The 71,851-nt window shown below is 35.1% G+C and overlaps 1 protein-coding gene, 1 long non-coding RNA gene and 2 pseudogenes across 3 annotated transcripts; 2 read left to right on the top strand and 2 right to left on the bottom strand.

Annotated features, from left to right (window-relative positions):
* The first annotated feature begins 9,140 nt into the window (after positions 1-9,140).
* LOC138331840 (uncharacterized) lies at positions 9,141-15,120 on the top strand. 2 transcript variants are annotated; one of them, XR_011209728.1, is made up of 4 exons: positions 9,141-10,350; positions 11,803-12,416; positions 12,736-12,868; positions 13,165-15,120. It is a non-coding gene; the product is annotated as an uncharacterized lncRNA (long non-coding RNA). The 2 variants fall into 2 exon arrangements; XR_011209727.1 differs by lacking the exon at positions 9,141-10,350 and having other exon boundaries at positions 11,687-12,416.
* A 10,729-nt stretch (positions 15,121-25,849) lies between these two features.
* LOC138331836 (acetylcholine receptor subunit beta-type unc-29-like) lies at positions 25,850-27,699 on the bottom strand. The gene has a single exon (XM_069279653.1). The coding sequence runs from the start codon at positions 27,389-27,391 to the stop codon at positions 26,099-26,101; it is 1,293 nt and encodes a 430-aa protein (XP_069135754.1). The 5' UTR covers positions 27,392-27,699; the 3' UTR covers positions 25,850-26,098.
* A 17,090-nt stretch (positions 27,700-44,789) lies between these two features.
* Positions 44,790-55,142, bottom strand: LOC138331834 (uncharacterized; annotated as a pseudogene).
* An 11,751-nt stretch (positions 55,143-66,893) lies between these two features.
* Positions 66,894-70,203, top strand: LOC138330654 (piggyBac transposable element-derived protein 4-like; annotated as a pseudogene).
* The last annotated feature ends 1,648 nt before the right edge of the window (positions 70,204-71,851 follow it).

Here is a 71,851-nt window from a genome sequence, read left to right on the forward strand (position 1 = left end):
CAGAGAAATTACAGCAAATATTAGATGATCTGAAGTCTTACAATAATAAACATAGCCTTAATTTGAATATTGATAAGACAAAAATAGCTGTGTTAATGAGGGCATTATTAGAAACAATAAAAAGTGGTTTTATAATGGAAGCGAATTACAGATTATTCACCGGTTCAATTATCTTTGAATGCTTTTCAATTATAATGGGAAATTGTATGTGACTCAAAAACATGTTGCTGAACAAGGCAATAAGGCTTATTATGTAATCAATGGTAAGTTCAAAAATCATCAATTTAACGTAAGTACACAATGTTCGGTATTTGACAAATATGTAAATAGTATATTGAGTTATAGTGCGGAAGTTTGGGGTTTTCATAAAGCCTTAGATATAGATTTTTTTTTATTATTATTATTCAATAGACATATAAATCACATTATGTTCCTTTCACAGAAGGACTTGCACACAAATTTCCATATTTAAATAGATTATTCTAATATTGAGCACAAACTTTCACCGCTTTCACATTATTTACAGATATATTCATCATTTATTCATCATTACCTCTCAATCATTCATATCCATTCCAAATAAATTGATATTCGTAATTTCAAATAATAAATTCAAATTGTGTATATATACATCAAATATGTCAGGTAAGGGGAGACAACTCAAATATGAAAAAATCGGTAGAAGGGAGACTACTCCTTATCACCTATTCTGACATTCCATTACAAATTGATATAAATGCTTATTCTTACTTTCTTACTAATAATTTCAGTGGTACACATATTATGTAATGTTATTTGTTAATATGTACTTTCTTCTTTCTTTTTACATTTTTAAATTTAACTTCTAATCAATCCATAATTAGTTTTAAGGAGTATGAAAAACACAATAGTATTAAATTTGATATCAACAACAAGGGGAGCTAACTCTCACATATACTTGAGTGATAAAAGAGTAATTATAAATACATGTAGTTCTTAAGTCACAGTTTTTGTAAAAAAAACTTCGGTATTTTGAAATTATCAATACCTTTTCCCCACTTTGTTTGATTTTTATGTATAATGACAGATTATCTTTAAGTACTGCTTTTAAAATTTGAAATACTGATGTAGGAGAAGTTGATTTGTTTTGGAATTTTTATATTCCTTATCTTCCTTAAAACCCATTTAGTTGTAATTATGACTGTGTTAGATACTGCTTTTTTCAATAAATTATCAGTGCAGTCACCGAACATCATTTTCTCCTCATCAATATTCCAGGTCATATTTACAGTGTCAAAACTTCCATTATTGTATAGATTAGCATGTACTATGTCTAACAATTGTTTTGGGAATAAACAGTTCAAAAACAAATTGGTTAATGTCTCATTTTCAGTTCTACACATATGACATAGTCCATCGGATCTATTCATTAGACTTAGTTTGTTTTCGGTATATATTACCCTATGTATACTTTTCCATTGAAATTCTTTCATTTTATTTGCAATTGCATTGTCGGTATTTCCAAAAAAAATCAAAAGACTTATCCAATCTATTTCCTTCTGAAATTGAGTATTCCATTTAATTTCTGCTTTTGGTCTTATAGTTGGTGTTGTAATAGTATTCAGGGTTTTCAATTTAAGCTATTTTGGCTTTACAATTTTAAAATGATTTACATTAAAAACACATATCTCTAATTTATTGTTAATATATATATGTTGTGTGTGTTCTGGTTCTGGTTCATTACCTTTAATGATTTCAATATATTTTCTAGGTACTATAGCTTTCTTTATTTTAGGAATCTCGGCAATCCAATTATGTTAAAATATAAGTTTCCTTAACAGTTCTTGGTTGTTGATAAAGTTTTTCCTGTTCTCATCCCATATGTCAGACACTTTAGTAATTCCACTTTTCGAAAAAGAAGATAAAAAAATAACGGTTGATTATTATGTTGTATGTTTTTGTTACCGAATAATGGTTGTGACAAAATTTATGATATACCATTTTATACTATTTTATATTTCAAATTTGCCCATGCTTTCAAAATAGTGTAATAGAATTTAGGAATTAGATTGCTAATATTTAATCCATTCAAGTCAGAACATCTAGCTAGAAAATTGGTTTGCATATATTTATTATCAATTTTTTTAAGTAGTGTTTTCCAATAGCATTCAATGCTTCGGTTTTTGTGTGCATAATTCTGTAAACTGTTTTTGATTGTATATTTCCTACAAAGTCTGTCAGATTTATCATTTCAATTCCTCCATTCAATTTACAAATACAACAAACTTTTCTTTCTATCAGATTGACTCTCCCGTCCCATATGTAGTCCCATATGATTTTGTTTATTTCCTATACATACTTTTCAGGAATGCCTCTTGCTTCTATCTCAAATTCTAATAAGGATATAATATAAGATTTGATGCTTAGTGCTTTCCCTTTAAAAGTGAGATTTCTTTTTCTCCATACTTGTAGACAATTCTTAATCTTCTGAATTTTGTCTTTCCATATATTATCATTATTTATCGCATGTCCATGAAAGACGCCTTATGTTTTTACAGCAGTTTTTGACCATTTCATTTTTTTTTGAATATCGGCTCTGTTTTTCCATGGTCCTAGGTAGATACCTTCTGTTTTATTATGATTTATTTTTGCACCTGATGCATCTTCATATATCTTTAGTGGTTTAAATGTTTGTTCTATAGATTTTTCTGTTTTATCCATAAGCTGTGTATCGTGAAAACATATTTAATTTGGTTTCAATACTATCTGATCCTGGTAGCTGTATTCCTTTTATTTCTTTATCAGATCTGATAGCACATGCTAGTGGCTCTGCCCTGTATAATATAAAGTAATGGTGCTATTTGGCAGCCTTGACGGGTTTATCATGAGATTTCAAAATAGGCCGATGTATAGCCATTTGTCTGTATACATGTTTTTGAGTTTATCAAGAGCATTTATATCCAATTGCAAAAATTATTTCCAAATTTGAACGTATGTAAACATTTCAAAACCCACCCCCACTCAGTTCTGTCAAAAGCTTTTTGTTGGTCTAAAAATATTATCGATCCTTCTTGATGTTCCCTTTCACAATAGTCTATTACGTTCTGTAGAAGTCTATTAGCATTCATTATGTTTCGCCCTGATACAAATCCTTTTTGGTCGGTATGGATTATTCTTGGTAACATTATTTTTAATCTATTACTTAGATTTATTTTGTAATCAGTATTTAAAAGGGTTAGGGGTCTCCAATTTCGTATATTTTCTCTTTTCACCTTTTTTCACGGGGGTAATCGTGGTACATCGGCTTTTAATTCCGTTACAGTGGTACAACGATATTTCAATTCCGTCAGAGTAAAATGGTGGCTACAAATTCCGTCAGAGCAAAATGTGACACATATGTGACTTTAACCACATGTAGAAAGATTACTATTGTGTAATATGCTTCGATTATTGAGGTATGTCACTATTTCGAATACTTTATTATTTTATTTTTGGCGAGTATGAATATATAACTGCAGATAAATGCATATTTGTATAGGAAATATGTCAATTAGTTGAAATTACGTTTTGGATACATAAAAGAGTTCTAAAAAGTATTTTGTTAATCAAACAATATAAGGATATGATCATTTGATCATAATGACAGATCAAAGCCGGCGAAAAAGAAATTTTATGGCATTTTGCTTTGATCGAAATAAAGTATTTGGAACAATGATACAATTTCCGTTACCTACTGATTGAGACATGATACAATTTCCGTTCATCGTCAATTAAGAAATAAAAAGTTTTATTACCGTTTTAATCGGGAAAATGTACATAAAGAACGTATGCGAAGCACAATAAACATCTTCACTAGATGAATTATTATTGATATTCATCAAGAAACAAGGAATATTCTATTTATTACAAAAATGTACATTTTCTTTCGCTCTCATCTACAAAAAAGAAACATCACTTCAAGTTTCGCCAAAGGTTATTCCGTCATTGCATTTTAAAAGTTATTTACCTTTTCGATTATTAACTATTAACTAATGACGTAGCAATCAAAGTGACATTTTCACTGCCGATGCTGCGTTCATATTGGTGAAAAGCGAGTGAAAACATAACAATTGATATTTTCACTGGAGTGAAGTATATCGTTTTTATGTTCACCTTATATTTTACTGCGAAAAATGCACTTAAATGGTCTAATACCTTTTAAATTAAAAGTCAATGAACAGTATTAATATATGTTGACCAATGGAAATAATAGTCATTGCTGTGCAGGAAGAGGATTACCAGGTATGTCAGGATGCATTTAACACAGTGTTCTAACACAGATCATCAGAGAGACCAAGGAAAGGAAAAAGGATCTGGCTGTTATGTGGTTAAACCTGTAAAATGCGTATGGTTCACGCTGTAGAGGTACCATGTGCCGGAGAAGATAAGCCATCTGCTTAAGGATTACTTTGACAGACTTCAGATGAAGTTTACAGTCCTGGATTACACAACCACCTGGCAGTGTCTAGTAGCTGGAATAGTTACCGAATGCACTGTGTCAGTGATTTTATTCTCTACGCCTCTGTGGAAAAGATTAGTAGATGGCCATGGATCAAAGTAGGTATTGAAAACCCCAGTAAGAGCTTTCATGGACGACATGCCGGTAAGCACAAAGACGGCAGTCGAAGCTAGATGGAGCATGGTATCGAAGAAAGGGAAGGTTACCAACATACATTTGAGATAGAAGAAGACACTATTCCAACCGTGTCCACGAAGCCAGTGAAATGCCTTGGTAAATAAATACTACAACGGCTCATTGAGTGACACCAAGAACGTGAGTGAAACGAAACAGCTGAAGAAGTCGATGGACACAATAGAAAGAATCGGTATACCTGAGAAATACAAGCCCAGGATTTATCAACACGGCGTGCTACCTCGAATCATTTGGCCTCTACTGGTGTTCGAAATGAAAATGACGGCAGTCGGCTTGCAGAAAAAAAATACAACTTCCCTTGATATCACCAACAAAGGAGTACAAGGTCACCAAAAGTCAGACAGCTACTAATGTAAAGGGACAGCAAAGATGCTAAGGTGAGAGGAGCGAAGGAGGACATCACATTTGGGAGAAAATGGGTAGCAAAGAGGACAGTGAATGGAGTAGAGGCATGGTGACATCCTGTGAAGTGTGGCAGTGGGCAGGCAAGCACTAGGTGTAACAACTAGAGCAAGATGGGGAACAGCTACGGATGAGAAGAGACAGCTTTTACAGAAGGAAGTCCGCCAGATGGAGGAACACACAAGAACGGTCCAGGCAATAAGCTTGACGCAGCAGGGCAGTTGGTTAAATTCGGAAGGTACTCGTCAAAAGAAGTTAACATGGAGCAATATCTGGTCTATGGACGTGCAGATGAAGTCAGTATATGATGTTTTGCCCTCACCAACAAACTTCGTAACATGAGATATAAAAGGAACCCAAATTGCAAGCCCTGGGACAAACCAGCAAATGTAGAGCACATCCTGTCTTCATGCTCGGTTACGTTGGCGGATGGACGATATACATGGCGTCAAAACAAGGTTATATCTGTCCTTGCAAATGCATTAGAGAAGAACAGGAAAAAGCCAGAGAAGGGCAAAAGGGTATGAAATTTGTCACATTTGTCCGAAAAGGAGAGTAGATTACGAAAGGCGGTGTGTAAGGAAGTGGGCTAATTTGCGAGCAAATCTAAAATGCCGAATGCAGTTTCCACAAGAGATAACAACGACAAATCAAAGACCAGGTATTGTCATATGGTCTTCCAAACAGGTTATCTTGGTGGAGTGGGAAAAACGCGTATGAAAGAAAGGGAGCCAAATACCAGGATCTAGTAGCAGACTGTCATCAAAGAGAATGGAAGATGGAAGGTATGATGCATTCCAGTGGAGATGCGAATCATTGGTGCCACCTGAGCAGAGAGGAAGAAGTTGACCTGATGTGTGTGTGCCGGGAGACAGAAATGGCTTCATTATGGGTGTGGAGGAAACGAGAGGAGCTGTAGAAAGTGCAACACAAGTAAGACTTACTGTGTATGATCATTCCTCCGAAACATACCAACTGATTGCAGCCATTGTAGATTGTCGGATAGCTGAGTGTTCCCGGGCTGGGACTTGATCATCCCAGTCGGCGTACTGAAACGCTCGCGGAAAATAAATATTTGTGTATATATACAGAAATTTGTACATATACTTTGCGTGTAGATCAGTATACGTGTATTAATGAAAAAGACTAATTACAACCAAGACAACAACAACTTTACTGTAATACAATGGTAAATTATCGTGCCTGTTTTGAATTTTGTCTTTATTCCCTTCAAACAAAGAAAACTGAACCTGAAATGGTCTTCTAATGAACAGACCAAATATAATTAGCTTTGTCACAACAAAATAAAACGATTGGAATATGAAATACAGATATATAAGCTACAAATGTCTTCATTGATGTAAATGGGATATCTAAACACATGGACGGAAATTGTATCGTACTTCAACGGAATTTGTATCATTCTACATTTTTAACTTGACGGAAATTGTATCATTGAATTTTACATACAGTGAAAAAAATCTACAACCCATGATTTTACTTACCAAAAGGTCACTATATACACAGATATAATGATTATCTTGATAATTACTCTAGTTGTGATCTATTGCAAATACGAAATACATCTAAAAACACACAGAAAGCAATTTTTACCAACTTTCAAGGCAATCGTGATATAATTCCATAAAGACTATCAATAGATATGTATTACCATACCTAGACGTTAAAAATGTATCTATATCCATGTTTCGCAAGTAAAAAGATGGTTTTAATCACATATACTTTCTTTTTTTTCTGCTTCAAAGTGCCAGTTTATTTTTTTTCCTTTGACGGAATTTGTAGCCAACATATTGCTCTGACGGAATTGAAATACCGTTGTGCCACTCTGACGGAATTGAAAAACCGATGTACCACGATTACCCCCGTGTTATTTTTATATAACAATTTTATAATACCTTTATATTGAGAATTTCTTATCTTAAAGTTTCTAAAAATTACCATAATCAATTTTTTAATCTCATTTTAAATCAAGTACCAATATTTTTTATAGAATTCAGATGTTATCCCGTAGTCTCCTTGGGATTTATTTGCATAATTTCTAAAAATAACGAAATTCCTTAAAATTTATGCCATATTTTATAAAGCAGAATACTTGAAACTGATTAAATCCCTATGGGCGTGTGAAAAACATAATAAAACATATGTTTTCATAATTTTCTTAAGATCCAAGAGGCCGGAAACCCCCAAAATATTAGTTAAAATATGTTGAAATGCCGCTAAAAGTAATGAAAATTTTCTCAAAATTCATACATTGCTTAATAATTATATTTATACTGGAATAATAAGCATTAATTGGTTAAAAATAATCAATAATGAAATTGGGTAGAAAAATGAAATGGCAAGAAAAAAATACCTTTTTTCCCTGTGAATTTTGTGAAATTTAGCATTTGGATTATCTCCCTTGTCTGTAAACTGTGTTTTTTGGCCGTAATCGATTCTATGTGTGGAGGAATGGAGAAAAATATTTATCATGCAAATGTTTTACTGAGACAGATATTGAATTAATTCCAACAGAAATCACTTCATATTTTCTATTCTATTGCTGGTGCCATTCTTTGTAGGCCTAAGCTTACTGTAACAGTTATTTGTGCTTGATTGAAATACTTATTTGTAGTTTGATGAGAGAGCATGAACCAGTGGCAGATTCAAAGACAAGTCCGGTGGGGATGGGCGGGGAGTGCTTTTAGTGCTGTACAGTTATTTATTGTAATTATTTAGTGGTACAGGAATTATTTCTTATGTATATGAATGCAGGACATCATGTTTTAAAACATTAACATAATGATATATAAAATTATTTTTTATGTGTAGTCAGACACAACAGAAATGATTTCAAGTACTCTAATACTAGTAATAGGTTACTAATTGTTCTCTTAAGAAGAATATTTCATATTGTGACATTTTAAAATATTTAAAAATAACGATACAAAATACTCTGACATCCCTGTGCTGTAGCAACATTATATATAGTAAAACTCATTTGTGTCAAACACAGTTAAATTGAATACATTGGATGAGTCGAATGTTTCAATAGGTCCTGATTTTTCCCTTCTTTATACTAGTAAATAAAGCACGAAACAATCAAACACGGTTGAATCAAAATTTCAAATACTGCGGTTGAATCAAATGCATTTTGAGATCCCTTCCTTCGAAAATATACCAAAATTTGCTTTTTTGTGATATTCTGGCGTCACGCTGTCTCAGGTAAAAGTCAAGTCTCGGATCCGATTAACCGAACAAGACTGATCAACCGTAACAGTGTTAAAGGAAGTTATTGTTCCAGCGCAAAATGGTCCTGTTATATACTTATTGCCTATCTTAAACCAATATGTGTGTAAAACGCCAACCTGGAACCAGTCGGTACAGTCTGTACAACTTAAGTGTCAATGTTTCATGAACAGTAAAACACGGATGAATCGAATCATCGGATGAGTCAATATTTTGCCTGGTCCCGCTGACTTCGACTGATCCTTGTTTTACTGTAATTCATATTGTTTAATTGTTCAATCATAAAACATACACAAATCTGTGTGTATGTTTAATGTAGTGTCCCTCTGACCATTCATACAAACTTTCTGTCTCTAATTCTGATTCTATTAAAAAAAAATCAAAAATCAAAAATTGAAGTCGGAAACATATGGATTTTTTTTTCAAAAAGAAAAAAAATTAAAAGTGATCCATTATGACCAGATTTCTAAAAAAAAAACGTTTTTTCAGTCGACCGTAGAAGCCCCAAAAAAATCCCTTTCAAAATGTAAAGGTGTTGAGCTTCGCTCTACGCGGGCTTCGGCCGCGCAGAGAGCTGCGCTCTTATAATGTTATGATTTTATTGTTACGTAAACAGTCGATGGCGTAGCAACGTGGGGTCATGACCTCACTTTTGGCGGGAACATATGAATGAGTCGATTCCAATCAGCTGTTCAATCGAATTTGTTGACGATGACGGGAGAGAAAAAATATGAGTATTTTAATTAAGGAATAGATTTTGATTTTGTTGAGGTTATGAGGGTAAAATGATAATGGAGCACGTGTAAATTATGTAACCCCGGCGAAGCCGGGTTACATAAAATTTACAAAGGCTCCATTATCATTATACCCTCATAACCTCAACAAAATCAAAATATATTCCGTATATTTACAGTTTTTCACGCAAATTATTTATTATTTATTCTCGCGACAGTTGCATATTTTTTATTGAAATACCCATATTTTTTTCTCTCCCGTCTTCTTCAACTAATTCGATTGAACAGCTGATCGGAATAGAGTCATTCATATGTTTCCCACCAAAAGTGGGGTCATGACCCCATGTTGCTACGTCAGCGACTATTCCCGTAACAATAGAATCGCCTCACGTGTTGTACTATCATTATGCACTGATAATGATAATACTAGAAAGCATGGTTATTGAATCCATGTCAGTGCAAACTGTAAATATTAAAAAATATGCAACTGCAGCGGGGATATGTTAAGAGTGAGTAATAAAACTATCATTGCGAAAATGATCGATGAACTCAAGTTTTACAGATTTATGCTAATAACTTAAGTTATCGATATGATTACAATTTTACCTTGTATAATTAGGCTGTGACGAATCCCGTCTACCAGTAGCAGTGCTGTAATGGCGACCGGGCAAAACTAATTTTAAGACCCAGTAGACAAGAAAAATCATTAAAAATCGAAAAGTGAATAGATTTACACAATTCTGTGTTCTACAGCTAGAACAATAATTTTACAAACATCCTAATTAATACTGGCGTGTAATTATCGCTATTTATCATTAAAAAAAATTGTCGAGTAAACCCAGCCGAATGCAGAGGTAAACAAAAATCAGCTGTTTACAAGGTCTCTCGATCTTGTTGTAATAAGATCACATTCACACAGTTTTCCATACCAATTCATCATGCTCAATACATACATGTAAGTTACACAAATTTATCTACACCAGATATGTATAGCCTACATGTTCTATTCATACCCATCCGAAACTAGAATTATAATAAATATCCAAAACTGTAGGCCCATGCAAATCCAGATTCGTCACATACTGTTGTCCCCGATGCCGCCTCCGCTAAAAGAAAATTGGGAGGAATACTGTGTAGGAAGTCGAATCGGAACACTACTAACATCCGGTTTACTCGAGGATAGGAAGTCATCGTAGGAGGAGGCAGCCTCACTCTGATCTCTATTATAGTAACAAAAGGTGTAAATATTCCTATTCCCGAGGACTGGAAGTATTAGGAGATTCAGTCGAGCCGGTAAAGACACTACAATATTCATCTTGAACAGCATCTTTCTGTCAAACCATTTTTCTTTATATCTAAATAGTCATTTGATGTTGACAGTTTTTTACTTGATGAAGACTAAAATATATGAATTGTCTACCATTACCATTGTCGTGACTCGCAGAGCTCCAGATAAAATGCGTACATTGTAAGTGTGTTATTACGCATTGAAAATACAGACAAATCGCATTGAAAATAATTTCATGTATACAGCAAACGCATAAGAAAAGTAAATATTTGTTGTTTTCAAATTGATGCGTAAATTTTTCCGAGAAAAAAAGCTGAAAACGAAAGTTGAATTCCTTATCATTCGGAATTTTCGAATTATGCTTTTGCTTCTATATAAACGCTTGACTGATGCCGATCTGTTATCTTTCGAAACTTCTCGAGCATTTTGCCTCTTATGTAAGGCAAATGCGCTTGACATAGTTTACAGTGTACCAAGAATAACTCGTTGAAATAGAAACCAGTGCGATACTAAAAGCGTTCTATGAAGGCCCATTCTATTATCAAAAGCTAAATTTTACAACATTTGTAGATTTACAAGCAATCACATATAATAGCCGATGATATTGTTGTCGTTGAGTCCAACACTGGATGAGTATGGAAAATGAAAGTTTACACCGTGGTGGCGGTGATGACTGATGCTTTAAACTACAATTATGCATTGATTCACAGGGATATTAAAATTAGTTATGGACCCATCAGAGTGCCCATAGACCATTTTAGACGTTTGAATCACATTGTACTATACACGTAAAGGGTGGGAAGGCTCCCCGAGACAAAACTTCTACCATACCGTGCTTTATCGCGGCTAAAAAATCACAATTCTAGCAATTTTGTCACAAATACGGTTACTACCGTTGCAAAGAGCGATAATTTTCTTTCAAAATCATCCTACCAAAAGTACCCAACTATACAAAGTGCCGTCAGTAACAAAAATGACACACGAATGTCACCAATCGGGTCGTGGAAATTCATGGTGAGCGAGACCTCCGTAGCATTCTAAATGGCTAACTGAAATGAAAGCTATGCTCCATTCGGGACGTCACCTCGTCATTTACCTTCGGCGTAACCCACACACCTTCGACACCTTCGACACTCGGTAAAAGTACACCCATATATTGTAATCCATGAGAAAGTGCCACCTAACAGAGGGACCATTAAAAACCTTATAAGGCACAACAATCCCAAACATTTAGGGAGCATACATGTATATTAACCTTTTAAACGACACGACACGACCATTATTTTATAAAAAGGAGATTGGGAACCCTTTTTTTGATTAAAAACAGAACTAAAGATACACTTGTACATATGTATATATAATGGCATGTCATACTGCATTGCATTTGTTTTCTTATGTAAAATGAAATGCTTGGATAAAATTCACAGTTGTTTTTTTTAAATACCACATCTATTTAGCACCTGTCGACATTCTCAGAAATGGCTTCAAGCTTGCCAATACAATGTACAGCTTCACCACATGAGGATATACCAGACAACATGGAACCTTTCAAGTTTTTCACCCATTGTACATCCATAGAGAACAAGGAAAGTATAGTGAATATGGGATATCTGAAAAAGAGTAAAACGCCGAATATTTGGCAAGAACCATTAGGAGAACCAGATGCCCCAACGGGAGTGTGGTTCTCTGTAACGCTGTGGAACGGCAATCTACCCGACATATCCCCGTATGGTACAGAGCGAGTATTGGTACCAGTTCAGCGTATTCATGAGCATATTCATAGTTCTCTCGATCCAGTCTTGTATTTAGAACCAAAGAGAAACAGCGATACAGGAAAATCTACCATTTACATACGACTGATTCTTCTAAAGGGTGATGACCAGGAAAATATCAATTGGTGCATTAAGCACAATCTGCAACAACTCGACCTTGACAATAATCCTTGGCTTCGGATTAACGGTGACGGGCATGGGAAAACATGGCAAAATATCTCACAACCAAATCACTGGGTCCTTGTATTCGTTGCTGATGATGTGAACATCCAAGGGTGTGAATGGGATAGCGTTACCTGGTAATGTACCTTAAAACTTTAAAAATTATGTATATATAGTATCAACGTAAGCAATGTTAGATATATACCGAACTTACGAAGTAACTAAAATGTTTCAAATCAGGATAAAATATTACGTATACATGTAGTGATATGATGGCAGAATTCTGCAGAGACCTATAGATTTATCAAATGTATTGATATTTGTTATCAGCAATATCTCAAAAGACGAGAGTTAATAGCTTAAACGCTTGTCCATATCTAGATTCAATGTGTTATTTCTTATTTATTTTTACTGTTAAAATTATACATTTTAATTGGTTTCACTTCCCTTCTACAGCACTGAGTATTGCTCAAATTGCCAAAAGTATGGTCACACCAATCCAGAATGTCCTCAGACAAAATGTTTTAGATGCACGGTCTAGGCCACTGGGCTCGAGATTGTGACTACATTATTAAATGTAGTGTTCATGGTAAGTCCATAAATTAAATTCTTGGCAGTCATTATTTCATATCAGTTTATGTTCTTACAAATTGTCCAATGTTTCCTATTGTGACATCAGAAACATATGTGTTTGATTTTGACGTAGATTTGTCTCTCCTTCAGTTGAGATATAAAATTATTATGTGTTATCTTTTTTCCTATTGTGACATCAGAAACATGTGTTTAATTTCGATATACAAGTAGATTGGTCTCCCCATTCAGTTCAGATGTAGAAATGACTTTGTATAATTATTATCAGTATAAAAGATCTTTTGCTGTTTCCAGAAAAATCCAAGTCGGAAGAAAGCCTTTATCTTTCGCAGCCAGGACAAATAAACATCACACGTTTTGTCGTCAAAATCGTTTGACAAGGAATTGTATAATTGGCTTTAGAATTCTCCGAAATTTCGTTATGTATTGAAAATTACCTGAGCTTGCATATGAGATATTACACTAATTTACTCGCTATTACATTTTCATTATTTGTAATGATGTTTTTTGTATCAATATAACCCGGTATATATTACATAACCTATAATGAATCATGATGTGCTAAGAATTAATAACTTTGCTTTGCGTGTTCGTTAAGTACAAAATAGCAATTTAATAGTGGAAGATTTGTTTAAACCTTATTTGTTCATAAATGTATATATAGCTTTCTATGTATAAACTCTCTCTATATATATATTCTCTCTCTCTCTTTTATTATATATATATATATAACATATAATATTTGGGATTGAAAAACAGGCTTAAAGACCCACTACCTTCCCGTAACAAAATAAATCTTGAAAGCGCCAATAACATCAAGGAATGTTTGGTTTGATTAGTTTAACGTCCTATTAACAGCCAGGGTCATTTAAGGACGTGCCAGGTTTGTTGGTGGAGGAAAGCCTGAGAGAAACCACCGACCAGCGGTCAGTTCCTGGCAACTGCCCCACATGGGATTCGAACTCGCGACCCAGAGGTGGAGGGCAAGTGGTAATATGTCGGTACATCTTAACCACTCGTCCACCGCGGCCCCTCAAGGAATGTATAACGATAGTCTAAGATCAGGTTACAACACCCAACAAGTGCAAGATGCCTTCATAATCTATGTTGACAGTGAAGTTTCGTCGTCTGGCGCAGTGATAGTCAAATAACGCGCGGTAATCATGACAACGGCGAGAAAAAATAATTGACACGACCAACGTTATGAAAATTAGCATTCTATTTATTTTAATTAAATTGTTCAGAAGGTGATAAGTGTACATATGTAGTATAAACGGTAAGCTAATAACTTTTGCGACAAAATTATCAGTCTCATTTTACATTTTCATTTGTTTGAATTAAAAGCCGTTTCGGTAAGGTAGTGGTCTTTTAAAGCGTATATAAATTCCTTTTAATGAGTAGAAGTTAGCATTGTTACATTGTTCCATTATTTAACTGATTATTATACGTACTATATGTGATATTTCATAAAAAAAGCTCCACCGCTGACAAATGGTATTTTTTCACTATTAAAAACAGGACCAGACGATTAAGTATTTTTCTTCAGCTACAAAAGTTACTTACTTCACACCATTACCACCATTCAAAATTTCGAGCTTCTAATTTTACTTCAAGTTAAAATTATAAAAATTAATTAATTGCATCCCGAAAAAATTCCGTGCTACTATATCTTATATGGAATGAAGTACTGATTGCGCATGCACCAAAGGCAAAACAAATTATTTTATATCATTTTTTGTGTTAATTAGACATATATATACGATTAAATACCAATTACAGTTCAAATAATGAACATCATTTATGCTCTGTCGGCGGTGGAGCATCTTTAATATTTATTCATTGTAATTTGAACAAAGAGGTATGGCCACCTGTCAACCACCTGTAACCAGATTTCGAATTCTGTGCGAAAGTGTATTTTATATATCTTGCCCATATTGGCTCTTTCCGTATCAGGGTTGACGTGGCACTATTTAAAGTTTATATTGGATACATACGAAAAACATGTATCGTTTACATAAGGACACCTTTTCTAGGTTTTCATCTTTTTGTTTAATTTATCTGATATCACATATGATTGAGGTTCTTCATTTACATGACAAAACAAAGAATTGTATTGCTTGTCAAAACAAAAGAAAATAAGAAGACGTACTATCGCTGATTATTTCGACTACAGGAGTTATGTACTGACCTGATATTGAAGTTTAATACGCAGTCTATACCTGATACTGAAGTAAAATACTTTATCAACCACGTTTTCTCATTTTTTCGGTACGAGCCCATCGCATCTGAGACTTTTTTTTAGGAAAAGGATTGAGGTTATTTTGCTACACCGATTAAAATGAACCATATTAAAAGTTGATCCTTTGGTACGCTCTATCAAAAAATGAATTTTAATTTTGGGAAGTCCTCACCGAAAGTCACAAATTATTTACTGTAATTAAAAACTACGTTTGAACAAATAATATCATTCATATATTAGATATAAATCATCATCATGATATTTTTTATTGTCCATTAGGTCGCAATGTGTCGATATGTGCCAAGCCTCTTTCACATCAAATATTATATTATGTACAATGTAATCAATACATATAATTGCATGTCATATAATATATCACTTTGTTGTTTTATCCGTATATCGCCGATATAACGTTTTAGCCCACCATCTGATTTGTAGGCTATTTACTAAATCAATCGCCTTTCGTCCATTGTCCATCAACAGTTCTTGTTACCGCTATTTCTCATAAAGTACTGAAGGGATCCTCCTCAATTTTCATATGCAGGTTTCCCTAGGGACATGATGTGCATTTTGCATTTCAAGACCGATCTTTCAACAACATAGTCGACAGACAGCCATCATGGATTTTGATAGTTCAATTTCCAAATATTTTATTGACAAAAAGATTTTAGTGTCAATTGGATTAGACATCAGGCGTAGCCATATCTTAGTCTTCTCCAGATATTGATGGTACAAACAAATAATTATATAAAACATATATACATGGTGAGGTTTATGAATATTAAGGGGAGGTAACTCCTAGATGAGGAATGGCACATTTTTTGATCATATCTATTGTAACTCTATAAATTAACAGTTAATTTTCATTTTTTTTATATAATATAATATTACCAAATAATTCTAACATAATTCTAGTATATATATATATATATTTGTGATATTGGTCCTATTCGCCACAACAGATACAGACTATAAAGTCCACATGTGTTTAACACAATTAGCCATCCAATGATGGGGTTTTGATAGTTGAAGATTGTTACCGATTTTTCTCAAGTCTTAAAGGTATCCGTCTCAAATTTCATACTTAGTTTCCCTAGGGCCCCAATTGTGTACAGAATATTTCATTTTTAGACTGCTCGGTCAATAAGGTAGCCGACAGATAGCCATCTTGGAATTTGATAGTTAACTTTAAAAAGCAGTCATAAGATCATTCTTTGGTCGGCGCCAAGATCCGTCTGGAATCTCTTGCGTTTTTATATGTACATGTACGTATATTTTAATTTGTGTAAACTTTACGATGTAGATGTACAAGTATATTTTCCTAAAATTTCAGCACTGACGACTAATTAAGATGCAAACAAATATGGGCCTTAACTTTATTAGTATTGGCAAACACAAAGCAACACAAAGAACTCTTTAATTTGATGTATTTGACCTTGAATGAAGATCAACGTCATTCATTTGAAGAAACTTGGTAGTCCTTCATACCAGCATGTCCAAAGCCCAATATCAGGTATCTTGGCCTCTTAGTTATTCACAAGAGGTCGTTTAAAGATTTTAGCCTATTTGACCCCAGTAACCTTTAATGAATGTCAACGTTATTCATTTTAACAAATTTTTGTAGCTCTTCATCCAAGTATATGTCACAGGCCAAATAGCAGGTGCTCTCGTCGGTCCTCTTAATTATTCACAAGAAGTCATTTAAAGAATTTTAGCCTTTTTGACCTGTGACCTTGAATGTAGGTCAAGGTCATGTCATTTGAACAAACTTAGTTATTAGCTCTTCATCCCAGCATACTTCAGCAGGCCAAATGTCCGTACCCTGGACCGTTTTTTGGTTATTGTTGAGAAAGAAGTCGTTTGCGAATGAATTTGAAAAGTTGAATATGCGTGTTTTTATATTTTTTTTACGGCAGCGGCGGACCTTTTATTATTTACATATTGATTTCAAAGATATACATAGCCACTGATAGGGCTATTTATTCTAATAATTATACTTACCTAACCTAATGTATTTTTTGTGAAAATTTTCCAGTTATTGATATTGTCAGGTATGATCTGTTTTGGCTTTTGTTTGTTTTTTTTTTTTTTGTGTTTACTATTTTTTTGTGCTTTTTTGTGGTGTGTACTAAGTAACCTCAAGTTCCACAGGTTACGAGAAAAGACTGGTCTTTGGGAGTTTCACCATCCAATGGTGCAAATTCACTGCACCTGAATAAAGACAACAAAATCGTCCATCACTCATGATTAGTAAATGTTAATGTAAATATTCCTAAATTTAAAATATTCTAAAATGGGATTGAAATGTTTGATAGATATTATTAATCTATTGTATATCGGGATTATCGCAATGGCGCATAATATACAATCTACTGTTATTCTTTAGTCGGTTGTCCCATGGCAACACAATCATCATCTCATATTCCAGCAAATGTTATTTTGAATGGCTGGGGGGCCAATTTGGCCAAACTCTGAATTTTATGAATGGTTATCATATCTTTATCAAAAATTTATCTTATATGTAGGCCCTTTCAATCAAATAAACTACAACATGCTTTATGTATGAAAACCAAAATGACTCCAAACTTAAGTAATTTTTCAGCCCACTGAATGACTAATAATATGTGATCAATTTCTATTACAGCGCCGTTACAATAAGCGTACTCTAGTAGATTGTTCCATGATTGGTAGCTAGTCTGGTTGCATGGTAGCTAGTCAGTTTGCCAACGACATTCAAAAAGTTGGTTAAGCGCTGCTCTCATTATGTGTAGCTCTAAAACTGGTAGTGGCGAGCCTAAACATTCTGGAAAAAATAAATTGCTCGGTACAATGCATTCTAAAATACTAACAAACTGACAATCAAGTACCAGACCCCTACTACATCAGGCTATACGCAGTGGAATTGAGCCTTAAAAAAGCAGGATACACTTGTTAACGACGTGGCCGCTGTTACAATAACTAGTATTTATAACATTATCACTTGTCGATGTTTTGTTTGGTGTTCTTCAATCGTGGTCATCCAGCAAATCATTCACACGTTTTTTGTTTTTCCATCTCTTTGAACAGTGCCATCGTGCCGTAAGCGTTTAGATAGAGCCGACATCTTAGACCAAAACTGATACAACTTTCTACTAGAACCTAGAGCAAGACTATCTCTTTGATAACATGTGAACATTTATTTTAACCGAAATGTAAATATAAGATTCTTGTATGCGGTACTGTATAATGTAGAGCAATGTTTCACTGTACAAATGGTTCAGCAGGAACATTCTTGTATTTTACTGTTAATAGAAGTAGAGGCAATAATGTTTCGTCATTTGATATTTGTTAACAGAAAGACATGGTTTACAAGGTGTCACATGCTTCTCAAAACGGATGTCAGTATTTAGCAATTATGTGGCAGAATAACAAAATTTAACTGTATGTATAGTTAAACAAACTGGTCAATATAGTAGGACGCAACATAAATGTATACAGTTTTTATTTGATATTCCATTTTTCCTCAATTCCATTACATAACTTGGCACACGCGAGGGCTGCTGAAATTGGATAGTTACTGAAAGAAACAGTTTTCTCTGTGTAGGGTACAATAATCTGTGAGGAAAAAAAGAAAATAATTAAGTATTCTACAAAAAAAATAAGATGTGCATAATTGGGTCAAATTTCGACATTTCATAAACTTATTGCACAAAGTAAGTCCCAAGTCAGTCGGTAAATTTTACACCAGGCTCTAGAAGACTATTATCAACACTTGATAACTCCTAGGAGATGTAATCTATATATTAGAATTCAGTCTTATCAATTTGCAAAAGAAATAAAATATAGAAACTACATTCAATCCGCATTCAATAGAAAATTTCATTCAAGATAAGACAAGAATTCCACGGAAGTGGATGTGTCGCCTGCACAGCATCACAAAAAAATATTTACTGTTGAAAATTGTTGATAATTAGGTGAAGTATTCAAGTCCCGTAACTCTTGCAAATATTCATGAATTTTGAGAAGTATAGACCCCATCTTGGTATTGATATAAAGCAATATACCAAATTTGGCTGAAATCGGACAATAAATACTAAAGTTGTCAAGTGGGAAGCCATGTTTCAACGATTTTAAAGTCCTGTAACTCTTTGCAAATATTGACGGATTTAAACCAGTATCGAACTCATCAGAGATCTCATTGATATAAAAACATTTTATAAAAAATGGTTGAAATGGGGACAATAAATACTTAAGTTATCGAGCGGGAAACCATGGATTTATCTGTTTTGACGATTTTAAAGTCCCCGTAACTCTTGCAAATACATGGTATATGAGGATTTTGAGCATTATTGAACTCATCCGAGATCTCATTGATATATAAAACAATTTATAAAATTTGGTTGAATTAGACGATAAATATTTAAGTTATCGAGCGGAAAACCGTGGATTTATCTGTTTTGACAATTTTAAAGTCCCGTTTCGTAAACTCTTGCTAATATTGAGTCATACGATGATTTCATTGATATAAAACTAGATATCAAATATTTGGTTGAAAATCGGGACAATAAATACTTGGAGTTATTCGCCTGGAAACCGTTTTCCCCGTGACGCCGACACCGACATACATGTATATAGTGATTACCTAAGTGGTCGCCCTTGCGTTGAAGGGCGACACTCAAACAAACTTTGTGTTTTGGGAAAACTGGGAAGGCGTGCTTATAGTGACAGGGGTCTTAGCGATGGTACAACCGATCTGGTAACAGTATATCTAAAGATTTTACTTGATATAGTTTTTTTTTGTTATGGAGATATATTATCCAACAACATACACTACTATGCAGGAGTTGACACTGTGTTACAAAGGGATAATACCGTTACATTGTGTTTGAAAAGTCTAACATGTTATCTTCTATTTTTACTACAAAACATTTCCCCCCCAATTATTCCTACAAGATAATGTTTACCTTGCCATGGGCCATGGGTCAGTGCTGAGTCTAACTGTTTATCATCGCGACTGAGTGAAAACAAAACCAGGCGTTCCAAACTATGGCTTAAAAACTGACAGTTGTTCTTACTCTGAGACAGATGTCGTTTGAAAAAACGTTACTGATAATATATTGCTTGATTGTACGATTAAATTGCTACATAATGCCATACATGTAGGCCTAGTTGACGTTTGTTTTTTTTTACTGTTTACAACTGCAGTCTTAAAATAGCACTGAGCTTGACACCCTTATATCCCTACGGCCTAATAGTCCAAAGGCCCGTTAGTTCGAAGGTCCAATAGTCCGAAAGCCCTTTAGTCCGAAAATTAGTAAATATTGCATTTTATATAGTAATTATAATTAACGTACAGTTGTGTTTTCACGAAAACATTTTTCAGCACTGCTGATCTGACAATTTCTATGAGCGGCAAGTTATATTTCTTCATGGAACATTGCAAGGTCAAAATTACATCAAAAGAAAAATATCAATTATAAAAAAGTTTATATGTTATATTTTATAAATTATCTTACAAGCATACGTTCTATGAATTATCTTACAAACATACAAGCTTGAAGATGTCTGATTGTAAGCCTTATGTACACTGTAATTTGATTGCATTAGGATTAACGTTGCTCCATGAATAAATGATGTATATAATAAAAATCTTACCGAAAAATGATCTTTATTATACCTGTAAACGTCATTATATTTACAATATGTACATATATTTAACGACGTTTCCTTCCGTTTTCTTTGACTTGTTTATTCTACTCTTAATGACGGAAATGGTCCGCAAAATAGTATTTTGAGGGAGATGTTAAACCGGATTGCATTGTACATATAAAATGCATATATACTCTTTAATATCAGATACGTTCACGAATTTAAAGATTATGCTCTTTTATAAAATTCGCAACATTTCGTTGTTTATTATACATTTATTGCCCTGACTGACATGACGCTTTGTTTACCCAAGGCATGTCATATTTCCCGGGGCATGACCGCTTTGACTTGCCGCGGGTAAACCTAAGCGTCATGTCTCCCATACCTTCAGGGCAATCAATTGTTTTATTATACCGAACAAATAAGTTTTTCTCGCGCTAGAATACAAGTCTAACGTAATGGCTAGACTTCAAGTTGTTTGCTCAAAACACTGTTGCCGTGTTGGGCAAACGCTAAATCAGCCGTGTTGGGCTAACGCTAAATCAGACGTTAGACCTACCGTATCTTTCAGCCCAAATCAACTCCTTAGCATGTTACTTCATATAAACATAACATGGAGTTTAATTGTCTTATTTGTAAACTCTATCATAAGAATATGAATACATTTCCTCGGACGGGAGTGTCGTCTGCCATCCCTTTTATTTGTTATCGGAATACCTCGGAGTTTTCCGTTACACGAACGATAACTCTTGCTAATCGTACGAGGGGCTCCGAATGGGGGAAACATGATTTTTGAACATGACGTTAAGCGGGATACACGATGTTTTGTCGCCTTCACACGTGACGCCTCTGAACCAATCAGCGACTGTGACCCATCGGTGAGATATAATAATACATTTTCCGTATCAAATATGTAAAGTCATATACATGTAAGTAAACCTTAGCAAATTTACAACAAATGTTTTGCATCGAAAACTGTAATAAACGTTTGTTTCATTTCGAGAACTGTTTGCTTATAAATTCCAGTTATATAATCGGTTTTCGAACTATAGTGCTTTTGGGCCTTCGGACTAACGGGCCTTAGGACTAATGGGCCTTCGTATTAACGGGCCTTCGGACTATTGGGCCGTAGTGATATAAGGCGGTCACCAGCTTGACTTTAGTCTGTGATGTCCTTTGATGAGTCCGTCGTACTAGGCCTAATTGAATTTCACTGACAGTAACAATAAGGCATGTGTAGGACAAGTTTGGAAACAAAAAGTAAATATGCACTATGTGTAATAAAGTACCAATAGTGTGCATATATTTTGTACGCTATATGCAGACATCACATAGGCTATCATGTGCGATAAAGATCACGTATAAGAATCACACAGATCACACATAAGATTTTTTTCAGTTTGCATCGCATATCAAATTACATATACACTAGAACGAATATACATTCCCAGCTTACTATACCTTTCTAAAGATGACAACATTATCTGTCAAAAAGTCTTTTGAGCTTCAATATTGCAGCTACATAAACAAATGTACATGTGAAATGGAACATTGCATGTGTGTTGATATATTTTCACAATCACTATATTATATAGCCAATTAAGTGTTAAGGAAATTTTTGTCAAAAATTGATTGCAGTTTTGTTTTACCAACACATATATATATATATATATATATATATTATATTACAAATATTTACAGTTTGCACTGACATGGACTCAATACCATGTTTTCTTTCTAGTATTATCATTATTAGTGTATAATGTTAGCACAACATGCGCGGCGATTCTATTTTACGTGAATAGTCGATGGCGTAGCAACATGTGGTCATGACCCCACTTTTGGTGGGAACGTATCAATGACTCGATTCCAATCAGCTGTTCTATCGAATTCGTTGACGATGACGGGAGAGAAAAAATATGGGTATTTTGATAAAAAAAATATGCAACTGCAGCGGGAATAAATAATATTCATTTACTTGAAAAACTGTTAAATATAAGGAATAGATGTTTATTTTGTTGAGGTTATGAGGGTATAATGATAATGGAGCCCGGGGGTTACATAATTTACACGTGCTCCATTATCATTATACCCTCATAACCTCAACTAAATAAACATCTATTCCTTAAGTGGAACTCGGTTAATATGAAATCGAAGGGACCAAGATAAAACTTTGATATCCTCGGGATGACACTAGGCACTGTCACCCTCTAATGCAGGTAGTATTTATATAGTAATGTCAACAGCACGTTTCAGGAAACAAAGTCACTAACATAGAATTCACGAAAATACAACACGACAAAGAAAGCAAGTATGATAATAATGAAAAATGCAAAAATCGGAAATTTCCACCAATCAAAATGAAGCCTACTTTGGGAGGAGGATAAACACAAACATGGCGACTTCAATTGTACCTTTGATGTGAAGATGAAAGAGTTCTAGACTCAAGCAGTTGGTCGATATATTTAGACATGTAACGCCAGTCCCCTTGTGTTGTAACCAAGGGTATAAACAGATCATAGTGGAGTTAAGGACACTGTGTTTTCGAGGGTGCGATTTGGTAGAAACCGACGTACTGAAACAGTTAAAACGGTCAATATATCATACCGTTCACATTTGCATATAAAACATAATTTTGAGCTACGTTTCCGCTTGTAAATACATGTAGAAAATCATTGAAAGTAATAATCTTCATGTTTATAAGATTTAAAAAAAGCAATGATCAGAATTACAAACTTTTGGTCCAATGAATTTATGCTTGGTGTTAATAAACGACAAATAACAATATATGACCAATACTTTTTACAACCTTTTTTGTTAGAATATATTTCTCCTGGAATAGACTGTTCTATATAAATACGTAAATAATAATTGGATTTTCAATGACTTAAATGATGACAAAACCATGAAAACGGTAAAGACTACAAAAATCATGAAAATATATCTGTATGACGTCGACTTGAGTAGTAGTTTTTTCAATCATCTTTTATGTTTGCGTACGCTTTAAGCTATCTGATAATATGACACGTCAAACATTGAACTATACTTACACTTGCTAGGCTTGGTCACTATACGCTAATACTAGCCGATTTTGTTTACCTTAACTGCATGGTAACATTGAACTTTGAACTTGCGTAAGGAAATGTTCTGTGCAACGTAAAAGGACTACTTTTTAAAAAAAAGAAAACACATGGCTTTGTTTACATTTTGACGCAACATTACGTGTATATTGTTGTTTTTCATAGAATTTTGGAAAAATGTAAACAATATATACATGTTTTATATTTATATATGATTCAAACTATTTTTAAATTAACAATTGTATAAAGAAACGGAAAAATATCCCGACCGATGTGCTTTCATTTTTGTTAAAAATGATGGGTGTCAAATGTAAACATTACCTCTGTGCCTATGTTCGTCCTACGATCGAGCCTTTGGGGTGGACGGGTGTGAGACCCTCTGATAGAGGTCAGTTATAAACATATCCTCTTGTCTTTGTTCTTTGAGTATTTAATCATGTGTATTATAAAACATGCACCGCTAATAATCCACGTGTTGACAGTTCCGCGTCACCACAAATACATTGTATCCATCGAACACAAGTGAATTTGTTTCATCTATCGATGGCGATATGGATCTAAGCGTAGATTATATAATCACATGGCTCCCAAGGATGTAATACCGTCAAGTCAGACGACATCTCAAACACATTGAGCTACTTGAAAATCGGTGTTTTGCCAACTTCGGCAAACTAAAGTGTGTAAGCGTGCGTCAGCTTCGCCTCGCTGCACAATAACGGTCACCGAGTTCACACATGTGGCCGTGTACAAATTCTTTATGTTATTACGCTATATATTAACTTTTAGCAAAATTGAATATATATTTAAAGTTCTGATCTGATTAAATAAAATTATCTCTGAAATTTACTTTGTTTGTCATGTTTATTTTACATTAAAATATTGAACTTTTTTGTCGTCGCGGATGAATAATTCTACCTTACGTGAAGCGTCACCATTCGCTGTTCAAATGAGTAAGCTCCTCCCACTTTTGACCGACTTTTATTGAATAATTACGTCACTTTCAAATGACGATTTTATTGCATAAAATATAAATAAAAAGTCGTGTGAGTGTAAATATAGGGATTGGATTTCGTTTTTATGTTAACCATGCTTGTATGGAGCAATTCCTCTAAGAATATATTCAATATGGGGCGCTAACGCGCCCCATAGAATATATTCTTAGAGGAATTGCTCCATACAAGCATGGTTAACATAAAAACGAAATCCAATCCCTATTTAAAAGAATTAAAAATCCATCGGACTAAATCAATATGTGTAAAGTTTATCAAACAAATACTAACTAAACGGTGTAAAACAGGCTAGATAACGTAAGCCAATACATTTATTATTAATCTCCAGTCAGTTCGTCATATAAATACTAACTTAAATGGAGTAAAACAGTTACTGAAAGCCAATTTATTTATTTAATTGACAGTATTTATATAAATCAGTGTATTTTAGTGCAATTAATGTATATTTGGTATTATTTCGCAATTTTAAAGTGAAATACAAACATTGAACCTTGTAGTATCATACATTTATGTTTTCACTATGCAAGGGTATAAATGTTCTAATTCACTATAAAAAGTCTGTATATGGATTAGAATGATTGCAATTCAACGAACAATATTTCTCGTTGCTCCTATTTCTTTGGCATATAATCATAAAATACCGTTTTGCCTTTTCAGGTCTCGTCTGTACTGCCATGGAAACAAAACACGAAATGTCTCATGAAGAATCTTAGAACGACTCTTTTTAATTGTCATGAAGGTACATAAAAATTAACAGAAACAACACAAAATGGTTTATAGCATCGAATACCTCTCCCCGCGAATTAATTTGAAAGGTGGGCATTTCACATGTATGCACTGAGCAAGACATCGCTGTTCATCCTTGTCGCAGAACGGTGTAGTAAGTAACGGAACGCAAAGTAATAATCATATTTGTCAATTCTTTTTTTAAATCCATTACTTTGTAAAATCATAATAATTTTCGATGTGTAATCACGTTATAGTAAGAAGTTTCTCCATTAAATGTTTAATAAAGAAGTAGATTCGACCCAATTCATATTTTATTCAAAGTTCACATAATAAGGTGCAAAACATTGCAATTGTTTCACAATTCCAAATGTTATCAATAGTATCCTGGTACATACACGAAGCTACTCTGATATCTACGTCGATAGATAAAACGAAACCTGCTAAAATCAAAACAAAGCAATAATGATCCCACGAATACAACAAAATGGAAACTTGAATCAAAGAAGTGCTGATGTTGACAAAGCGCGGGAAAACAAATATCCTTAGAAGTAAGCATGGATAAGATATACCATAAACGTCATGTTTATCACAAGTGACGTCATAATGACAAACATTAACGACGCCTTATCGAATGCGTTCCCTACTATTTTCCAAGTGATCTCAACGTCATCACCTTTAGGGTCGGTTTCCTCCACTGTTGTAAGTTGCTTCTGTTCGACAGGCGTTTTCTTTCTCGACACATCCTTCTTGTCGTTTTTGTCGCGTGACTGCGGCGCCGTAGTAACACTGACGACGGTCGGAGTCACAACCGCTGTTTCGGATTTACTTTTCCGACACTTGGATCCCATTATCTGAACGAGTTTTAAGTAGTGTTGAGGTATAGTTTCTTCGTCTGACAAGTGGACCTTAATTGATAAAATCGTCAAAAGCATGATAATCACACTCATGCTTAACTGCGTGAGAAGGAGGTAGCACAGCACGGAGATTTGTGGCATAGACGCTTCCGGAAGAGCATCTGTTACAATCGTCAGAAAGACGGCGATAGACAGCAGGTTTGTAATGGAGAACCCGACCCGTTCACCGGAGTCGACCGGTAGTATAAATACGAAAGAATTTATGGCCGTCATCAAACACAGAGGCAAAATCATGTTTACGACATAAAAAGCGAAACGTCTCTTAAATGAAAGAGCAATTTCTACAATCTGAAATCCGTTCTCAACGATAGATATTTGTGTTGATAAGAGCTGCCATATTGAATTTTCCGTAAACATTCCTAGATCTAGATCATTCCTTAAGGAATGGAAGGAGATTTCCGTCGGCATGTAAAACCACGGAGTAAACAAAAGTTTACATGTCTGCTTGTCGAAGGGATAGAAGGTCACGTCAACATCACACGAGACTTCGTAAACATCAGCAGGGCTCCAGGTGGCTAGGCCAGTGGACATGTACCTGATGTAGAAGTCATCTAAGCCTAAAAACTTCAGACCATCATAAGTATTTCCTAGAACCATATTTGGTTTCCATACTTCTTTCTGGGATAAAAGGGTATTTGTTATACCGTTGTATGTCGCCGGTGTCCATGTCAAGCGGTCATCAAACCAGTTTATAGTAAAGAAACCAGTGATGACGAATTTCCCTTCGGACTCTGCAAACTCTTGAATTGTGATTAATCCGAACGTGACATTGATAGTTAGTGGAACTGAATAATCCGTACCAGGCCGGACATGTTTCTGATAGCCGGTCATAAGAGCTGTATATAGGTTTGTTCCATCAGTAGATGTTTGGGCAGTAGCTGAAGAAGTCAACGTAGCAAAAATCGTCAACAGAAATTTCATTTTTCTTCCACACAGTCGATAATTAAACCTTGACCACAGTGACGACCGAACTCGTCAAATTAACCGAGGTTCTATATGTATGAATTTGACAGGGGTGATACAATATACATGTATCAATAGATTCGTACTTGTCATTCTATCACGTGATCTCTACAAATGTAAAGATATTATCCGTGTCAGTCTATTTGATTAGCGATCTGTCTAAGGACAATCATTTACGTACTTACAGTGTTGACACACTCATACTAAATGCCCTTTTACAGTAGAGGAGGGATTTATTTTAAAACGTAACAAAAATAAAAGAAGACAATAGCATATCTAATTCCAAATTAATGAGTTATGAATTGTTAGCTGTTCAACATTGATGACGTGATTTGGCATACATCTACTAAAAGACATTAGAAATTAATATGTGTAATGCAGTGCTTTGGTGACTGCGATAGTTTATAATAAGTAGCTATGTTAAAAGTTTTCTGTAAACGATTGTTTTTTTATCATAATTCAGACACCATTAAACAAGAAATTATTTAGTAGGGTCGAACAACATTTCCTGTCGCTTGTGCTTTATGGCTAACATCAAAATAGAATTCAGTCTCTGAACAATGTACATTGTACCTAGATATCATTAAAACATGTTCCCACGTGGAACATTGCAGACGAATCCACTAACTAGGTGCCGTATAGATGTTGTTTTCTTTGTTAATTCTGGGTCATCAATTCTTTACATCAATTTTCTCTATTGATGTATGTACATAATGTTAACACATAGTAGTTTGTCTGTTTCCTTATTCTTACGTATATGTCAGTATTTATAAAAGAAATAAAAAGACCAAACTCACTCTATAGTTATCTATGATATTGTGTACCAGCCATCTCCAAGTTTTCATTATGTTTATTACATATCTAATATATGAATACCAGTATCTTAATAATATCTTATAGAGTCATAATGTGATATAATGGATATTGACTATTAATTTTGTTACCTGTGGATCTATATGACCCTGATAATAAGGAATTTCTATGGTCCAGAACCAGAATAAATTTATAATATTAATATATAATTTTAAAATAATTCCGAATGAAATTTAAATTACTTTTAGGTTGGTATTGTACAAAAAACAAGCATTATACACATACATATATGTAATTTAGATTATACTTTCTCTTGGAAGAAAAGTGGAGACATATTTTTTTACCAACGTATTGTTTTTCCTGTCAGACTGCCGACATTTTATCCTTACGAGTAAAATCTTATATGATACTTGTAATTACCGACGGTTTTTTTCAGAACTATTTATTTTCGCGAGGTCTGGTCATCGATGATATAAGCAAAATCTAATCGCTAGCGTAAAAAGTTATTTACAACACTCTCTGTCGACATCAATGAGAGCAAACACTTATTTTAAATATTGTTTATACAACCGACCCCTGAATTGATCCTACCTGGACAATGGCACAACAAATTACTTCATAATGAACAGTAGTAAACGAATATCACTTTAATTAGTCATGAAGATTTTAGGTTATAATTTAAGACAATGGTAATTATGTTAAAGACCATTCCAGGCTTGCACGTTTAACCGGCCAAAAGAGATACAATTACATGATACTGATACCTAATTGTGATAGGTTTGATATTTCTCTCGACTTATATCAGCGACTCGCTTAACCTTTGACCTCTCATTGGAGAACAAAGAGATATCCGTGTCAATCCAAAGGAGTTGACGATGGTATCAAAAGTTTAAACAAAGGCACGTTAAGCGTATTTGAGATCGTGTTCTATCCCAGAGAACTATTGTGTCTGGCAAGTCACGTATAACAAAGACAACTATCGTCACCAATTCATTTATCGCACGAAAACGTCCATTTTGTTGGATCAGAATAATAATGTCGAATCGTTAGGATTTTTAAATGTGTATACGAACATATATTAGCATTGGTCACTGAATGACACTTAAATCTAATATAGCCGGTTCACAAGTGTAAACTACTATGTATATACTACGTATTATATCACGATATACGTTATGAAGGTTCATTTGTTGTCTTGTCGTTCTGGTTTTTCACTGATTACTGATATAGAGCTATTGTTTTATCGAGTATTGTAACAAAAAGCAGCACGAATTCAACTTACCACTGGAATTTTGAGACTTAAATGGCTTGAAAAGTGAATATTCAAAATAAATTGAGTTCTTTCTTACTTTGAACTATTAAGTTCATCAGTGGTGCAAATATACAAAAGTATACTGTACACGGTGCAGACAAACGCAAAAAAAAGTACACTCAAAACCCACAAACAACAAAATCACATCTGATGTAGTATAGAGAGTCATCTCACATAACTACTATAAATAATTCTTCATACATTTAATTACTGAAGTATTAAACAGAAAAAAAACCCATTTTATTATTTACCATCAAAACGAAATCCCTATGTGACGATACTTTTTTAGCGGCACGGTACAAAGTTTATAGACCAGAGTCATCTGCCCTTGCGGATAGGTATGGATTGTAACGCCATATGTATGTGTTTACGAGCATAACGTCATTCATTTCAGAGGAATCGACGTGAATTTCGTTCACAAAATAATGACCTTACAATGAATAAATATCCACAAGGGAGCTTACTCTGTAACATGCAGGTAAAGAAATGTAAATAAACAATGTAGACGAGGATCTATCCTAAAAAGTAACATTTAATGAAAGTTATACAATAGAAACAAATATGATTTTATTGTTGATCCAGCACTAAATGTTAAATCTGCTTATAATTTGTTTTTCATATTCAAAATGTATTGATGATAAATAATATTTTATATAAGTATCCCAAGGGGAAGATTCATTCAACACCACTGATTATATAATCATGGACGCACCAGATTCCCCTAGACCATTCTCTCATAAAACGGTAAAGATAAAACGATAAAACAATAAAACGATAAACGATAAAACGTAAAACAGTTCATGATTATATAATCTGGAACTAATTATCAGATCCTTCAACACAACCATATTTAATTTACATACATGATTTTGCTTTAACAAAATTTAAATAATGTTGTTGCTATAATTCAGTTAAATTAATGGACTCTACAAAAAGTCGCAATTAACAAATAAATAGTATTTTTCTTAATAGATTCAATTTTGTCGTAACGTTGTAAATATAATAGATTAAATCCCTCTAACCGTCCAGGCTTTTGTTGGTAAAACGTCATATTTTTCATGGTAGACTGCTCATTGCATTGGTGATGATCATGCTATTGTTAGAATTTCTATTTTCCAAACATGTTAAATGCCTTCGAAGATCGACGGATTTAGCTGCCGGTCTGTTAGAACCGGCTGGTGGCGCCTGGAGAGATTATCCGCCAGATCATTCAACCTTCCTGGAAGATACTTGTCTAAGATATTCAACTGCATTTCCTGACAGATGGGAAGAATACGAAAATACGGATAGCGAGGGCATAAAGGACGTGATATCGCGTCTCCCTTTCTCTCTACATACGTGACATCTGTAGAGTTGTCCGTAGTCACACAAACCCCCTTGAAATGCAGAATCTTCTGTTAAGCCTGCAGAGCAAACAGAACAGCCATCATCTCCAGCACACCGATGTGCTTACTCAAGGTAAGCCCCCCAACCCTTACATGAACACATCCGTGAACATGGTCATGGTTAAAGCTGGCCTGGACAACAAAATCCCCTGGAGGATATTTTAAATTGCCTTTCAGAGCACACCACCGATAAACCCAATGCGTTGAGACAACACAAAACACCGAAAAACCAACGAAAATTGACTTTGGACCGGCCGAGATGAATGTCAGAGGCCTTTTCGAATTTCTCCAAATGTGGAAGGACAATACCCTGAACCGTGTTGAAACGGTTGCCGAAGACAATGTCCTGGGAGGGTACATCTCGGATTCTTGAAGGAATGAAGCCCACTTTGAGCAAACGTTTCAGGACCAGACGGGTGTTCCACGCCAAAGAGAAGATGTGAACATGTCTTCCCCGAAGTGCGGAAATCCAGTACCAAATAGCAGCTTCTGATGGGACACCAATGCAAGCTCCCAACCTCCTGCGGATAAAAAACATTCTGAAATAGAAGCCGGGTGTATAGTCTACCATAGGTATCTCCTCGACCGCACCCTTTTAAAGCATGGTCCTTTCTTCCTCCTGAATGGCATGTGCTTTCTCAGGATCCCCCGATGGATGAAAGATGATAAACCTTGACGCAAAGGGCGGATCTCGTGTGTGATTTCCTTCCAATGACTTTGGGAGGACGGCGAACAGACAATCTGCTACAAAAAGATGGTGACGAGAAAGATAAAGACCCTCCTAAGTGGAGAATTGTTTCCTAACCCGAAGACTCATCTGCGGAAGAAAGATCAGTATCTGAGTCCTCCAGAAGAGACCTTTCGAAGGATTTGACTTCGACCGCAGAGTACACTTGGAGGCTGAAGATCTAGCCTTCTTCTTGGGTGGTGCTGACCCTTCGAGGTGATGGCCTTCAATGTCTGAATTATCTTCAAAACAAGACAAAACAACGAGTTCTCCTTCAAATCACCGTGTCGCATACGAAATTTTCGGTGTGGTTGATTTCCTCGAAAACGGCTACTGACTGCATATAGTATATCCCGGTATGCTCTGATTCTAGGCCCGAGGTCATGCGGAGGTAACCCCGAACGGGGCGTTTTTTAAATCTTGTCTTGAAGAGTACCGTAGAGTATCGTAGTGGAGCGGAATTACTTATTTTGATTAGATTTGGCTGCCCCATGCGTGCGAGATGAAGAAGAATTCGTCTTCAAAAGAGTTTAGATATAAATGACCTTAACTGTTATTGCTTGTTGGATCAAAAACGTCAAATTGTCCAATAAAATATTCTCATTAAACATGTGGGAATCATAATAAACGAACTCTGCTCATTCGCCAGTAAAAAGCACGTAAACTTAAAGCCGACAATGCAAGTTGAAAAGCATGCATTTGAAACTAAATAAATATACATGTAAATATATAAAATTTGTCAAAATGTCATATGCACTACTAGATTCTTAGGGAAATCTACCTATAAAATTTGAGACCGATCACTTTGGTACTTTCTAAGATATAAAGGTAACAATTTTCAACTATCAAAATTCAAAATATATGCCTATCGGCCATCAATTTGACCAATTGGTCCCAAAATGCAGTATGCAAAACCTACAAATGAAATTTTAAACAGTTCCTTTAAGTCTTTTGAGAAACAGTGGTAACAAAAAGCGAGACAACCAGGCGGACAGGCGGGAAGACAGACAGACGGACAACCAAATAACTATTAGGCACTAGTATTGCGATGCGATTATAAGCATCAGGATATTCAGTCTTTAACAGCAATGACTACACCAGCATCGGCTTAAACGAAACTCAGGTCTGGTTCCTAGTTCTGTTTATTAAAAAAATCCTTAAACGGAACTCGGAACTGGTTCCGAGTTCCGAGTTCCGTTTTACTTTAACGGAACTCGGAAATTGGAATCGATCAAAATCATAATTAAAATGGATCAACCACTAGTAATCCATGAAAAAAGACAACAGGCAACATTTCTATTATTTCCAAAGGACATTGATTCATTTTATCCAAAAAGATAGAAAAATTTAAACGGAACTCGGAACTAGTTTCGAGTTGTTTTACTTAAACTGAACTCAGAAATAGGAGATTATCGAAAATTTAATTAAAGTGGATTTACTAATATTAATCCATTAAAAAGCCAACAGGCAACATTTCTATTATGTCCAAAGCACATTGACTGCTTTTATCTAAAATGATTGAAAATCTCCTTAACCGGAACTTTATTTTTTATTTAAACGGAAATAGGAGTTATTTGAAAACGTATTTAAAGGTGATAGAAACAAATTTTAAATATGCTATTTTTGTGTTGATATTTGTTTATTGTGGTGCACTTTATGATTTCCAACAAAAAATACAGGTTGTATTTGACGTAATTTTCATAAAATGTGCTTGAAACGAAGTCCACAACGACCCTTGTCTAGAACGATCGCATCGCTTATCGCCCCTGATATCACCAGGTGGCCGTAGATTCGTGACGTCATCTGAGACAAACAGCTGTGACAAGAGCCGGGAAATTCATATGGGGCAGTGTTGCGGTATTGGCGATTATAGATATTTAAAACAGTCGCGCTACGTGTAATTGCTATATTGATAAGTGGACATGTATCCGTATATATAATATACAATCTATAACATACCCTGATAAAATAAAAACGATCGTTTACTCATTCTAATCGTCATATTCTGGGCCATAAAATTGTTATATTCTTTAGGTCAAAAGTCATTTGACATCGTGTAGGCTACGGATGTGTCAACTCAGGTTCAAGGAGGTTACGCTTGACTTTTGTCTGTAAATTAAAACTCTAAACATTGACTTTAAAGTGTATAGTCGGGCAAAGAATATCAGTCTAAATGCGTTCATTGGCCTTCTAAAAGTTCCCATATATTAATACGACGGTCAAGTTTTGCTTACGTTTCCCAGTTCTGACCATTAAAGTAAAGGAAAGTTGAAAGCATTGAAAGCGAGGCTGCGTGTAAATGTAACCACGGACATAGTCAGCCGGGAGGACGTTTTAGGATTCCTATACTTTAAATTAATTTCTTCGCACGCAGATAGATTCTGACGAGAGATTTTATTTTTCTATTTCATAAGAAATTATACTGGTTACATTCACACCATTTTTACCGACTTTAGCCATCCTTGCCCGACTGTTCACTTTAAAGTTTATATCAACAATAAGAAATATAAGTTCATACCCTTTCTAAAATCCTATAATACCGCGACAAACGTGCCCCTATCCCGCCTTATATATGTACTACACACCTCTATTTCCTGTTTGGGACTCAGTAATCCTTCAGAACACCGCACAGAAAGGGTTAGGCTTATTTATTTTTTTAAAGTTCTGTAATAAGTTTTACGAATTTATTCGACAAAATTTCGGGGCTTTCCGTGTACGAAAAAAGAATAACATGTACAATAGTAATACTACACGCACGACCGATAAAAAAGACGGGACAAAACACAGGTAAATTGTGTACTAGATACAATGACCAAATATGCATGACATGTACTCGTGGACAAGGTATGCATGTTTAATATAACACAGGGCCATGAAACAACATATTTCTTATAAAACACAAATCATTCACAAGACCGCTTCATTATATATTATCTAAGCGTGCGCAGTTTTGGAAATAACAAACCTGTCGACCTTAAGTAAATTTTAAAAGTATACGAACAGTCCACAGTGATTTGAGAATTATTTAGTTTATATCAATATGGACACACTAGATAGCCTATTGAACACTATGAGACGATTTAGGGGTCTAGGTAAAAATACACAAATGTACTATGTAGAATATAACAGGAAATTAATGAGTACGCAAATTGGCCAAATTGGCGAGCATTGTGGTGTTTTGAGGGTTCGGGGGAGACACAACAGATAAATAATCTGAGTGTATTTTTTATGTTTCCGTATGCTTGAAACAGATGGGTTTTTTTCATCAAAACGTAGGTCTAAAGAGGTGGGCTGCAATAATTGTCCATTTTCACTACGATCTTATTTAGCACACAAAATTACCAGTATGTATATCAAAACTCCCCGGTTAATTTTATGTGTAAACTATAAATTACATACATGCACAGTCGTATTACTCCAAGGTGGACTGAATAGGAAAGTAATACTTATTCATTCGTGAAAAATGACCTTATATTTAACCCCTCACATGATACTCCACATGATATATATGTACTCGACTATTATGACATCATCATTTACATATAGTGACGTCATTTTATAGGTTATGACGTCAATAATGTGTCATTATGTAGGGGATAAATCACGCTACCCAATAAGTAGAAATATAACATATTTTTCTCCGTGTGTATTTCCGTAAGTACTAAGACCCGTGGCTAAAATACACATGCATGTTGACAGTTCCGCAATCGGCACACCGGCTTCCGGTAGTTGATTGTCTCAGATGACGTCACAACTCATCGGAACTCAAGGGAGGTAATTATAAGTCATAGAAAAAAAATCGGTCGTCGAAAAGATGTGAAGATTGCTTTCATTAATTTTATTATTTAGAAACAAAATATAAGCAAATATCAAACTGGTATATGTTTAGATAGGACATACAAATGTTTCTAGCGTATTATCTCATTTTCCGTGTCCCTTCTGTTTTTATCACCTTTAATGACTCTTTCATACATTATGCATGACAAAACACAACAGACAACATTTGTAATATGTTCAAATCACATAAACTTTAAATTTTAAATTTTCATTTTAAAAAAATCCTTAAACGGAATTCGGAACTAGTTCCGAGTTCCGTTTTACTTAAGTACAAAAATGTACTTTACTGCAAAGTTGCACCGGAATACGGTTATTGGGGGAACTCCAGGGAGTGGACAAAGTGTGTCAGGTGTGCAACCATTTGGTTCCATTAATCAATAGGAATAATTATCAGAAGTTGAAAAACACGGACTTAATAGAACACACAATAGAAACAGATGTTCAAAACCCAATTAAAATTCCTGCCAGGCGTATTTCTCCCACTCAGAAGGATATTGTTGAGTTTGAGTTGGACAGAATGCTGAAAGATGGAATTATTCAGCCTAGTTCTTCTCCTTTGTCGGTTCATGTGGATGGTAGCGTACGGCTCTGCATAGATTATAGGAGGCTTAATGCAGCAACGAAAAATGACGTTTTTCCCTTGCCGAAAATAGATGATGCCTTAGATGCAATGGGTGGATCACGTTGGTTCTCTACGATAGATCTTGCTAGTGGGTATTGGCAGTGTAAAGTTGACCCACGCGACAAAGAAAAAACGGCGTTTAATACTCATGGGGGTCTGTTTGAATTCAACGTGCTTCCATTCGGTCTTTGTAATGCTCCGGCGACATTCTCGCGTTTAATGCAGTTAGTTTTAGGTGGTCTAAATTGGACAAAGTGTTTATGTTGTTTGGATGATGTTGTTGTATTCGGACACACATTTGAGGTAGCCTTTCAGAATATCAGAGATGTTTTCGAATGTTTGAGAAAGGCAAATCTAAAACTGAAAACGAAAAAATGTAACCTATTCCAGACTGAGGTATCCTATTTGGGTCATGTGGTATCCGGCGAAGGCATAAGTTGTGATCCAGAAAATGTCCGCGCTGTAAGCGATTGGTCTGTCCCACAGAACGTGTCCGAAGTAAAGAGCTTCCTAGGGATCACAGGATACTATCGAAAATTCATTTGTCATTTCTCTGATATTTTTCCCCGTTGACAAAGCTTACGCGTAAGAACCCTAGGTTTCTCTGGGACGAAAAATGTCAGAAGTCGTTTGAAACCCTTAAGAAGGCGAAAAAATGTTCTTCTATACAGAGCTATCCGACAACCCAAGATAATTTATTTTAGATACGGACGCATCGAACGTCGCAGTCGGTAGGGTTCTTAGTCAAATATGAAATGGAGAGGAGAGGGTTATTGCCTATGCGAGTAAGACTCTCAATCGATCACAACAAAACTACTGCACAACACAGAGAGTTACTAGCAGTAGTGTGCTTTGTGAAAGAGTTTAAGCACTATGTCTTGGGTGGACCGTTCATGTTAAGAAATATCACGCATCGCTTGTTTGGCTTAAGAACTTTAAAAGTGTGGAAGGTATACTAGCCCGTTGGCTGGCTGTCATTGACCTGTATGACCTAGAAGTCCAGCACCGACCTGGACATAAACATGGCAACGCTGATAGGTTATCTCGTAAACCTAGTAACACATATAAGAAACATGGGTGCCCTACTACAAAAAACAGATAGTTCAAATGTCAGAGGGAACAAATCTTGATCAGTTAAACAGGGAACCTGTGAGTACCAGGGCTAAGGGGGTTTACTCTAGTTCAAAAATGAAGCAAACTGAGTTAGGAGTTTGGTTGGATAACTAGGGTACCGAGAGGCTACAGAAATGGCAAAGGGATGATTACAATATAGGAATGTTTTTGGTTCTTAAAGAAAAACACCAGAAATGACACCAAATGTTCACATGAGGGAGGTGTTAGACTTAGACAAAAATGGGGTACTTTGTCGTACCGATTCAGAAAATGTCATTAGAAATTAAATGCATCGTTTGGTGGCTCCCTTTTATATAAGAGTTGAAAAATTTAATAGCACAGCATCTTCACAATTCCAAAACATCAAGTCACCTAGGAAGAGATAAAACGATAGAGTTAGTACAAAGTATTTTTATTGGCCTGGTCTAACTGATGATGTTAAAACTTGGTGTAGAGAATGTGATTCGTGTCCTAAACGTAAAACTGGTCCTGTAAAACATAAAGCTTCTCTTTGTTCTTCGATATCGGCTAATGCCCCTATGGAAAGGATAGCGGTTGATATCCTGGGAGGTCTTCAGACATCTAGTAATGGGAACAAATCATAATAGTGGTAGGAGACTATTCTTCCAAGTGGGTAGAGGCTTTCCCTTTGGTCGACCACACAGCCCTCGCCGTAGCTGATAAGCTGGTAACAGAAATATTTGTAAGGTTTGGGATGCCAAAATTCATCCATTCAGATCAGGGAAGGGAGTTCGAAAGTGATTTATTAAGTGCTATTTGTGGAAAGCTAGGAATACAATGGACCCGCAATAATCCGGACGCCGATAGTCCGGAAAACTCACAATCCGGACGGAAATGTCAGGGAACGGGTTTCCGTAACGGTATTTATACTCACTAGTCCGGAAATTTGTATTCCGAATCCGGAACTCCATTTTGGGAACGGAATGTAATTTTCGTTAATAAATTCCCGCAATAATCCGGACAATTTGTTGTCGCGACGTGCTAAGAAAATCCAAGGCCAGCTACAGTCATGTGTACAATACACACACTATCACTTGACACTGGCTGTGTTGTCATAACGACGGCTGCCAGGTCATAGCCACGGGCGTTTACCTGAACACCTTTCCCACACGGGTACATGCAGTCATGTAACGGTTCATTAGTTTTCTTTAGGAGATCAAACTTCAGTGTTGTAATTGAGATACGCAATATATTTTAGCCACACGCTTTTAAACATGTAGTTTGAGTTTGGGTACGGGTACGTACATGTATGTTGTAGATACCTTACTTGTTTCGCATGCTTAATATATCGCTATGCGTATCGGATACAATAAAGTGAGATAATACTCACAAAATTAATAATAATTTTAGATGTGTGTGAATCTATTCGAATTCATCGTCTGTGGTATAAGATATAAAGGCTACGGTATGTGCCATTTACACGTGTGTGATATTGTGCACGAAGTTAGACGTGAACGGGCGCGTGGTTGTTACACACGTCTGTGAGTCAGAAAGCAAAGACTTGTGGAAATGGTGATTAAAAACACACATTATACAAAATAACAATTATATGAGTTCATAAAATGTTCACAACTATTTGTTATCATAGTTTTTTTATGCCAAGAACGTAGATGATTGATCCTTCGTTAGGCAATATTTGTCGTACGACAGATCAAGAGTGGGATATGTAGTTATGTGCATACATAGTACACAATTAAAGACGTCACGGCCTTATGTTTCGTATTTTGAAAAAAGAAAAACGTTTATTTAATATTCTTAACGTAATAATATAAGAATACCTATAAAACATAACAAACGAAGTATTAAGTACTCGTAATCCGGACGGTGTAGGCTGGGAACCAAGGTGTCCGGATTATCGAGGGTCCACTGTACATAAGACTCGAACCTCAACCTATAGGCCTCAGTGCATCGTTAAACTTTAATTACAACGTCTCTATTTGGGAATGAAATTATATACCACAACATTATATCGAGTAATACATGTGAAATTATATGCAGAATTGCAGGAAATATTGATTTCTAAGTAAATTCCCCACTGTCCGTGAAGCATATCCGAGCTCAAATTGCCGATCGCATGATCACAAGAGTACACAGTTAAATAAATACCAATACCAAGATGTTTTAAGGCTACAGATCATAAGGATTGAATAACAATATAAGCTGTCCTACCTGGAAAGTATGTCCGAAGTGGCATGGTTGACCGCCATTTTTCCGTGAAACATATCATTTAGTCACGTGATTCCCCAACCTGATTCTATAAGACAAAGTTTTCGTGGGAGAAAGCCAAAAAAAATATATATAATATCGTAAGTCCTCCATAGTTCGTGAGAAGTGTTGAAAATCGTGAGCCTCCCGCCAAAAAAATAAGAGTTTGTGTCCACCAAATGCGTTGTGTAGCCACTGTCAAGGCTAAAACAAATTAAGGGGTATTACTGTTAAACGTTGAAAAGTGAATAAATGTTAGGTTGTTTACACGATACTGGCACAGTATTTACTGATAATGATACCCCAAGGAACAAAAGACCATTAATTATATAGAAAATATTAACTTGACATTGATTGTCCTGGTATAAGGACATACGTATGGCAGTGATAATTGTAAAAAAAAGAACGGAACAAAAGCAACACAAACGTCCCGGAGTAAATTGTTTCCGTAGGCAATATTTGCAAGGAGACAGTATAACAAACTCTTAGCTGAGTATACACAAGTAAAAGGGAATGTTATGATAATTATCATCTATATAGGGCCTTCTCAACATAGGGATGCTAACCAATTAATGGCTTCCAGAAATATCACAGGTACAATGTATCTGAGAATTATTACACTATATTTATACCATATCTTATGACAATTTATGAATATGAGAATTTCAGTGCATAGTGTAATAATTGTTTGGTCTGTGTGGATAAGTGTCCTATCTGTAATGTGTTAATCAACTTTGATCGTGGCTACTTTTAGGATTGACCACTCGCCCTTCATACCTGATTTTCGTCCATTCCAATAATTTGGTATTAATTAGCATTGTACACATGTTTATATATCGATTATCTCAGGAGAGGTACTGTAACAACAGATTCTGTCAATGGAAAACTTTTTTTTGGAAATCCTTGGTTGGTAGTTGGCGACAGCTTGAATATCCTTTTATTTCACACTATATTAGTATATTTGGTGTTTTGGTAGTTTTATTTTTTGGCTACACAAGTATTAACATCTGGGATTCTAGGTATATTACACCCATTAGTGTTTTAAATCTCTATTTAGTAGCTCTTGTATCTATACTGTACAATAACTCATAACTTAAATCATGATTTATTCAAATATACAATTTCTTTATGTGTGAGCTATGTGCAATAATCAGGATAGAAATACATGATTTATAGATACTTAGTACCGCAGTGCTTATCATGTCTATATATACATGTTTTTGCCGCATGCTGTGATATCTCTGTTGCTATATAAGAAGATCCTAAAAGTTAAGAGATCAACTTGTAACGCCATGGTATATTTTGAATTAGGCCGGTATCCATTAGAATGTTTAAGGAAGTACAGAATGATAAAGTATTGGCTTAAACTAATGGTCTCAAATAACTGTATTTTGAATTCCGCTCTTTTATATGTAAGTAATAGCAACACTGGTAATTGTTTCAATTGGATAAACCATGTTAAACATTGTCTTTTTTCTATCGGTTTTGGTAATGTATGGAATCATCACTATCTGTATAATCATAAACATATATTATGTTTGATAAAGCAACGACTATTTGACCAAAGTCAGCAACATTTGAGAGGCTTATTGGATTCCTCATCAAAATGTATATTATATAAGCATATTGTGAATCATTTTACTATACAATACTATTTGACCAAATATATACCTCCGAAATACCGAATTGTTTTATCTAAATTTCATCTATCTGCTCATAATTTGGCCATCGAAACTGGCAGATATACCGATACTCGTTCATTCTCCACTAATTTGCATGTTTTCAGAAATGAAAACATAAAATATGAAAATTGAAAACAAAGTTCTTCTTTATTGTCATTTGTTTGGCAAATATCTCTACTTTTTAAATCCAAAAGGGCTGGCTCCTATCTTTACTCAAAGAAAAGTTATAATTGTTACAGTCAACCATCATAATTTGGTAAAGAACAGATACGTGACTTTGTTAAAATGAACTAAATTGAGGTTTGTCATTAGAAATGCCACAAAATATACATTTTAACTGAATTTTTGCTTTGGTTTTGGACTTTTCTTTCCATTCAAAGCCATTTGTCCGTCTCAAAAGCAACTTGTCTTTATCAATTGCAGTTATGAAAAGTTCATTTGTGAATATTGGTTTGTATGATTCATAAGTGTGTTCGACTAGTTTCATATAAAAATAGTACCAAAGTATTTTGTTTCTATATTTTTCCTTATTATCAAACTGTACCTTTATCTGCATCAGTACATGTCAGTAATTTTGTATTTGTATAAATCACAAATTACTCTATAGGACATTAAAATCCTGCTTTAAACAGTAACGTATATGTTACAACATACTTAATATATGACTGTAGAAATCTGACAGGATTATTATGTTTTTCTATTTCATAAATTCGTCAAAATGCATCAAAGAAAACGTACTTATCAGCAGTTTCACTTCTCTGCAATACTTTAGATGATTTTTGCCTAAATTAGCAGCGATAACGTATCTGTTCTCTTGGTATAGGTCTTTATGAAGTATTAGAAAATAAACGAATTCAATAACACGAATCTGCTTCAAAACTTGTAGTCAAAACTACAACATCGAAATTATCAAACGATAGATCAAAACTATTGAAAGTGGCGTCGATGAAGGGATGATTATGTTTGTACCATATTGGTAACGTATCTGTCTACACCGATTCCCATTGACTGCGAATGGTTTCGGCGTTCTTGTCATTTAATTGGGGAAAAAACGACAGGTAGATGTGATAACTCAGGATAAACAGTTCGTCTAATATCATTGGCCAACGAAACCTCACTTGTCCTTTGTTGATGTTTTGTGACATGAGGAAAAGGAATAATTCATTGTCATTGTCCTCGCCTTCCTTCACCTGAGAAACGTATCAGTCTCCGTCATACTTGATTGCCACAAACAACCCTAAACTTACACTTTCTGACCATATCTAGTCTGAAACAAATTGTTACAAATGAAACCAAGTTCACTCAAATTAAGGTTTATGTACAAAAGTACAGATCCGTTACTAAATATGACAGGTACGTTACCAAATAAACAGATACGTTATTTCATGTTTATATATCACATTACCGTATCATTAGTATAACAAACATTCCATCAATATCTGGCTATAAAATGTATTTGAATTAGTTGATGTAACAGTATTTTTATTGGTTTTACACTAAATATTAGAGTTAACGGTACATCTTTCATCAAACAGATACGTGATCTTTTATACCAGATACGTTACTATTTTGATATGTGATTTATACATTTAACAATTAATTATATACCTAATAGCTTAATCAATACAGCTAGCTAGTGTTAGGAATCACGTGATTATTATCAGAAATGTATATATATGTTACTATGTACAGGTATATACTAAAGGAAAGTAAAGGTTTTTCTTATTTCGAGTTTCCCAACACTGGCAACACAACGAATCTTCCCGCTTGTAAACTATTGACAAACTCTCGGACACTTGCCACGTGGTTAAGCTAATTTCAAATGTTTTATGACAAGCGTGAGAATTTCTGTCGATATGGGTATTTTTCCATAACGTATCTGTCGGTAACGTACTGACCGACACTAACCCCTCTCATCATTTAAATGACACCGTGTGACTTGTCGACCAAACCACAAACATTGTAACACTTAGTATTATATACTTTTCAAACTGTGATGTGAATTTATCTCTGTGGGAAAGTGGCATCTTAGGTAATCAAGTACATAGTAGTAACGTATCTGTTGATGTCGTTGCGTAACATGTATATTTTCAAGATTAGATCGCACCTGTCCATTTAATTGTTAATGGGTGTGTCCTTGTCATAAAGGTAAAAGTTAGTATACATATTAAAGTACATTATCACGAAAAAAACGTGGACATTTAATAATACATTAATTGTGTACATGATTTTATTTGTTTGTAACGTATCTGCCAGCATAGTTTGTGACAATGATAAAATGAGTTATATAAAAAATATCTAAGCATTTTGTGTGCCAATACTTGTCTATTCTCATTGCGTATGCTAATATCTATGATATGATAGAAAAAAATGTAACATTTACCCATTTCCTTAGTCACAGTTGATTTACGAAATACATTATAGCTTAAGAGGACAGTCGAAATTCGTCACGAGAGCCATATTTAATGGGATGATGAGAAAAATCTTAATTGGTCAGAGGAACAACACTTGATTATTTTCGAAGATCAATCAATATATTTTACGTGTGAAACAAACATGATATACAAACATGGTTTTTAAGTCCCGATATTGATAGAGGACACTTAATAATGGAATTTGTACATTTAGTGGAGAATGAACGACTGCTAGAGAACAAAGATTGTGCCCTGGTTGCAATTTAGATGTGGAAGACGAATATCATTTTATTTTAATATGTATTAATTATCATGATTTAAGAAAGAAATATGTAAAACCTTTTTATTGGCGTAAACCATCTATGTACAAGTTGATACAATTATTATGTTGCGAAAATATAAGTGATCAACGTAAATTAGCAAAATTTATATTTGAGGCCATGAAAATATGATCCCGCCTCCAATAATTTCAGTACAGTTATTTTAATGCTGTATACTTAACCTGTAAGTTATGTAGCCTTTATATAATACACATTTTGATTTCAATGTGTAGTACATTTGTAACTTGTGTGTGATATTGTACTAATTACTATGTGATTGTATGTATATGTATATGTGCGTATTTTCCACAATTCCAATAAGTTGTAAACTTAAGGAAAATAAAGAATTGAATTGAATATTTTTGCTGTTTTGGTTGTACCTTGTAAAATGTAAATATATTACCACTTATGTTAAATTAAAGATGCTCCACCGCCGACAGAGCATCATTTGAACAATGATTGGTGTTAAATCGTGTATAAATACGTCTAATGAACACAAAAAATTATCTAAATAATTAATCTTGCTCTTGGTGGATGTGCAATCAGTACGTCATTCCATATAGGACATAGTGCCATAGAATTTGTTTCCGGATGCAATTTATGATTTTTAATATTTTTATTTTGAAGAAAAATTAGGTCAAACTTTTCAATGGTGGTAATGGTGTAAGTGTTACTGAAGAAAAATACTAAATCGTCTGCTCCTAATTTTGATAGAGAAAAAATACCATTTGTCAGCAATGGAGCATCTAATTGATATGCTATAATAAAAGCTTTTCTGAATTTATATTTATTGTTAACACATTCGACATAAATAAAGTTTTTTGTTTCTTGTAATTGGAGTTATTTCCCCTTTATTCTCGCAACATGATCAAACCTGTAAAGTTGGACCAAACAAAATAACCATGTAAAAAAGATACAAAAGTTTATTTGTAAAAATATCACATTTTTATGCATAATAAACGTAAATATACATTTTTACAGTGAATATATATATATATGATATGTTTCCTCGCGGAATGCACTTTTGTAATGGATTTATATTTAAAGAAAATAGCACTAAACTAAAATGCAATTTCCTTTCAAATATATAAATCAACTAGTTTACATAATCTTCATACATATTCATGAACACACTCATATATATATAATTTATATAATCAACATACTTTCTCTAACAGTGATGTAAGTGCCATTCGAGACAACAAAATATAATAAAATTTGTTACTAAGGAAATTTACAATACACCCCATATTATGCTTTTATCTTCGGACATCCATTTCTTCGATGTATTCAATCATTATTACCATTCTACAGGTACTCGAGTCAAAATACAGATAAGCTATTCCATTTTATCAATTAGTACTGAAAAGTCTGTGCATCCCAAAAACTGCACAATTTTTAAATCATCAAAATTTTGGTCACAAAGGAAATACTGAAAAGTAGGAAAGAAAGATTTTAAAGATTTGCATGGAGACAGTAAAGTCAAATAACACATTGATCTGTATCATAGAAACCTGTATAATGAGACCAGTGTAAGCTATCCTCAAGTTTCATACACAGGGACCAAATATTTCAAAAAGTTTCATAATATGGCTGTGAAACCGAGTTCATGTCCAAATATGAAAATAAAAATAACAGTGACCTCTTTTTACAGGTTTCACTCTCTACCTCACAACATGATAGGACATCACACAGTTCAAAGATCCACATGTTTATATATTATGCAATTTAGTTTTGAGGGTTTGAAGTTATGTCAGATCCCTGTGTGCACAATTATTAATTTATTTTGCTTTATTGTAAAAATATGGATCAGCTCTGTAAATACAATGATTGTAAGTAAATATTTTGGATTAAAAATTTTTTTCAATGTAAACAAAATTTACAACAAAGCATAATGTACTCTTGCATTTCTAATATACACTTTATCTCCATTCAAAAATAAAAATAGCATGAACATTTATTTGAGCTTAAAAACTGATAGCTTTTGACGTTTCAAGTGATATTTGAATATTTTGATACACTTTGACATCAATTCAGAACAATTATTTGTATGTCATACATATAATTTCCTATATAATTAACACGATAAAAGAACTTCTCTAACTCAATTACCGGGTAGGCATTTCATTTTTGTCACATTTCTGAAAACATTTTGAAGTGATTTTTTTTAGAACTCACTCAATCCACAGTTGTTAAGCATACACACACATTAAAAGAGCTTTCACCAACTCTCACACAAACAATTAAAGCAGTCACATTCATGTCAATTCTTAGTCCTTTGTGGCAAGTTGTCCGACTCTTAAAATTTGGGACATTTAATGACGGAAGAATTCATTGCTCTGAACTTTTACAGAAGTGAATTATCTCCCCTTCAAAGCAGCAAAGTGTTACATTCACAGTTATCTCCAGCCTCACACAAAAATTGTTTCTGTTGTGTATGGTAACATTTTGCAGCTGTTGATACCGGTTTCCATGGTAACTGATGATAAAGGAGGACCATGTTCACACTTATTTGGTCTTCAATGTCTTTTGTTAGAAGTACATTTGAGCGTAGTACATCAATCTATGAAAAAAAAATATTAATATTTGAAATCCTTTGTAAGAAAACAGATCTGGAAAAGCTATAATGTTGCAGTTATCAACTTACCATGAAGTCAACGGCAAACTAGTCTTAATTCAAAAGATTTTATCTTGTGTCATTAAAGAATTTCACAGTGACTATAAATCTTAATTTACCTTTTAATATACAAATCGTATCAGATTTTCTTCAAAAAATTCTTTTGTATTTGTTTTAATGTAATTCACATTATTATAGTTTTATTTCTTTTATAAATGCAATATATATTGTATATTAACATTATCTATAGATATATAAATTTCATATCTTTGAAACTTAAAGAAATATAATCATGAACTATATACTAATTGAAATTGAATACTACTTAATGCCATTAACTTACAAGGTTACAGGTTGTGGTTTTCAAAGCCCATATCTGAACTGTGTTTAGATTCAATGGGTTGGAACATATCACCTTCGTATCCCTGGTTGGAATATACTGTGGAATAAACATCTACACCTGTAGGTAAAAAAAAAACCCATAGTATTATTATACCTCATGTTTATTTACAGAATATTATGGTTGGAACACATCACATGGCTGGGAAATAAAACTTTGTATTTCCCTCGGTGGAAATTAATAAAACATCATACACAGTATTTCCCTGAGGCACATGGCCCTATGGTGACCACCCGCCTTAGTTATCTCCCCTTCTTTGTCGGACGAAGCATAAAATAGCAAAATGTATTTTTCTTTTTCATTTAATCCAACTTATGTCACCATGCAATAGCAAAGAAGTATGAAGCTTGAGGGCTTGTGGGAATTTTGGGACATTTTACTATTTGGTCACAGTGGTCCCCTATACACTTTTACCTGCATTATGTGACTAAAGACCTAAAGAATACACAGTGGAATATAATGTGCATCTACTCCTGGGAATAGAAAACAAAACATACTGTATAGAGCTTTAAATTTGCCAGGTCAATATTTCATGGCTTTCTATAAAGGGCATATTCATGGAGGTTGAATTGTTGTTCATTGTTTTCTGAAATTCTTGATCTATTTTCCTAGGAATTTGTCAAACTCAATGAAAATGGAAAAATAGTAAAAATTGAAACTGCGTTGTTCATTGTTTTCTGAAATTCTTTGATCTATTTTCCTAGGAATTTGTCAAACTCAATGAAAATGGAAAAATAGTAAAAATTGAAACTGCATGTTGCCAGAGTGGATGACAAATACCCCCCCCCCCCCTGCACAAAATTAGTAATAACTCCTTAAATAGCAAAAATTGCAGAACCCTATATAGAGTTTACTCAACTCTCTTTGATGTCAGGGTTCTGTGTACCAAATTTTTATCAAAATAATATCTAGTAGTTTTATGAGGAGATCGCTGTACATTGTTATGTCTACAGACAGACAGATAGCTCTAGACGGACAGACAGACAGATGGACAACTGAATTCCGCTACAACCCCTTAACTTCGTTGATGGGGTAAAATAAATAAACCGCAAATTTTAAGCGCTATATACAATGTAGTACAAGTTTGTTGTGTGATAGAATATAAAACATAAACAATATACAATACTATGTAATAGAGGGGGTCTAATGTGTCTCTATACGTTTACTTACGTTCATCTCCAAGCTGCTGCTGAACCTTGTCCGTGTCATCATTATCTTTAGCATAGCAGAGCAGGACCAGCTTCCTGATAGGTATAAAGATGAGAAGTGCTGTGGCGTTGATACAGTTTCCCCAGCGCCACGGCCGGGTCTCGGTATGGTGGCCCAGCGTTGGTGGACACAATCATCCACACAAGGAAACACCCAGCCGTACTTACACTGGACACAAAGATCCAGCGTGACTCATAATAGTTACTGTCACTGTTCCAGGCAAGAGACGCCACGATCCCTGTTACAATCACAAGGAACATGACGAAGATCATGGACATGACAAGGGCACGATCGTAGAGGTCATGTGGATCGCACCACGCCCAATCATCCATTACCATGCCCTCGGTGTACAAACTAGCTGTAGGACGTACCAGAATGAGCCACATGATTGGAATGATAGCCTCGATGGCGACTATCCCGAGAGCCACCAGGAATAGAGAGCATGCGCTGGTGAGGCCTTTGTACTTCCTGTGGCTGTATTGCATGTCGCTATAGCGCCAGTTGTCTAGGGCTTTTACAAGTAAAGCGGCAAACACTATGGCATACACCACGCCCATCATAAACCGCCTCGCTCCACAAGTAGCTTCAGACGCAGGCAGGAAGAAAGCAAAATTGATGGCATAAATCCCGATGACGCCCAACAGGACCATGAAGCCAAGAATAGTGGTTCCACCTCGGAAAGGATAGGCCACCGAGGAAATACAGGAAAAGTAAGACAGCAACCAGCAGTCCTGCGCTGGTAAGAACACCAATTGCGATGGCCCAAATTGGCCATGTATAAACCTGATCGAACACAGTCTGACCGAACTCGTTGATTCGCTCGTTGTAGAAGAAGTAATTCCTTGGTTCTGTAAAGCGGTCTGTTTCATTAGCAATGGTCAGGGCTTGTGGTGCATTAGTAATGACGTCACAATTGCAGATAGCACCTGGAGGACATTTAGATGTAAACCCTGCCCCTCGTTTGTGGTCGTAATTATTGAAGGTTAATGTATCATCCGAGGAGGAACCAACCTATAGAAAGGAACAGACAAAAAAGGCATGTATAAAACCAGAACATATATTGATGTTTAAACTTATTTAATTCTGATGGTACCCAATTCATTGACAACATAAATGACATGAGATACATGCAAAAAACATTAGCCTATTCTGTAAACAGAATTATCTTAAAAGTGTATGTTGTGATCAAGTCCTACTTTGTCACAATTGACAAAAAAACATCATGGATGATTTAAGATATATCTAACCGAATAGACCCATATAAACAAAAGTGTCCCTCCAAAATTAAAAAATTAAATAAAAATTGATATGTCTGAAAAATTTCTAGTAATGACCCCTCTATATCAAATGTGTAAGTTTGTGAACAACTTACCAGGTGGTATTTGTATCCAGTGCCGTCGTCCATGTAGGTATAAATGTTATATCCTGTATCAACAAAGCGCTGGCTGTTGAATTTGACCTTGAAATTTTCTGGAGGCTGAAGACTTAGTGTGTTATGCATGTCCCATTCAGTACCAAGGATCTCCTGTAGCAGATTGTCCCAGTTAGCATCGTTAGAGAAACAGTCGGAAAATGTTGAAGCCAGACTACATGACCCGGTGCGGACGTGTTTCAACCCGTTTTACTAAAGAATAGGTAGCAGCAATCGTTGTGTAAGATGTAAGAGTTTTCGGCCATTACCATACCGTCGGTTATTACCTCCGCTTTGGTACAGGGTGTGGAGAACATGGTCGAAGGTGAATTAGCATCTGTTAGCTGACACTGGTGAAATCTCTTGGTAGAAACTCCTCAAACCAATCTGCTGGGATGTTCTTCCGATTGTTTATATGTAATTTCCTTGACATAGTCAATGAAATTGTTCACGATGGCACTGCGTATATCACTATCGTTATTTAGTCCATGAAGCTTGTTTTCGATTGCCTACAGGTATTGTGCTAGAGCGGGCCCCAGGTATCAGTTCCTATCCAAACAAAGCGATCCACCAGGTCTAGCTCCTTGGCTGCAGCCATCAAATAGCTTGGATTTGTCATGGCAGATTACGACAACTATTAGCACCAGCATTAGTTGTGTTAATTCTTGTACAACTGCCTTGAGCTTCCTCCCATGGATGGGTAAGGGTCAATACCAATAGCAGTGGAGACACAGACGCCTTGAGATCGGGTGTTCCTCTGTAACTGTTCCAGCCCTGATATACCCCGTACGGCTCCTTGGAATATACAACTGAAACATACGTCCAGTCATTAAAGGCCAGAACTCATCAGCTTATGACTTTTCATCTGAAAGTTATCTGGCGGGACAGTTCGCGAGAAGTAAGGATACTCAGCTTGGTCGCGATAAGAGTACAGAAGTAGCGGTACAACCTGATGATGGGAATCTTTAAAGGTTTGACCCACCCTATTCACCGCTGCAGTGGCAAGAAGACGAAGTGGTCACTACCCCAGTAATGGTGGACCTATCCACTGTACCACTAGCTCCAAAAGCTGTGCTGCAGAACTGACCGGTGGCCAGAAGGCTGTGTACAGATCCTGGTCAATTCGTAATGGTTTAGAACAATAGTCAACAATTACACCACGGACGTCGTAAGGTTTCGGCGTCAGTCTCTCCAGAGTATAAGAAGAATGACAAGCCAAGATGGAAACTTCCCATATTTAATGACCCACATCTGTACGGGTCAGAACCTTGAGAAATGGGCAGTTGTAACCATGATCAAAGTAGCAGCATCAGTGTTGGCGGCTGGCTGCTGAGACATATCGCGGGCCTTAGTGTTTCTCACGGTCGGACACTCGGTACATGCGTCACGTCGGTCACAGCTGCCGTCCCAGGATGGCACGTATGTTGAATCAATATTCAATACACCAGCAAAGGAATAGGTGCCAATCTAAAATAAAATCAGACAATATTTAAACACTTTGAAATACATCATAGGCTGAAAGTTCAGAATAAAAACCGCTCATTACACATGTATGCTGTAACAGAATACTAGGTTTCTCTTTTCTAATAGCTAGACATGTTATTTTTGTCTTTTTTGTTTTTTCAAAATCATTTACCTTATCGTAGGAGTAGCCTTCATCAAATGCAGTCATTTTCTTGTTGAGTGAGTAGATTTGGTAACCCTTGTTTCCCTCTCTGCGATCGGTGAACTGGAACTCTGTATTTGTCGGATCATTGAAATCGACGTTCTTGATGTGGCTCATCAGAAGATCATGGCGGTCTTGATTATTGCGATATTTCTCACACACTGTTGTGTAATTAGAATCGCATGTCTCCTTCAGTGTTTTGTCAATGATAATTGCTGCTGCAAAGACAGAATTGATTACGTGGAGAATACCTGGATCCTGGATGTAGTCACGCTGGGCGACAATGTTCTCCGAAATACTTGTACATTGATGTGTGTGTTTTCCGTTGGGGATGGTTAAATAGCAGTTCAACATTTCCTCATAGAACTCTGGGAACCATGGATTTTCTGGATAGTTTCCCGGAGATTTTGATCCCAGATAAACATCAAAGTCAGAGATGTCTGAAGATTCTAATGTCAGAGTTACTGCCCCTTGTACGAGCTCTTCATTGCCTGCAATGGCCTCCATGTTGTTGCCCCAAGTTTCCGATCCGACGAAGTGGAATCGACCATGTGCATTTGGATTTCTACTGATGCCTTGTACAAGACCTTTAATGTAATCCGTACTTGCAAAAACAACCACTGTATTTGCATTGGGCTGTTCCAGCAGATATGTCACAACTTCGTTGGCGCTTTCTCTGGAGATCGTTCCGTTATCGGGGAAGGCTATGGTGTTGGACACACAGATTTTGTAGTTGGCGGCCATGCTTTTGAATGCTTCAGTAGCCAAAACACCATAATTATCCCTCTTGAAGACCACTTGGACATATCGCAGATTGAATTTGTCGAGGAATTTAATAATACCTTCAACTTGTTTGTCATCAGTTGGAACTGTGCGCATAAAGTATGGGTAGCGAATTTGATCTAGAAGTTGTGTGCTTGTAGACGCATAGCTTATCTGGGGAATCTTCAATGACTTCAAAATCCTGGCGAGATAGATAGAGCTATCGCTAGAGTAGGCTCCGATGTACATGTTGATATTTTCAGCGTTAACAGTCTGAGCGTTGTGAGTCAACTTGGTGAGTCCATTGTGGATATTAGAAACAAGATATCCAGTGCGAATGGCACTTTCACAGGAATCAAGAGCTATACCGCCGAGTTTGACATTTGTGAGCACATTTGCGAAGATTCCCGATTTGTCGTTGACCTTGTCTATAGCATAGTTAAAGGCTTCTAGAAGTTGGAATCCATGAAGAGTCTTGAGGTCACCACAAGAGAATGGGGTCAAATCTCGGTCATGGACGTCAAAGATACCTGTTAAGAAAGACACAAAATTTTTCATCGGGAACTAATTTGAAGTAGAGTTCATTTCAACAAATCTTATTAACAATAAAGGGATAAGCCTATATAAGTATTCTCCCGAAATAGAGTTAAAATGGTAAAACTGCAATGATTGAACTTGCTGTTTTGGTCAATAAATTTACATAAAAAAACTACATGTATCTGAAAAACAGGAGTGGACTAAGCAATTTGCCTTGTCATATGTCACAAAAAATTTATAATGTAATTTGGAATCCTTGATAAAAACAACATTATTTTCAAATTGGTAAAACAAATACACTGTCTATGTTGATCATGAACACTCAAGAGAAACACAAGACCTCAATTATGTGAAATATGCTGAACCAAAGGAAAGCAGTCTAAACATCTTATAGTAACAGAAAGATGATCTTCAACTTACAATGACCATGTTTATAGTGATGTGACTTTCAATACCATGACCTTGATTATAGAAATGTGACCTTGACCACAATAACTTGTGCTTCTTTCTTGTGACCTTGATGATGTAATGATATACCTGGTTATCAGTAATGTGACCTTGAGTAGATTTGACCTTTGATTAGAAACCAATGACCTTGACATTATTGCATTACCTCCAATTAAGATATCGCCCTCCTTGTAGGTGAAGTTGAAAGTGTTAATATTGTTGATACAGATGGTACAGGGATCACTGTAGCAGGCTGACGCTGTGTTGGAAACTTTTCCTTTCACGGTTGGGTCAGTAATCTGAAGTGAGGCTCCAGCAATGTCGCCGACCTAGATAATTAAAGGCCAACGTAAAATTCAAGGATAGCATTTTTTGGAATAAACAATTATTGGTTCAGTAAATAAAGGGGGTGGCCGCGGAGGTATCCAACGTCCTGAAGGTGCTGGCCAGTGAAGGTTCAGTGGAGGAATCCGAGGTGAATTCAAAAAGTGTTAAAAAGCGCTCAATAGACGAATAACAAGATTCTGTACAAAAGAATTATCTGGTTTATGTGTTTTGTATGGCATTAAAAACATGTAAACCAATTTTTTTTTTGTATGGAATACTTGGGTGTTGATGCTCCATCCTTCCTCCATTCATTATTGGTTCAGTATTCTGAGGTGAATTTATTAAGTTTTGAAATTTGTATGCAAATTAGCTTCTTTTCAGTTTTTATTGTGATAACTCACATAGCAAAACCGAGTTCTCAATGAATTATTGTATATGGCCACCTATTACATACACCATTACCAGTAGAAACTTATTTCAAGATAAATATTAAAGCACTGACTTATATTAACATGGGCATTCCTTAGCTTGCTATTCACCTTGAATTACTGTTAACAAAAGATACAAAGATTCCTGTAGATTGTTACTTAATTGTGTATAAATACTGTCAATTCACAGGGTTCCAAACTCAATGAAAATGGATGTTGTCATACATTTTTTTTTTATTTGGAAGAAAACACCACAGACATTGCGACTGATAGAGTATAATATGACAGTCCTATGTTGATTTTTTTCAGAAAAAAAAATATGCAGATTTTGATAAAAATTTATATACAAAATAAGGGATATATTACATATGAACACAAGAGAAAGCGGACTGACAGTAGCCCAATCATTGGATTTTTTACCCCACACCTTTCGATATAAAGTTATATATCTTTTCACATTAGTATTTACATTTTTTATCTAGAAGTCAATAATCTGTACGCATCAGTCCATACCGATAATCCCACCATCATAAATCACTACACAAACCATGACACCAATTAAGCATCCAATATACGATGTCCTATTATAGTACATATACGCAATATTTTAATCCCAAATTACCGGCGCTTTCTGACTTGTGACATCGTAAAAGCAACGTTCCTAGTGAAGAGCGGAATTAGAGTTGAATTCCCCTGCAATGTCATTCAATCGTTTAGTCAGAGGTATCCGATACGTTTTTATATTTCAAATTTTCCGCAAAAACAAACGTATTAAAATCTACTGATTAAACCGATTGATTTACACTGCAAATTACCATGGACTCGTCATTTATACTCATCATGTCCTCCATCCTCTCAAATACAAAAAAATATGTATGACAACATCCATTTTTCATTGAGTTGGCCCCCTGTGTGTCAAATTGAGGACAGGATCGATAGTCAAAATTGTTCCTTTTTATAATAAATAAGTAATTTCTTGAAATTCACTGTTTTATGATTATAGAAAAGACGCAAGAGGAGATTTTGAAAAAAAATTTCTACTAGTTTTTTTAATAAATTTTCTCTGCCAATTTTGAAGTTAAGGAATAACGTTCAACAAAGTAGGAATATTCTGAATCAATTTGATAAAACTGAGCCAAGGTATGTAAAACTTATACAAAATGATAAAACAGTTAAACTACCTCTATATATAAGTACCGTATTTGACTTTTTTAAGCGCCCAGGGCGCTTAAAAAAATGATAAAAATGAAAAGGTGCTAATAAGTCGAAATTTTTGCAAATCTATACCGTTTTTATGTAATTTTGGTCCTTATTTATGCATGGGCAATTGAAATCGAGGCCTCAAAAAGGGGAGGGGCGCTTATAGGGACATGATCGCTTTATTGGGTTCGTCTACAGTAATACCAACCCGTTTAGTAGATGTACCATCCATAGAAAGAACAGGTCAAGTCCGGTTTTTCCTCTCGGAATCCCAAGAATCGGAAAGTGCTGCCTGTAGTGTATCCACAAAAGATATTCCCTGTCCATTCCTTTCCATAAGAGCAACCGTTCATGTTGTCCATTGTCCAAGAAAGCTGTACACAGTCCCATCGAAGGTCCCCGTGTCCCACATTTTCTCCTGTATTAAGGCATCAAGAACGTCCGCGGCCAGTATAAAAGCATTAACTGCGCATTAATGGTCGTGTGGAAACTATCAATAGTTAACCTGGGAGAAGCTTTGACTTTGTGTAAACATTTCCGTAATGGGAATTTAACACGGGATTATTGAACCCTGTTCAGATTAAAATTTACACAATAGAATTCAGTGATGATCAAACTTATCATAAAATGAACTTTACAATTGAATGCTAACAGGTAAAAGTCGATTGTCAATAAATCTGGAAAGATCTATATAATTGATTTACAGGTTAGATGATTGTAAATGATCTTATTATTATCTTGTTTTGATTTATTAATTTTTTTAAAAATCTTTTTATCTTCTAACTTGTTTTGATTACCATACCAGCTAGGTATTATTGTAAATGACTTTATTTTAGTGAGATACAACTTTTTATGTATTTCATGACATAGCTTGAACATAAATTCAAATGAAATGTAAATAATTGTTAACAGTATAAGCATATATAGATCTATATGAAAGTTAAATTTTCAGTCAGAACCTTTGATCATGAATTTATCTTTTCAACAATATATAAGAAAAATATAAGAGGCGAAATATTGTATACACGGAAAATATAATGGTTTGTCATAATTAATTCAATCATTTTCCAGATTTCTTATTTCAATATTGATAACAAAGTTTTATTATAATAGTACCTAATCATGCTTCTATTTTTTTGTTTACTTACGCCGATATTCCAGGTAAATCACACAAAAAAACAAGGTCATGTAGTATTCAATAAGGACCGGATACTCCAAGAAAGTGTCCATTGAGGTCAAGGAAATCCATGTATCTCTTATAACTGTCAACATCGCTGTTTTTATATTCAGCATGAAAGACTTGCCTCCAATGCCAAATAATTCTGCAAGAGTCATCATGGCATTGGGAACACATACAGTATATTGGCGGCGCTAAGTTGTTTTTACGAGCCTGGAACATGGCGATAGAATCTACAGCATTGGTTCACATTATGACCACTTGGCTTGTGGTGATAGCGATATTCTGGACAATGTCTGATGCCTTGGAGGCATCGGCTGACCATGAAGGATTGGAGAATACAGAGTTTATACAGCGCTTCCATCTGCAGAAAAAGGGATTTTACTAAATTTGCCATTGGAAACATGGACAGAAAAACCCAGTGATGTTCCAACACCACTCATAAATTGTTATAATAAAAAATAAATGTTTACACTCAAATAACGTACTAAATATCTATGTGATGTACGCAAACACACAGTACTGACTTCTTACGCAGGCTTTAAGACACAATCAGACGATTCGGACGGTATATTCAAGATGTTTACGTGATACAGCGTGAAGCAGGAAGTTCGACAAGGTCCAATGGCTAGATTTGCATAACAGTTGCGTTTCGGCATCAGAAAATTTTAATCGCCCGACAGACAATATCGCAGGCGTGCTGTCAATATTCACTCGTCCGACCGCCAAATCCACACGTCTTTGTTTCCTCAGATAATCAGATTTTCTTATAAAATGTTTTGAATGGTGAAATATGTATTTGTAACTATGTAGTTCTACTTGTCGTTCAGATAGAGAACAATTCATAAAGAAAAACTTATATTTTAAGATATTAGACCCTGTTTAAACAATTGATATTTAGTTTGCCTAACTATTACATCCTAGGTGTGTTGAAGCCTTTGTCTTAGGTATTACTGTTGAATCGTAGACTGTTGTATTGCTTGTAAGTTTTGAGTCTAGTATCAAAATACACATTCCTTTATGTTAACTAGTGGCTGTAGCAGTTACATGGAGCGCTTGTTTGACCAGAATTGTCGTTACAAAAGCGTACACATCGAGTCCTTTTATTACCCTGTCATGCAAATGGCGGTTGTAGATTATATTAGATAGGCCTAGATAGACGCGCACCGAGCTTGGTTGACTCATGCTTGTTGACGCGGTTAGAAATAGGCAGACTTTCTTATAAAATGTTTTGAAGTTATGTTGAAAATATATATTTTTGTAACTAGGTTGTTTTAATTCGTTGTTCGGAAAGAGAACAATTCATAAAGAAAAACTTATATTTTAAGATATTAGACCCTGTTTAAACAAGAGATATTTAGTATGCCTAAATATCACTTCCTAGATGTACTTTAGTCTTTACCTTAGGTATTCCTGAACAATCGTGAATTGTTGTATTGCTTGTAAGTTTTGGCAAAATATACAAAAAACTAGGTATAATTCAGTTTAGTATCAAAATACACATTCCTTTATGTTAACTAGTGGCTGTAGCAGTTACATGTAGCGCTTGTTTGACCAGAATTGTCGTTACAAAAGCGTACAGATCGAGTCCTTTTTTACCCTGTCATGCAAATGGCGGTTGTAGATTATATTAGATAGGCTTAGAGATTTGACATTAGGCCAGCAGCATACTGAGAAGAAGGGGTACGTTCAAAGAAATGACCTTGGCCTTCATACAAGGTCATATGGGTCAAAAAGACTAACATTGTTTTAGCAATTTCTTGCCAATAACTTGATAACTAGTCTAGAGGTCTACAGTACTGATATTGGGTCTGAAACATGCTGGGATGAAGGGTTACCAAGTTTGTTCAAATGAATGAATGACTTTTGCCTACTCTTTAGGTCAAAGTCATCAAATATTTCGGTTCGAAACAGACAACTTCAACTGAGGGGTTCCGTGTACAATTGTATTGTCTTGATTGTTAGCCACTAGCAGACGATTTGGGCTTATATTCAAGATGTTTTACGTGAAGCAGCAGGAAGCAGGAAGTTCGACAAGGTCTAACTTAAAGAATACCAGGTCAGATAAATCATTATATTTGGAAGAAAATATACAGTCACATGATCACTAATTATCCACGTGCTTATACTTCATCCATAACATTGGTCGAAATATGAAATTTTATTATGAGTAACTAGTGATCACGTGATTGTTTACTTCCATATATAGTGACTTTTCTTACCTGAATAGCGCAGAGCTATCGGAGCCGACAGACAATATCGCAAGCGTGCTGTCGAAATTCACTCGTCCGACCGCCAAATCCACACGTCTTTGTTTCCTCAGTCTAAATTTAAGGTAAGTTCGTCTAATTTATAGATTCTTTTAACATTTTCCAGTGAATACCGTGCCGAGACGCGCACCGAGCTTGGTTGACTCATGCTTGTTGACGCGGTTAGAAATAGGCAGACTTTCTTATAAAATGTTTTGAAGTTATGTTGAAACATATATTTTTGTAACTAGGTAGTTTTAATTGTTGTTCGGAAAGAGAACAATTTATAAAGAAAAAACTTATATTTTAAGATATTAGACCCTGTTTAAACAAGAAATATTTAGTATGCCTAAATATCACTTCCTAGATGTACTTTAGTCTTTACCTTAGGTATTCCTGAACAATCGTGAATTGTTGTATTGCTTGTAAGTTTTGGCAAAATATACAAAAAACTAGGTATAATTCAGTTTAGTATCAAATTACTCATTCCTCTATGTTGACTAGTAGCAATTACATGTAGCGCTTGTTTGACCAGAATTGTCGTTACAAAAGCGTACAGATCGAGTCCTTTTTTACCCTGTCATGAAAATGGCGGTTGTAGATTTATATCATGCAATAATATCAACATGGCCTTCATACAAGGTCATAGGGGTCAAATAGACTAACATCTTTAAGCAATTTCTTGTCAATAACAAGAAATGTGAGAATGAATATATTAAACATTGCCTAATCAACTGCCAAAACATGTTTTGGAAAGATGTTCTCCAATGTGTTTTGAAGTTAAATAATTCCCCAATATCAATCCAATCTAGATATAAACAAGAAACTATATTGAAAACAACATTATGGTATAATGCAGATATTAAAGTTGGAAATATATGCATATTGTATCAAAACCGGTTCCATGCTGGTGTAATTACCCTTAATTACCTCATTAAGAATCCTGACAGCTTAACTTTTTTTCAATTTCAACGAGTTTTCAAATATTTTTAACATTCATACTAATTTTCTACAGTTTCAAGGTCTTGTTTCTGCAGCAAAGAATTTCCTTCGAAAAATTGATGTACAATTGCATTTAGAGGTACTCCCTCTACCCTATACCACTTAAATTTCAGATTTTCTTTAAGAGTCAAAAGGGGTCTAAAGATTTTTATAACTGTTTGATTACTCCTGCTGATACACCAACAAGTACAAGGAAGTGGAACCTTTAATTTGACTATGATAAAAAGAAATGGGAAAAATATAAAAAAAAACTCCCTTTCACCGTGACAAAAAGTTCAAAACTTCAGTGGTTGCAAGTAAGAATTATTCATAATATTCTAGTGACAGATACCTTTCTATATAAGATTAATTTACACCCTAGTCAAATCTGTACATTTTGTAAAAGGGAAAGAGAAACAATTGTACATTGTCTTTTGGAATGTACTGAAGTCCAAGCACTTTTTGAGAATTTCGATTATTTACTTGAAATCCTGTTTATCCCCGTCTTAATGAATAAAGACACCACATGCTAATGTGGCTAATAATGAAATCTTATTGATTATTAAGTACTATATTTTTATATATAGTATCCAGAAATATATAGTTTTTAATAAAAGCGATTCCTTTCAAATGAAATTTGAAAATTATTGGGAAAATGGTTGCCATTGTTAGGAATATGACATTTAAGTTGTTTTTTATGCAATTTTTTATATGTGTCCCTCATATCAATATTATTATATCATACAAGGTTTTTTTATATGTCCGTCCATACCCTGGCAAAGCACCAAATAATTTATGAGGTCCCTGAGTACATAATATTTATTAATGCATGTTTTCCCATTACTTGTGAGATCTCTCTTTTCTTAAAATTGTATAGCTTCGCTATGGCTAATCGTTGTGAAATGAAGTGTTTATATATCACAGTATGTAGTCTCCCCCTTTCTTTTGTCAGTCCATGTTTTTGTCATTATGTCCATCCATGGTATCAGTTGTCATTCTGATACTACATGTACAATGTAAGTCTGTCAAACTTGTCTGTCTACAAGTTTCAATGTCTGTCTGTTTGTTCGTCCATGTTTTCTGTTTTGTTTACTCTCCCTGTTCATCTCATTGTGATGGTGTCAATACATGTTGTATAGTTTTGTTTTGTTTATCTGTCTCTGGTCTTCAATTTTTGCTTTTTGTTTTGTTTTTGTTTGTATTGTTACCTACCATTGATCTGTGTCTTAATTTATCCTCTATCTAAATATGAACCAAAATGTATTTTAGTACATTCTTATATTAAGCTGTGCATACTTGTCTACCATCTAAAAATGGTGTGTCTACAAACCTATGTATGTGCATATATGTGTACTGAGTACAACAAAGGGGAGCATGCACATGCATTTATTTTTGACAAGAATAGTATGTGTTCGTGTGTGATTGCATGTAAGTCAATAATGGTGGGTGTGATTATGGGCGAGACACTAACTTTTTGTGTGTTAATGATAATTAAGAAGAAAAATAAATTGAACTGGCTGTTTCTAAAGATGTATGAATGTGCATGTTGAGTGTGTATGTGTGTTCACTTTGCATGTCATTTTTTGTATGTAATTCTATATGTGTACAATCATAATATATATGTAAAAAAAAACTTTTGAAAAATAAAACAATTGTAAAAAAAGAGTACTGGTAGAGAGGTCTAGAGTACTGATATTGGGCCTGAAGCATGCTGGGATGGCGGTTCGACACATACAGCTTTAACTAAGGAGTTCCAAGTATTGCCTTCATTGTTAGTCACTACTCTGTAATGTGACTTCTCAATGAGAACATATCATTTTGAAAACGTCTCAACCGTGTAACCTTATAACATTATGCATGAAATATCATGAAAATGTTTAAAATGTATTGCTATAAATTTCTTAATGTTCTAAGTATGTTTTGATGATATAATGAAAATAACATTTAATTATAACCTTTTAATGTTGAATGTTGGTGTCGTATGGCGAGCAAACTTCACACAACCAAACGTTTGTAGATATTTTAGAAACATTGTATACATTATATGGGTTTTTGCCACTAATCAGATGACAGTTAATGTTCATGGACATTTTAGATGCTTGGGTATACATAACAAAGAATATGTCTGAACTCTAAATTCTCACTCCATGTTATTTGACACTAGTTAAACAATTACAGATATGTAATCATGAAGAATGGGGAAATTTCCACTACTGCGCATTGTTGATAATGTTGTACAGTAGTCTACGTATATACACATGAGACGTAGATTTCGGTACACACAAAGGGAGTGCGCTCATGTGTATTGTCTAACACGGAAAGAGAGACTATAAGTGATTCATCTTCGTTAATATAGGGTTTCCTCTTTCCGAATAATTAGTTAATGTGGATCCTTATCAAGTGGTGCTCCGCTATTGTTGACAACGGCGTTGAATTGACCGTGCGATTGCCATAGACCTTACGTTCTATATGGAACCCATCTAAGTACAGATGGCACAAGAGGAATATCTGGCTTATGTTTCGTCTTATTGACAGCTACTGTAGATATTGAGTAATACGATTGATTGAGAACTTTATCCTTTCACGACAAGAAGCCGAGATGTATACATGTATTAAGTCCATGGTCAAGACTGCAAAAGTTTTTTTTAGAAAAGACGTCTTGAAAAGACACCAACAAAACGTGCACGGACATTCTTCACCCCTACCTTAGGCAGACAGTCATATGCCGCCGCCGGATGGCAATCATGCGTATTCGCCGCCGCCACAAGAAGGTTGTCAGAAACTCTGACGTGATCAAAGAAACAGTTATACCAGAAGTTGAATTCATTCAAGGGATTCCCAATGTCAGAAATTGGTGCTATTGGGTGTTATCGTGTCAACAACAAGCAAAGATCCATGGCAGTCATCACAGAAATTTGTCCGTCTTAATAATCAATCAAACATTTACTACAATAATTATCCAACACTGAGACCTACATGTCATTATATAGTATATTATTATTTATCCCATCGATAAACAGCAGGTCATGACATTAGCACGACAGATGTACCCTTAAAATCTTCAATATCTAATGAAGTATTTTAAAGAAGCCACCTTATGGATATCTTCTAGTGGATTTAAAACCGACCATACCTGAATCATTACGCATACGTTGTGGAATCTTTTCTGAACGGACTACTAAAGGACAAAAAGACGAAACTGAAGACCATAGAGGCTGACACTTTAACCGAGCAGATATATTATCACCAGCAGCACCAGATCTTACTAGATCAAGAAGATATGTCAGTCTATGACGATTGTGGTATTATGTTCCAGGACGTGTATGATTAAAAGACACATGTGAAACATGGTGTCCAGAAAACGAATCCCGTAAAAGAAAACGAGTATTGAATGATGAAGAACTCGAGCCAGTGGCCAAAACATGGAAAACACACGAACATGACGAACCCGTTACCAACAGATGGAGAACACTTGGAGAATCGAGTGAATAAGACGAAAGTAACGAACACGAAGCATGTAATATTATAATGAAGGAGGTCGAGTCAGCTAACAAGGAGGAATGATTATAGAAATGGAGTGTGGTATAAACAAATTGTTAATCAACAGCAGCACTGTTTATTTGATACCCTGAGAGGTGAATAGCACCACGCAGTGTGGTAGAAATAAAGATAAACATCTTCTGTAGGCATTGTGTGGGAAAGCCCGAGTTGTTTACATTTCTTTCCGCAGAAAAGTCACAAAATCGACAAAGGGGATTCCCCGGCGGAATTTCTCAACAAAGCATACACTTAGTGTATCGTAAACAAATCTTTTCATGTTAAATAAGTGTTCCTGCTGCATATTTACGACAAGTGCTTATTAAAAACCCTCGGTTTCCGACATGCAGAGTATATCTCAAATAGGCTTTCAGCACAAATATGACCAGTTTTTATGTCACTAACCGATGAAATTAATATGTTTTCTGGTATTACGTCTGATGAAAAGATCGTGTATTTACAAGTATAAGTCTGACTACCTAATTACGACAAACTCGCTTTACGGCATGCTGTTCGGAAAACATGTACACTACACACGTGTACTATTACTTGTGCAGAAATACCCTGACTATATGATTATCGTACGCGTCATGTACTACAAAGGACGAATTCCCCGAACATCAACTCTGGGTTTTTCAAAGGAAGGTGTTTATGTAAGGAACCCTTTAAAGTTTAGTTATAATATTTATCAAAATTAAACACCTACGTACTTATGCAGATAAAAACAATACAGACAAAGGTAAATATGAAAAAAAACAGACTGTGTATTTTTCGTTAAGAATCACTAATGCAATATTACCTGTGTTAATGAAAGAAACACATTATGTAGATACATATACATGTATTCTTAATCTGGGTTGGGGGCACTTGAATGATCACTATGTCGTTTCCCACTCAAGTTTGTGGCTTTTATTTTCAAAAAGATTTCACCAACCTTTTATGTGTTTAGTTTTTAATGATTAATTCACGGATATTAAATAAATACTCATTTTCGACAATATGTTCGTCTGAGATTTTTTTTTATCAGCATAAAACCTAGCAGAGTTCACATGTGTGTGCTACTTATAGGGGAATAGAGTAAAACATAATGGTATAACCATAAGTATGTTGTATGTGGGAAGATTTACCATCTACACACAACAAATCAGAACATTTTTTGCCAAAACCGTTCAATGATATGTATGGAAATTTGCTGAACCATTTATTTCTGAAGAACATAGCAATTAAAACCTAATCAGTTTTTAATAAACTGAAATTAATTAACAATTTTAACTTATGTTATACTTTCCAACGACAAAGGATTTTTGTTTAAGTGAGACATGTTGATGAATTTTGACTGACACTGATAACAGTCCTGCACTGTATTCAGTACTAAATTATCTTAATTTTGTGGGAATATAGGTCACTCGCCTTATATATGATGTTAATTATTTTAGTATGTGTGCCATAATTGCTGTGGTCCCTTTCGTTGTTGCTATCTGTTTGATATGACACCGGTAGGGTAGGGCTATGTATATAAACATTCCACGTGCGTTTCCGATTGTGTATTGTGATAGCGGCTATCGTTTGTATCCTTGAGCAGTCTAGGTTAACTTGGTGTTTACCAGGATATCGGTGAGTTGCCGGATGAGGTTCCGCGCTCACTGCGCATATGCCATAGATTAGACCAATCAGAATGGGTGTGCGACATCGCAAATAGGACCATGGGAAGGGGGTTATAAAAGGGGCTGCACAGCTAAAATGGACGTCACTCGTGCCCCGAAACGTTATATTTAGCGTCACGGTACGTAAAACTCTTCATTCTTCTTCTTCTAAATTGTACGACTTGCATGGCCGGATAACCGGCCAACACACAGGGGGAGACACCTCCCCTACCAGGCGCTGACAACAGTTGCCACACAGTGCTGATAACAGCACACGTACCTATGTACGTACTTGCGTTAGGACACTTAGGGTGTTAAACGTAGATTTGGGAGTGGGGCTGTTGTGGAGTTAGCTGGGAGGAGGGAGGGAATAGGAAGGGGTGTTGGTCATCAGCTAGGCTCTCGGTAGGAACTTGTGAGGGCTAGTGTTATCGTTAGGTACTCTCTGTAAATACTTCTGTTCTCTATTATTACTTTGTTATTGTTTACCTGTATATTATCTATTACTTAGTATAATAAATCTCCATTTAACCTTATACAATGTGTTTGTTGACATGTAATTAAATTGCTCCGCCACATCCTTAGGAACTTGGGATTGAGCTGCCTGTAATCAGCTCACCGTGTGCGCATGTCTCTACTCTCGTGATTCGTCTGCTGACCTGTGTCGTGGGGATTGTAAATCAAAACTATACGATCACAACATTTGGGAACTGACGTCCCCTCGACGCTGGTCCCGGGAGTGGGGACGCACTATTACAATTTTTTATCCTGGTTGCAATCCACTATTTCTGATACGTGATTTATTTTAAACTTCATGTTAGAAAACATTTCAATCAATTTACCATTCGATAGACATAAAAAATAAAGTAATACATTTTGATGACCTGTAGCTAAATGTTAACCAGTTTAGATTTTATCTTTTTTGTTGTTAATCTTAAATATGTAATCTTGAAAATGGTGAAAAATTTAACCAGCTAAATAAATTGACTCGTTTGGAATTCAGTTTTTATATTTTTGTCTATTTCGAGCTTTGTTTTTTTCTTTGATTAACTCTAAACAAAATAAGGAAACAGCTTCATTACATTTTAACGGTTCACAATTATGATAATAAAATAATTACAATATGGCAATAACACAAACATTATATTCGTATATAAGGATGAACGAATGTAATCCCATTTTTTCTATGGTTGTTAGTTTGAATTTGACAAAAGGTAATTATCAAATTAGTTTTCGTTACATCTTCTTCAGTCTGGAATGTAAAAGGAGTGGAACAGTGTGGAATGTAAAAGCACTATATTTGGAAGAAAATATTACAGTCATATGATCACTAATTATCCACGTGCTTATACTTCATCCATGCCATTGGTCGAAATATGAAATTTTATTATGAGTAACTAGTGATCACGTGATTGTTTACTTCCATATATAGTGACTTCTCTTACCTGAATAGCGCAGAGCTATCGGAGCCCACAGACAATATCGCAAGCGTGCTGTCAAAATTCACTCGTCCGACCGCCAAATCTACTCGTCTTCGTTTCCTCAGTCTTAATTTAAGGTAAGTTCGTCTAATTTATAGATTCTTTTAACATTCTCCAGTGAATGCCGTGCCGAGACCCGCACCGAGCTTGGTTGACTCATGCTTGTTGACGCGGTTACAAATAGGCAGACTTTCTTATAAGATGTTTTGAAGTTATGTTGAAATATGTATTTTTGTAACTAGGTAGTTTTAATTGTTGTTCGGAAAGAGAACAATTCATAACGAAAAACTTATATTTTAAGATATTAGACCCTGTTTAAACAAGTGATATTTAGTTTGCCTCAATATCACTTCCTAGGTGTCTTTTAACCTTTGTTTTAGGTATTACTGTTGAATCGTAGATTGGTGTCTTGCTTGTAAATTTTGGCAAAATATACAAAAAACTAGGAATATTTCAGTCTAGTATCAAAATACCCATTTCTCTATGTTAACTAGTGGCTGTAGCTATTACATGTAGCGCTTGTTTGACCAGAATTGTCGTTACAAAAGCGTACAGATCGAGTCCTTTTTTACCTTGTCATGCAAATGGCGGTTGTTAGATTATATCATGCAATACTATCAACATGGCCTTCATCAAGGTCACAGGGGTCAAAAAGACTATTTAACCATTTAACTGCCAACGGGCCGATTTGGGCCGATCATACCAGGCCCTGACTGCCAAAGGCCGATTTGGGCCGATCGTACATATGCCCTGACTGCCAAAGGCCGATTTGGGCCGATGGGGATACATTTATTTTACTATAAACACATATTTTAACCTAGAGATAGAAGAAAAGACATAGAAACATAATTATTGATAAAATTGCATTTCCTGCAAAATAACGGTGTACTGACGCCATCGAAATGATGACGCCATTGACATTATGACGTCATGTATCATGACGTCAGACATTGACGGCATGATGGCGTGGTTCCGCGTATTTCCCCCAGAAGAAAATAGAAGAAATGCAAGATTTCAAGAAAATTCAAGACTGTTCAACATGCCTTCAAGGGATGCCAGGCCCATTAAAGACTTTTTGTTTTTATTTCCCGAATGCCTGATGAAGGAGATCGTTCGTCAAACGAACAGGTAAACAGGCAACATGATAAACAGTCTGCGTTAGCAAGTGCGACGTTATTACACCTATAGTACCAGTAATATTGATTTACAAAGTTGAATTGGAAAAGAATATATTTGATGATCAACCTTAGAACTTTTATTTGCCATGCACTTTGTGAGTGGATCTTTTTATAAGTTTTAATAAGAAAGTGCATTGGAAAGAAAATTATTCATCAAATGTTGTGAAATATGTAGATAAAACGGGAATCAGCAAAATATATAGCACAATAACATTGACAAAATTATACACTATAGAGCCCATCACTTAATTGTCTGTGTATTATATGGTGTTTTTTTTTACTTAATATCATATAAAAGAAGGAACACAGTCTTGTAAATAACATTCACAACTTTACGGTAAATCCATAAAATCTTTCTTCTATTGTACCTTTCATAAATATAAATATCGTCCCACCCTGTACATGTACTTCTGATCTACTGTATACATGTATTTGATAATGCCGATCAACTCTTTTCATGTATTTGATAATACCGATCTACTGTATACATGTATTTGATAATATTGATCTACTGTATACGTGTATTTGATAATACCGATCTACTGTATACGTGTATTTGATAATAACGATCTACTGTATACATGTATTTGATAATACCGATCAACTGTATACATGTATTTGATACTATTGATCTACTGTATACGTGTATTTGATAATACCGATCTACTGTATACGTGTATTTGATAATAACGATCTACTGTATACGTGTATTTGATAATACCGATCTACTGTATACGTGTATTTGATAATACCGATCTACTGTATACGTGTATTTGATAATACCGATCTACTGTATACGTGTATTTGATTATACCGATCTACTGTATACGTGTATTTGATAATACCGATCTACTGTATACGTATATTTGACAATATCTATCAACTGCATACAAGTATTTGATAATACCGATCTACTGTATACGTATATTTGACAATATCTATCAACTGCATACAAGTATTTGATAATACCGATCTACTGTATACGTGTATTTGATAATAACGATCTACTGTATACGTGTATTTGATAATACCTATCTACTGGATACATGTATTTGATAATACCGATCTACTGTATACGTGTATTTGATAATACCGATCTACTGTATACGTGTATTTGATAATACCTATCTACTGGATACATGTATTTGATAATACCGATCTACTGTATACGTGTATTTGATAATACCGATCTACTGTATACGTGTATTTGATAATACCTATCTACTGTATACATGTATTTGATAATACCGATCTACTGTATACGTGTATTTGATAATACCGATCTACTGTATACGTGTATTTGATAATACCGATCTACTGTATACGTATATTTGACAATATCTATCAACTGCATACAAGTATTTGATAATACCGATCTACTGTAGCATGCAGTACATATATTTTAAAAACGTTATCCATTCCTTAATTGTAATTTTATTGTCATTTACATGTATCTGTATTTATTACTTTGACAGCTATGCGAGGAATTATCTTCGAACGACAGAAAATCTAGGCAGGTTCGCACGACTGCATAGATGGAAACTATTGACAGTACAGACGTTTAAATCCTTTTTGGACATATTTTTTAACGTGGGAAATGTTAGAAAGACATCCATAGAAGAGTATTGGAATTCTATGTTACCGAGCCAACTTCAATTCTGGTTTAAGACAGTTTCTTCTAGGAAGACATTCCAAAACATCTTAAAGTTAGTTCCTGCACGTGTCTGATTATCGGAGATTGGCAAACAGACATGTATGTGTTATTGAGTGATAAAGCTTAGGCATAGTTTTATGTTTTTATATAAAATAGGAAATGTGAGCATTCATTAAATAACAGAGACTAAAGGTCTCTCATACTTCCCTCTATGAAATTGTTAAGCTAATTTGCCGTCCCTGAATGTTGTAAAACGATACGGTTTAAAAGGCTTGGCAATTTATCAAAAATGTACGATGTATACAGTTTTTTATGTGACATGTTTATTAGAATGGTTCATTATTTTGCAGCATCCAGCATATGATCCAGCTGCACGCTTCAAACCACTGTTGACCTTTATTAACAGAATATTTCAAAGGTTTTTGATACCCAATCAAGAGCTATGTGTCAACGAGACGCTAGTGTCTGCAAGAGGTCATAGTATAATGCGTCAGTATATCCCAACCAAGGCAGCCAAATTCGGTATCAAGTTCCGGATGCTGTGTGAAGCGGCAACTGGATTTACAGAGGGCGACAATTTGATCCAACACCAAGAGGAGAGTTGCAAGGAACTCAAGTCGTGGGAAGTCTCTTCAGATAAACCTCCCTGTTTCACAAAGGCTACCATGTATTCTGTGATAGCTATTTCTTCTTAATATATTTCTTCTCTTAATCTTGCATCACGTCTTTTAACACGCAATACCTATGTAACGGGAACATTGCGAAAAAATCGCCCAATGCCGCGTAACATTCAGCAGGCATACCACTAGGCTGGCACTGCCATCTACATGTTCCAGAGAGATGTTCTTTGTGTAGCGTACAAAGACGAAGTGGGTAAAAAACCAGTGCGTATATTGAGCACTTTCCTTCCTGCTCAGGAGCTGCAGACCGGACGCCCAAACATCATTCACCAATATAATAGGTAGATGGGAGCTGTCGATTTGTCTGACGCTGTGATGAGCGCATAGAGCTGCGTTCGACATAATAAAAATGTTTAGAAAAAAAGTGGTATTGCATCTGTTTCATCGAATCACGATGAATGCGTATATTTTATATAGGAACAACACGTCGGATAGAGTGGTATCAAGACTTAAGTTTATTCAGATGGTCATAGAAAATTTAGCTGGAGTTCAGTCCGATGCACAGGAAGCAAGACCGAGACCGAGGAGATGTCATGTAGACGTCCTCCCGCGACGGAAGAAAAAGACTGTTGCGTATGCTTTAGCCGCGCTCGCGGAGGAATCAGGCGACGAAGCCAAACTGCATGTACACTATGCAGGAGAGGATTGCATAGAGAATGTATTCGATTACACCACTGCATAGAATGTAGATTTAAAACTACACCATCAACTGAAATACAAGAATTATGTATATAGGCCTGTGTTGTGTAAACTTTGTTTCGGAAATACACGGGATTTCACTCAAAAACCTATAACGTTATTTTATAAGTTAATAAATATATCATGTATGTCAAATTGACTTACGGTTGATCTTGAGAAAAAAACTTCTCTTTGTGTTGTTAATTAGTCAATATAGCACAGTGGCGTGTATATATACAATATAACTCAACTTTGATGGATTCATCATTTTTCATATGTCATAAACTCGCCTTTGTGATATTTAAAAAAAACCCAGAAACATATGAAATGTGGAAGTATGATATAAAAAGTATTAGTATATCAATATAATTTAAACAAATTTATCCATATTTTATTTCTTCTAATAATCATTAAGGCGAGTGTCTGTGTCAGCGTATATGCATTAATCTCCTGAAGCTATAACGCAAAAATGAAATGACGTCATAATTGCCATAACGTCATAATTGGCAGATCGGCTATTTGAGAGTTCGAATTTGGCGACGTCAAAAACTTGGCAGTCTAAGGGTTAAAATGAATAAATCGCCTAATACTGGCCAACGAAACGACTAAATACCCAATACTACCCAATACTACATGTAAATCACTAATTAAACATTCTTATATGACATAATCTATTTATTTATGTTAAATTAAAATAAATAGAGTCTTATAAAATGAGTTTTGTGTAAAGATGTGAGTTTTAAGGCCTAATATCGGCCAGAAATTACCCAATACTAGCTAACGAAACGACGAAATACCCAATACTACCCAATACATGTAATACATGTAAATAACTATAAAAATAATGCAAAAATTATATAAAATAATTTGTTTTGCCTTTGGTGCATGCGAAATCAGTACTTCATTCCATATATGATATAGCGGCACGGAATTTTTTCGGGATGCAATTAATTATTTTTTATATGTTTAATTTGAAGTAAAATTAGAAGCTCAAACTTTTCAATGGTGGTAATGGTGTAAAGTAAGTAACTTTTGTAACTGATGCAAAATACTAAATCGTCTGTCCTGTTTTTAATAGTGGAAAAATACTATTTGTCAGCGGTGGAGCATCTTCAAACATCTCTAGGTGGGTCCCACTTAGTCAAACAAGCCGAAGTTAGCCGACATTGTGCCGAGAACGTCATGTGACTACCGCATCTACGTAACGTCTGTTCGATCTCTTCCGAAAACAAGTCATGAACTTTCCGACTTCCGTTCGGCAATAATCGTAACTTCTATGGCGACCAGTTAAAAATGAAGGCATGTTTACATGTACTGACTTTCAATAACTGTTGTATCAAAGTTATTAAAAAACATTATAAATATTGTTTAATATAACTTAATTTCAACTACATCTACAAATACTAACAATATCGGGGTCGAATTTACTTTTTAAAATTTTGTTGATGGTTACGTATAGTGTGGCTTTAAGTTACTGTACAGACTGGGTGGGTGAGGTCATTATGTTAACGATGAAAATTCATTTCACAATTTTGCTGTGTTGTGTATAGTGAAAGTCAACTACTGCGTAATAATTAGGATGTCGACAGGAATCATCAGATTGACCCGCGTTGTGAAAATTAGCATACATGTTTAAAATCACACTAACTTGTTTAGCAATGTTTTATATATATATATATATATATATATATAAATAAAAAAGAAC

This window comes from Argopecten irradians, chromosome 9 (assembly GCF_041381155.1).
Source record: "Argopecten irradians isolate NY chromosome 9, Ai_NY, whole genome shotgun sequence".
NCBI lineage: Eukaryota > Metazoa > Mollusca > Bivalvia > Pectinida > Pectinidae > Argopecten > Argopecten irradians.

Coding starts and splice junctions, on each gene's coding strand:
- LOC138331836 (XM_069279653.1), bottom strand. CDS start 27,391: ATGAAATTTCTGTTGACGATTTTTGCTACGTTGACTTCTTCAGCTACT.